Genomic DNA, 72,089 nt, shown 5'->3' on the forward strand with positions numbered 1-72,089 from the left:
TTATTATTAAAAAATAATGTATTAAAACACATTAATGTATTTAAATTCTTTATACTTTTAATAATAATATAGACATAGATATATATTCATTCATTCATATGCCATAGGGTTTTGACCCATTTTGAATGCAATAGGAGGAGGGTCGATTTTTCATTTGAAGAACATATTATACCACTTTTCATCAAACTTGAAGTAGTTAGGAGTGCAAAATTACAATTTTGCTCTTCCTCGATTGAGTGATCGGAGTCACTTTACAAGCTTGACTCTAGGTGTATCCTAAGGTTTTGGGACGTTCCAAACTCAATGATAGCATCCATTTTACCATCTTATGGTAAGGTTTTTTTATTTTTTAACTTTGCCTAAACTAGTGTTACTTAGGGCTTGTTTGGTATGAGTTTTGTTTTTGGTATTTTTGTTTTTGTAGAGTACAATGAAAACAGAAAAAAATATGTTCGGTAAAAAGTGTTTTATTTTGAGGTGAATAGTGGCCAAAATTGAAACACTAATTTGGATGGGTTTTTTACATGGTTTAGCATTGTAACAACAACGATGAACTAGTTAAAAATAAAAAAATATTTTTTAAAACATTTTTAAACTAATCATTATATTTTTCAAACTTAAAACATTTTTTTCTCAAATATATTTTCATATTTTTGTTTCAAAATATCTTGCAACAAATGGACAAAGTATTTTTTATTTTTCGTTATATTGTGATTTTCTTTAAACCCAAAAGCATACAAAAACCGCATTTGACTTCAACTACAAATTTTTTTCTTTTTTCCAAGTATGTATTAGAAAGACCCAAAAGCTGCACAAAAACCGCATTTGACTTCAACCATTGTGGACAATAATTAATCACTGCATTGCCACCGTAGCAACCTCCCAAGAAGAAGAAGATGAAAAACTTGGAGATCTCCAAAGGAAACAGACAATAAATAACCATCAAAGACATTATTTGACAAACACAGAAGTGTGTCCCTCCCTGCATTGTGGTACAAATAAACCACAGAGACTGCAGGGTAAAAATGGAATTACATCCTGTGCTGTTTACCTATACGAAGCAGGACCCTTCGGTTTGCTTTGAACGACAGCCTCAATCTTCTCCATCACAGGAGGTGTCAACAATGGAATGACATTGACAGCCTTCATATTCTCTTGAATCTGCATTATAAAAAAATAAAAATAAAAATCTCGGCCTTTAATGGGAGATATTAATTAACAACGGAAAGGAAAAACAAAAATAACAAAAATAGCTTAAAGAAATGTGTTGCATTGATTTAAAACTGACCTGAGACTCCTTAGTGGCACCGGTAATAACGGACGAGACATTAGGGTTTGCTGCACACCAAGCAAGGGCAAGTTGAGATAAAGGCACCCCGAGTTCGTCGGCAATTGGTTTTAATCCATTAACCTTGTTCAGAACATCCTCCGCCAACGCTTCTTTAGCGTCATCCTGCAAGAAAAGTATAAGTTCACAATTCAGTTCAACCTAAAAGGGCAAGATTTTATAATATCTACAAAGGTTAGAGAATAAAGGTCAAGCTATTAATTTCAAAGTACAATATTATGATGAACTCAAGATAAGAAGAATAAAGTCATAAATTTTATTCTAATTCCTCCGTGCAACCTAAATTTTCATTTAAACATTCTTAGACTAGTTTTTATTTCAAAAGTAAAAAATTGAAAATCTAAAAAGATTTTGATTTTGATTTTGTTTTTCATTAGTTTTTAAGTGGTTTGAGAAGTGGTCTCAAATATCTAAAAAGATTGTTATTTTGTTTTTTGTTAGTTTTTAAGTGGTTTGAGAAGTGGTCTTAAGGGTGCATTGAGTGATTGATATTTGAGAAGGAGAAATGATTCTTGCATTGAATAATTACTGTGAATTGTTGAAGTCTTCTACTTAATTGTATTTATTATAAATAATCAATTAAAAATTATTACGTTAGACAATTAAGTGTTAATTCCGTCGGTATTCTGCATGTCCCACTACATGTCTACAGGGATTACAAAAGTGGGACCGGAAGCAAAATTCACTATCGGTGGCACTTTTGTAAGTGGCAAACTGCACACGCGATAAAACCCTAGCTAGTGCCATTCAGTTTTTTTTTTCTTTTTTTTTCTTTTCTTTTCTGCTTTTTTTTTTTTTTTTTTTTTTTTTTTTTTTTTTTGTAAATCACTCAAGTTCTCTCTTTCTGCGGAATTCACTTCCAAACTCTGTATACTCCTTTCTTTGATTCTTGGTGCCATATAGGCAAACTTCTTACATTCTTAGTCATTTTAAAAACCTCAAGCAATCAGAAGTTTAGTTTAAAAAAGTAAGGTTCTACATTACCTTGTAACCTTCTAATGCAAACCGACTATCAGGTGGAATGTCTCCCTTATTATATTTCCCAGTCAGAACTCCACATGCAAGTGGACTCCATGTGGTAAGCCCTATGCCATAATTATTGTACAGTGGGAGATAGTCTGACTCAACCTGCATTACGCAAAATATATATGTTAAAATTATATATATCACCAAATATTTGTAACAAATAAAAATTCATCAACTCTATATAAAAAATGTGGTTATAAATGAGAATACTATTTGAACCAAAAGCACCATGGATAAAAAAAACTATATGTGGGCAAATTTGAGTAACATACATTATAACTTCCGTAAAAAAATGGGTTTTTAAAATTTTCAGTAATTCATGTCAGCGCATAAATATAATAAGGGGAGCTTCCTCAGGCCTCAAAAAGTCTTTTTAAGCTTTAAAAGTTCTTGTAAAAAAAAAATATGTAGCGTTTTGTGATGCATCTATATATAAAGGGTTGTTCAAAAAGATGATGGTCATGAAGTTAATTTATTTCCAACAAGTAATTTGTTCACGTATTTTTCATAAATTCACAAAATTGTCTTATATTCTCTCTTGGTCCTTCGTCCCTCCACCACTCCCACCACCACCTTCCATTGCCACCTTCCATCGCCGCCATGGGCAACGCCACCTTCCACCACCACCACCACCCTCTACTGCCGCCGCCATTGCCACCTTCTACCTCCACCTTCCTCCAATACACCATGTTGCCGCTACCACTATCACCATCATCACCCTCCACCACCGCCACCTCCGATCTCCATCATTGCTGTCTTTTTATCACCGTTCGTTTCCACCACCACCATCGTCATCGTTGCTGCCATCACACTTTCTATCAATGGAGAAATTATTACATTGTCCACAGATCATTGGTCCCGACTATTCTAACACATTTACTAATATCTTTCCCATTTGGGTAAGCACAAAAACTGATTTACCTTGTGCCTATGAAACAAATTGTATTGGGGTTGCTCCACAATGGGCCCAATAAGATCCAATCTCCGAGCCACACCCCACGCTTCTGTGATCTGCTGGGCCGACCACTCACTGGTCCCCCAATAGAAAGCCCACCCATGATCAATCACGTAATTCATGGCCCTCACCGTCTCTTCCATCGGAGTCTCTAAATCCGGTCGGTGGCAATATATCAAATCCACATACTCCATGTCCAGCCTCTTCAGCGAGGCCTTTGTGCCTTCGATTATGTGCTTCCGAGACAAGCCCGAGTTGTTGGGTCCAGCCCCGCCCCAGAAGATCTTGGTCGAGACCACCACGTCCGACCGCTTCCAGCCGAGCTCACGGATGGCTTGGCCCATGATCTCCTCAGCTCGGCCGCTGGCATAGGTCTCGGCGTTGTCGAAGAAGTTCACGCCGTTGTCTCGGCAGCATTGGAGGATCGATTTGGCGTTGCTGACGTCGAGCTGGGTGCCGAAGGTGACCCATGCGCCGTAGGAGAGTTGGCTCACTTTGAGCCCCGACCGGCCGAGGTTGTTGTACTGCATTTTTAGAGAGAGAAAATGTAGAGAGAGAAAGTGCAGAGAGAGTGTGTGTATTTTGTGAGGGTGGAGGGTTGTTGAGAATGATAAGGAGGATCTGCAACTGCATGCATGAACTTATAAAATGGAGTTTGGAATTTAGTTTAAGGAACATGGAAAGGAAATGATCGTCTGTGTTCGGGATACTTTGATGTTAATACAGTCGCCATGTCAGCACTCATGCAAGTAAGACCAAGTCAGTAGTACCTAGGCTTCACGTTAACGACACTGAGCACCAGATACCAGTTATAAGCTCATCCGACATTAGAAACCTGCCACGTGTCCTACAGAATATTTCAAACACGTCCCTGTTCCTATGCCTTGAGTTTCGTTGGAGAAAATTTAGTTAAAATTTTAATTAAATTTTTTTTTATTTTAAATTCAAACCGTCAATTCAATGCTCTCAATTATAATTATATTTGGATGGTAAGAATTAATATATTAATTAAATTTGTTGCGTTCAAATTTGTTGTGTTCATGTTCACTAGTTAACTCATTTATAAATTGAATTCACATGCTAATTAAAAAATAAGCATTCATGTTTGACATGCTAATTTTTGTTTGTAGAACTTTTAAGTGGAATAATTTAAAGGAAAAATAGCACTTTTAATTTGGTAATTTTAGAATAAGATCCCGCTGGAAGATATTTTGGAGTTGAACAATTATATGTAATTATTTTGCTCAATTAAATCAAAATAAAAAAATGAAATTTTAAAATAAATCATTTTGTTATTTACAACTCCTAACTTCACCTAAGTATAATTTTCTCTTTTTTAAACCCTTCGTAACAATTCTTATACAAGTAAACCAAAGGTAGATGCGGAAGTGGAATTGAGATGAGCAACTTACTCACCTATGTTAAAACATTTTTAGTGCCCCTTAGGTTTTCTTTTATGATAAATCTTAAATTTTATACTTCTGTTTGCATTCATGCTTTAAAATGGACTCTTTTCACTCTTTAAAAATCATATACATTCATGCGTTTTCAAAAACTTAAAAGCATGCTTGTTGTAACGAGATGATATTCTTATCATACTAACAAAAATTTTATATGCTAGAGATAATTATTGTAGAGTTATTTCGATCCTTTGAGGTGTTACCTACATATTTTCATTTGGAAATGTGTGGGCAACTTTCTTAAGTTCAAAATCATCACCATTTTCAAAACTATATTTTAAACACACTTTTTAAATAAAAAACTTAATTTTCAATTGTTAAAAAATATATGTTTAATGTAACATTTAAAATATAACAAATCTTATACTAATATGTCATATAGGAAAATCATGACTAATCCTTTGAGTGGTTACTAACCCATATTCATTGGGAAATGTATGAGTAACTTTCTTTAGTTCAAAATCATCACTATTAAATTCAAAACAACATTTTTCCAGGCTTTTTACTCAGTCGAAATCATGTCAAAAGGAGTATTGTTCTCAAAACTCATTTCCTCTTTTTCTAGTTTTTTATGTCATTCAAATCTCTCCTAGCCTTCTATGATCCACTTCCATAAATTTTCTCCTCGTGATTTTTTTTGCAAAAACCACTCTACTCTAAAATACACTATTTAAAAAATTACCATTTTTATCCTCAAAACTTGTTTTTCATCATTTTACATTCAAAATGCATTTTTAAATCATTTCCATCTCAAAACACCCTCTGTTAGACCAAGACCAACACCCTCTTGAGGTCATTTTTATTCGAAAACCACTGTTTTCGCAAAAGTTACTCATTTTGTTCTGAAAACCCTCTCTAGAGGTCATTCTCATTCCAAAAAAAACTCATTTTTGTAAATGTTACTCTCTGTATTTTTAATCCAAAAACTCATTTTTAACTCAAAACCCTCTCTACGGCTCCATTTCTTTCAACGTAAAACATTTTCCTCAAAATATATTTTCTTTTTTTCAAATAAAATATTTTTTTATTTTTTATTTTTCAATATTTGGCAAAAGTCTTAAGTTGAATTCATCGGAAGTGGCTTGTAAAATAGCTTATCAAAATCTGATGAATAAATTTTTTTTGATAAATTCTTTCTTCCTAAAAATTTTAGGACAACCAAAACCAGAAAAAACACAAAATATTTTACGGTCAAACAAACAAATCCTAAAGGTCATTTTCATTCCAAAACAATAGTTTACATAAATTACTCTTTTCAACTCAAAATTCATATTAAACTAAAAAATCACTCTAGAGGTTATTTTCATTCCAAAATCACTTGTTTTCATAAACGTTACTCGAACATATTTTAAACTCGAAACCCTCTTTTTACAAGAGGGCTTCATTTTCAAAACACATTTTAAATGCACCTTGAGTAAGGCAATTTTTCATAAAGACTCTAATTTTCAAAACCTTCCCCAAAAGCACCTTGAATTAGGGTCATTCCATTACACATATTTCATCCTTTAGGATCGTGTGTCCTCCCAGCATTATGGTACAAAAAAGCCACATTCACTGCAAGCTAAAATTGGAATTACATCCTGTGTTTTACCTATACGAGTCGGGACACTTTGGTTTGCTTTGAACAACAGCCTCAATCTTCTCCATCACAGCAGGTGTCAACATTGGAATGACATTAACAGCCTTCATATTCTCTTGAATCTGCATTATTAAAAATCACGGCCTTTAATGGGAGATATTAACAGAAATGTTGGAAAAAAAAAAAAAAAAAAACAGCCGAATAATTGGTGGCAGCTTCTTACAAAGAGACATCAAAATCACACTAATGTGACAATGTATAACGTCAACAGCCAATTACTCTAAACGGCTAGGCTGATAGGAAGGATGTAACAATATATTTCATCACTCATCATTATGGCAAGTCACATTTATCACACAGGTAAGTATCATGTCACATTATTTACAACAAAGCACGCCCCTTCAAATATCATGCAACAGCATGTCTGTATACTGGCTGGTGCCTACACAATTTCAACCCGATGTGTCTTTCAAATTCTTGAAAATCTTAATTCAAATCACACTAGTTATACTTCCATCTTTTTTTATTCCAATGTTACTCCTGACATACACATCTTTTCCAAAAAATTACGAACCCTTATTTCTTTTTACTAAAAAGTTACTGTAAAAATTTGTCAACAATTCGGCACAACAAATTGATTTATTAACTATTACAATAAGCATTCATGTAATCAAATGTATTAGCATCATTATTTTTTGGGTAGAGCAAACAGATTTGTCCAGGATATCAGTTGACAAAATTTTTTTAATCCTACACGCTTCCTAATATCCACAAGTTTGCGCATAAATGCTGTCAGTACTCATAAATTATAAATGTGCCTATCGTCTCCCATTATCTCTGTTTTTTTTTTTCTTACCAAACTCCATCATCTCTTCATTCCCTAGTTTTTGCAATTTGTTTGTTCCTCATTTTTTTTTCTCATCACCTTGCCCATGAAATTTCCTCCCCTGTTTATTCTTTGCCCTTCCAGTTGACTACTCATTTCCAGTCTTTATCAACATGTTTCAGTGATTTTTTTATTTGATGAAAAGAAGATATAATTGTTCTTTTATGATACTGCAAATGAGTAAGTAAAGTAGCGAAACGAAATATTTCCTAGATTCCACATTACGCAATAAAAACATTATGCTTTTCTATTGTGATAACTGACAAACAAATGAAAAAATAAATGAAAGCAGAAAGAAGAGATCGCAACCCATTCAGGAAGATCCACACACACAAAAAGTAACCTATACTTTGAAATCAAACAAAAACCATATATTTGTGATCCAAAAATCTGCAGACTAAAGAAATGTGTCGTATTGAGTTAAAACTGACCTGAGACTCCTTAGTGGCACCAGTAATAACAGATGAGACATTAGGATTTGCTGCACACCACGCAATGGCAAGTTGAGCTAAAGGCACCCCCAGTTCCTCAGCAATTGGTTTTAGTCCATTAACCTTCTTCAGGACATCCTCCACCAGAGATCGGCTCGCGAGATTCTACAAGATATAATGTCATAATTAATTCAGTTCAACCTTACAGGTCAAGATTTTATAATACCTAGAAAGGTTACAGAATAAAGATCAAGCTATTTCAAAGTATAATATTAGGCTGAACTGAAGAAGAGCAGAATAAAGTCAAAAAATCCTATCCCACAATAATTCCTCCATGCAACCTAACTTTTTTATTTTTCTTGAAAGTTCAAGCAAACACATACACACCCACAATATTTACCCTAAAAGGGCTCGAACAATCAACCTCCCTTAGCAGGGCTCCATGCAACCTAACTTGCTCGTTCATAAAACTTCCCCACAGAACCGATAAAATTAAGAACTGTCTAAATGGAAGCAGAATTCTGGAGAGCTCTACACAGCAGGAAGCAAAATGCCAATTGATGATTTCACGTTGAAGTGGTTTTACACGCTAACCCTAAAAATAAGAAAACGCTCAAGTTATGAAGAAGAGCTTTCACAATCTCACTCCTAACAATTATAACACCACCATCTAAGTACTATCTGTATCATGTATCAACCCAACCCAACTATGCTTTCAATCAAAATGGTGTGATTACGTGATAAGTGTGATTAGCACATATTATACTCAGCTCTTATGTTAAATTAATCCAAGAACAAAGTACAATGCATCAATCTAGGAATAATCTTCAAAATTAACAAATCAATATCCTAATATTCTGCATTCTAATAACAAAAGAAAATCAAAAACCAAAATTTGAAAATAAAAATATGGCAGAAAGACTAAATATATCCTTCATGCATTACACAGATTGTATTTCTATGTTAAACAAAACATCCAGGATTTCTCAATGGAGTGGGCTAAATCAAAATATGTCAACCAAAATCAACTGTTGTTTCATTCAATTTTAGTTAACCAACAATGTTTCTTTAGACAATTGACTGATTTAAGGCATAGAAAATCCTATTTGGGTAATTAATAAAAAAAAAATTACCAATTTATTTCGGAACAATTCACCACTCAGTACCCTATCTCTTCTTTTGACCAATTTACTAATCCTATTTGAGAATCTACTAGTGGAAGCAGAGTGTGAGGTAGTTCATGGCAAGCCCCTTCCAATTGACTGAGGGCACGGATGACAATTTAAATGAACTCCTGCTATCTTAGTTTCTTTTAATTTTTGCAAAATCTCAATTGAAAATATTCCATTCAAATATAGCAATAGCATATATTGCGGCAGACACCGGAAGAGCACTAGATTGAGCATATGTGAGGGTGACAATTTGCAGATTGAGCATATTAACCAATTCAATTTTCTATCTTCAGTTCTCAATTTCGCAATGTAAGCCAATTCAATTTTCTCTATGTAAGTTTACATGTTATAGTAATTCTTTGCTTGGAGACTTGGAGTTGTTACCAAAGAAAACATATATATATATATATATATATATATATATTCTTAATAATTTACTAAGTGAAATTAAGCAAACTTTGGTCTAAAATGAAGTGGGTCTCATAGACAGTGAGTCTACAATCTCAGAGTAAATGAATGTAATATATCAAAATTGTGTGAGGTTAATGAAAAATTAGATACAAAATGATATATTTGATCATGGTTTAAAGAAATAAAAATAGGATGTTCCGCATTGAAAGAATAAGAATAAGGAAAAATGTGTGCCTTAATTATATGTATTGTTCAAAGATGGTAAATGTGAACTTGATATGATAGTGAATGCTCTGGACCCACGTACTAATAATATATGAAAAAAATTGTATGAAGCTTCCTTGATAGCCAGAAAATAATATAAAAAAATACTATATTTTCAAAAGCACACAAAAAGAATACTATACTCACACAAATATGCAGTATAATAATATCTACTATAGTTAAAAAGTCTGAATCCAATTTTATTTGTGTAATATATATATTTTTTAATTTGTGTAAGCTATATTTTATAGCAATTGTTTGCTTGGAGACACCACCATTTTATAGTAGTAAATGAATGTAATATATCAAACATTGTTATAAAATATATATATATATAACATAACATATATATATATATAACATAGTATTTTTGAAAATATAGTATTTTTTTATATTATTTTCTGGCTATCAAGGAAGCTTCATACAATTTTTTCATATATTATTAGTACGTGGGTCCAGAGCATTCACTATCATATCAAGTTCACATTTACCATCTTTGAACAACACATATAATTAAGGCACACATTTTTCCTTATTCTTTCAATGTGGAACATCCTATTTTTATTTCTTCAAACCATGATCAAATATATCATTTTGTATCTAATTTTTCATTCACCTGACACAATTTTGATATATTACATTCATTTACTCTCAGGTTGTAGACTCACTGTCTATGAGACCCACTTCATTTTAGACCAAAGTTTGCTTAATTTCACTTAGTAAACTATTAAGAAGAAAATATATATATATATATATATATGTGTGTGTGTTTTCTTTGGTAACAATTCCAAGTCTCCAAGCAAAGAATTACTATAACATGTAACTTACATAGAGAAAATTGAATTGGTTTAGATTGCAAAATTAAGAACTGAAGATAGAAAATTGAATTGGTTAATATGCTCAATCTGCAAATTGTCACCCTCACATATGCTCAATCTAGTGCTCTTCCGGTCTCTACTGCAATATATGCTATATTTGAATGGAATATTTTCAATTGAGATTTTGCAAAAATTAAAAGAAACTAAGATAGCAGGAGTTCATTTAAATTGTCATCCGTGCCCTCAATCAATTGCAATATCTGCCCTACACTCAAATTCTCCAAGAATCAACTCAGAAAAACCTCTGAACCAGAAGGTGCGCTGACCATTATAATAATCTGTAGATTTGCCTCACATAATATATTTCAATCTGAATAAAGTGGTAAGGGTGGTGAAGGGTATTTGATTATGAAACAAAATGAGGTCAACTGCCATGTCATGATAAATCATGTATTGCATACATTCACAACATTATTCTGATCGCCCCTAAACAACTCAATAACAACAGAGATGTTGGTGGTTGGTGGGCTGTTCATTATTTAAACTTCACTATTGAAAGAGCCTGCCCAGGAAGAAAACTTGGTCTCCCTAGCCTTCTCATTTTTTAGAAATATATAATTCAATTAGTTAGGCAAAAAAACATACCTATTTCCTTTTTCCCTACTCCACCCATTCCCATCAACTTTCTTCTTTCTAGAAAAGAGACCTATATTATTAGGAAAAAAGAGAGAAAGTTTTAAAAGCGTAAATAAACTTGTAAAACATATATTCTGAAATTGAAAACTTAACTTCTTTAATTCCCATTAATAAATTGTTCGAGCATCACATCATAACAATATTATATATATGTATGTAGAAATAAAAACAAAAACAAAAAATCAATATGTAAAACATGAATAAATAAACGTAACCAATAGCTAAAAATGCCAATTAAAATTTTAGAAAAAGTAAGAGTTTGTTACCTGATGACTGAGGAGGCATGTTTCTTGAACCTTATTCTTGCTAAATGTTAAAGCCCGATGCTAACCCTAAAAATAAGAGAACACTCAAGTTGTGAGGAAGAGGTTTCACAATCTCACTCATAACAATTAAAACACCACCATCTAAGTACTGAGTACTATCGGTATCATGTATCAACCCAACCCAACCCAACAATGCTTTCGGTCAAAATGTTGGACACCTATCCGTAGAAAGAGGTGTGACTACGGATAAGTGTGATAAGCACATATTATACTCAGCTCTTATGTTAAATTAATCCAATAACAAAGTACAATGCATCAGTTTAGGAATAATCTTCAAAATTAACAAATCAATATCTTAACACAGATTGTATTTCTCAATGGGGTGGGCTATATCAAAATATATCAACCAAAATCATATGTTGTTTAATTCAATTTTAGTTAACTAACAATATTTCTTTAGACAATTGACTGATTAAGACATAGAAAATCCTATTTGGGTAATTAATAAAAAAAATTACCAATTTATTTCTGAACAATTCAGCACTCAGTACCTTATCTCTTCTTTCAACCAATTTACTAATCCTATTTGAGAATCTACTAGTGGAAGCAGAGTGTGAGATAGTTCATGGCAAGCCCCTTCCAACACTATGGAATTCACTCAAAAGCATACTTTTTGTAAGTTTAATTTTCAAGAAGTAACTTTAGAGCTTTACCCTATATTAAATACTTTTGCCTGTCAAAGTTCTTGTTATGACTTTTATTTTAGTTCTGAAAACATTTCCATCTTCAAAAAGATTGGCATGTTTATAAAAATTGTTTCAGATTCAATCTCTTCAGATTTCTAATCCAATTCAATCCAATCCAGATTCTAAAAAAAAAAAATTATATAAAAAAGATCAAAAAAATTAAAAAAAAAATTCACCAAATGGGATTTAGTGTGCAAAACAAGAATTACAGACCTTGATTAGTTAATTTAGAAAAAAAAAAAATTAAAACAAAACCCATACATACAAGTTAACGATTGCACAGAGAGAGGGGCAAGCTTGAGAGTTGAGAGACAACGGCTGAAGCTTGCGAATGGCAAACCCGAACTGGAACAGCGGGCGATGGAAACTGAAAGATATGGGTTTTGATTTTTTGAACAATCTAAAATGACACTGATATGGGTTTTGATATAGGTAATAGGTTTTGAACTTTTGATTCTTGCAGACAGATAGATAAAATATATGGGTTTTGAACTTCTGATTCTTGTAGATTTTGTAGTTTGCAGTTGCAAAGAGAGAGGGGTGGCAGAACTAGACAGAGATGGAGGCAATTGGGGAGGCTGAAAGCCCTAAAACAAATTTTTTTTTTTTTTTTTTTTTCTGGAGGCCAAAATTCATCACATAAGAGCTAGGAAAACAAAAATCAATTGATGCAAGAAGTAGAAACCCTAATCTAATTCTAGATGGAAAGAGACTTTACCTTGCAATCGACAGAAATCAAAACTCTTCGCCTTTCCTTTCTTTCTTTCTCTCTCTCTCTCTCTCTCTCTTCTCTTCTCTCTCTCTAGAAAACAAGTGACTGCAAGATTTAACACGCTAAACGGGATATGGATATATATATAGCATGCTGGTGTGCAGAGTAAAAGTGAATCGGACCGTTGAAAATGGCTATCCGTGTGTCCGGGTGTGTTTTCTTAACTGGTGTGGACGGCTAGGATTGACTCTGGGTTATGAGTCGGATCGTGAGGCTTGAATGTTCAATTCTTATTGATCCAAAATGTTACCACTGTTTATATGCCATTATAGTGCTTCTGCAAACTTAAAATCAGGATTGAGTAGGATTTGTTATTTTCTTTAAATGCCCTTTGCTTAGCAATAAATTACAATAGACTGCCACATTAAGAATAATATTAAAGCAGTTGGATTGTTGTAAAAAGAAAAAAAAAATTGTGACCATGAAAAAAAAATTTAAAGATACCAACGAGTCAGTTGTCTAATGCTATTAGCCTCTTACTTCTCAAAAGGAAGTCAGGAATTCAAGTCTCAGAAGAAACAAGTGTGTGTGAGTACCAACAAAGAAAAAAAAAATGAATTAAAGGTTGTTTTTCTTATGTTCCTTCTATTTTATTTTATTATTTTTTTTAACATTATAATTCATTCGCCATTTAAACTTAACATTACATGAACAATATATATATATATATATATATATATATATATATATATATATATATATATATATATCAGAATTGAATAAGAATATATTTATCTCATTTTAAGAAATTTTTAATATCAATGTAGACACTAAAATTTCATGTGTTTTTTCCTTTGCAAATTGACCCATCAAAGAAGGGTCTCGTGTTTAATTAAATTATTTAACTGCCCAAACTTAGTCTACTTAAATTATTTAATTAGCACAGTCAGATGATTAAATAAAAAGATAATTATTCCTAATAAAATATAGGGAGACGATTATCCGCACTCCACTTTTCAACGTTTGCACTACAATCTTGAATGAAATAGCAATTTTAACCCTAACTTTATAAGTAAATAATTATTACTTTTTAAATGACAAAACTGTCCTCCTAGATTTCTAAAATATTAAAACAAAATATTTTTTATTTTTTCAACTTTGTGGTGTTATGATACACTAGTAAAGTCCTTTTAGACGTGGAGGTATTATTATTGCCTTTTAGATGTCTTTGGAAGGATAAATTATTTTATAATCGCAGGAAATGATCTTGGCCAATAACTAGCTAAGACGTATGCAAACATGTCACCTTTATATCAGTTTTTTTACAATATTTTGCTTGTGTGTCAATTATTGATTGACCGGGACTAATGGTTTCGGGACCATGTAATAATTTCTCCTTAATTTAGCCTGCTAGAGGATGAAAACAACAGGATTTGCATCCTCTCCAGCCAAATATCTCTCCTAAACTTCGCATACTTTAATCATGTGGTTTAACTTCAGCCACATCATCATCTTGTCAAAGTCTACTACTTACAAATTTAGTTGTAACATAATTTTCAACATGAACTTTGAAAAGATGATGACACGGTGAAATCTGGAACGTAGAATTGAGGTATGCAGAGTTCAGGAGAAAAATTTGGCTAGAAAGGATTCTTGCCCGAAAAAAACAATAAACATTTTTCTTAATTTAAAAAGTATTCATGCGGTTCACATAGAAGGGTTGAATTAAAATCTAAATGCTAAAGAATTTAAAGGTCATTAGATGCCTTAGATTGACCATCAACCTTTAGCTGTTTGATTTCGGTTCACCCATCAATTTTAAAATTTATTGTTTTGAAAAAATAAAAATAAAAGGACATTTAGGATCTCCAATTTATAGTTAGAGTTATATGAAAATTCAAAGTTCAATGCACGAAAATGCCAAGTTCGGAAAATTTTGTTACAGTTAAGCTATATTTTATAACAATGTTTGATATATATATATTTTTTCAATCTCCTATCTCTCTCTTTTCATCTCTCTTATCTCATCTCTTTTCATCTTCTCCGCACTCAAAGCATGTCTCTCCTCTCTTTTCTCTCAATCTCCTATCTCTTTCTTTTCATCTCTCTTATCTCATATCTTTTCACCTTCTCCGCACTCAAAGCATGTCTCTCCTCTCTTTTCTCTCAATCTCCTATCTCTTTCTTTTCATCTCTCTTATCTCATCTCTTTGAGTGCGGAGAAAAGAGATGAGATAAGAGAGATGAAAAGAAAGAGATAGGAGATTGAGAGAAAAGAGAGGAGAGACATGCTTTGAGTGCGGAGATGGTGAAAAGAGATGAGATAAGAGAGATGAAAAGAAAGAGATAGGAGATTGAAAATTTTCCTTCTGCGCCTTCTGCATTTATTTGGTTTTGGTGACAGATGGATTTGTTGGATCAAGGAATGCATTTCAACGCCATGGTTTTCTATCCTTTTAAATGGCAGCCCTTGTGGATTTTTTCAACCTAAAAAAGGGCTTAGACATGGTTGCCCCCCCTCCCCCCTCCTATTCACATTAGTAACTGAGTATTTTTCCGGAATGGTAGCAACTGAAGTTAGAGTAGGCAAGGTTGTTGCCTCTGATCTTGCCGTTAAAGCAAGGATGAATGTGACCCATCAATTTTTTGCTGATGACTTGTTAATGGTGGTGAGGGCTAATGTGGCTACAATCCTCTCTCTCAAAAGAATCATGTCCCATTTTGAAGATGCATCCGGTCTACAAGTGAATAAAGAGAAGTCAGAGATTTTCTTGTCTAAATCAGTAAAAAGGAAGCAAGTCATCATCAGGTCTCTTGGTTGCAAAGTGGGTACGCTACCTTTCATCTATCTCGGTCTTCCATTTCTGATAAGTTGTTGAAAAGATCAGATTGCTCAAATCTTATTGATAAGGTTATGGCAACCACCACTCAGTGGAAAGGATTCAATATCTCTATGTCCAGCAGACTGGAGTCATGCAAGGCTGCCATCATTCCTTTAATTCTCTATTGGACTTCTGTGTATTCTCTCCCTAATGCCATAATCAATATCATAGAGAGGAGAATGCAAAACTTCATCTGGGGTCATAATGAAAATATCCCTAAAATGCACGGCTGGAAGTGGAAGAAATTGGCTGCTCCCAAATCAGGAGGTTTGGGTCTTAGGCGTATCAGAGATGTGGATATTGCGTCCAAGTGTATGCTCGCATGGGATTTTTTACTCTCTAAGGACAGAATTTGGGTGGCCTGGTGTAATAATTGTTATATGAGCAAAGGTAAGGCCTCCTATTGGCATGTGGTTCCTAGAGTGACACACTCCTCGGTTTGGAAAAGTATAGTCGTCGCCAGAGAGTTCATCAAACCCAACTGTAGATTCAGAATAGGTGATGGGAAGAATATTAACATGTTTCTGGACCCTTGGTGTGATGGAAGATTCCTGGCAGAAATTTTTTATCACAGAACTCTTAACCATATATCCAGAAATAAACAGATCAAATTAGAAGAGTTTATTGTTGCTAATCAATGGGATGAATCAAAGTTTGATTCTATCACAATTGGGGTGCTTCATTTCCTTCGGCATCATAAAATTCATGGGGGAGCAGACAAGTTTGGATGGTCTGCCAATCAATTTTGTTTCAAATCGGCTTGGGATGTTTGTAGAACTAAATATCAAGAAGTCTTTTGGCATGCAGTTTGCTGGAATGGGGGCCGTCCCAGATGGTCAACACATTCAGTTTTGGTGCTACAGAACTCGATCCTTACCAACTCCTATCTCCAACACATTCAGTTGCGACTTTGCCCGGGCAGTATGGTCGAGCTTGGCGTCGTACTGTCATTGGTCAGTTACGAAGGTCCAAAACATTCTAGAAATGGCTTGGGAAATCCATAAAAAATACAGGGGTAAGTCAATAAAAAAACAAGATGATCAAGTTGCTCTTCTATGCCACGCTGTATTTCCTCTGGACGGAGAGGAATGACAGACTCTATAATGGTAAATCAAAAGATCCATTTACGTTGGCTAAGAATATTTTATGGGATGTCATGGATATCTTGGGAATCAATCTCCAAGATGCCATTTCTTTTTCTTCTACCTAACAGTCTTCTATGATTTTGCTGGAATGGGTTGATTGTACATTGTCTCGTGAGGACTATGGCTTTGGTGGTGTGGGTTTTCCTATGTGGGGTGTGGGTATCAGTGCATGTTATCCTTTTTGTTTTGTTTGTAGTTTCTTAGCCAACCTAGACGCTTTTGTGTTGCATAAAGGGCGTTTAGTCCTTCCTTTGTATTTTGTGTCTTTTGTGAGAGGGTATGCCCTCATTTCTCCTTGTACCATATTGTTTCATTTTATATAAAAAAATTCCTCCATCTAGGAAAAAAAAAAATCTAACTATATTAGCTGCTGATTTACTAGAGCAATGGTCTGAAGCCAATTTTATAGGTGGAACTTAAGGATTGCAATTTAGCATAACAAGCAAGAGCAGGAATAACAGTCAATAGTATCTTAACTAGAAATAACAAACAAATGTAGAATGTAAGAGATAGCCAAGATTACAAAGTATCCCGAATTTATTTCTTAAAAAAAGGAACAACTGCAGATATGGTTTGTATGATAGCCAACCAAATCACAAGAGCAACAACTAAGATTTTGAGAATACTCCATGGACTGCTACAATACTGACTCTTCAAATTCGTCAGCCATGTATATCGACGTCTTGCGCAACGGGCATTAACATCATGGATAACTTTGCTATAGTAGATCGGAAGACCAACTATACCGACACTTTTGCCGTGTACATCCGTAGGAGATGTGATTAAAATGTGCATGAGTGGCAGAAACCAATTCTCCTTGTGCGAATTAATATAATTTCTTATAACTACAACACTTCTAATATCCTTCTCCACAAATAACTTTTTCCCCGTATATTGCTGCCCAGTAACTCGAATTATCACTTTTTTTTTTTTTTTTTTTTTTTTTTTTTGGGAGAATTCATCACATCAATCAAATTTTCTCCAACTACACACTCTAGTTTAAATATATGTCATCCAGAAATAAAAAATCAGCTAAGACAAAATTCATGAATCTTGCAACATAAAATCAAGACCACTCCAGCAAAATTTTCAAATTAAAATTAAATTTTTTCACCATCTAGGGCCAATATTACAAAAAGATGGGAAGAAAGATGGTGATGTAAACTAGTTGAATCCTATGTGACAAACAAATATCAAATAAAATAAAATAAAATAAAATTTCTATAGGACGGTTATTAGGTCAGTCATGGTATAGAGCAGAGTTGCGCGTGCGAGAACAGTGCATGCATGTAGCGAAAAATGAGGATGCTACAATGGATGATGGGAGTAACTAAAAGCGATAAGATTGTAATGAATGGGTGAAAGGTAAGCTATATTTTGTTAGTGATAAAATTAGAGAAAGTAGACAATGTAGTGGCAAAGATGCAACGGTTAGAAGAGGAACGGCTGTTTGCCTAGAAGATAAGCGACAAAGAGGGCGACCAAAACTTGCATGGGATGGAAAATGACTTTAAAAATTTAAATATTGTAACAGACATGGTTTATATTAGGAATGGAGAAAGAGAATCCATGTGGTTGACCCTATCCAAATGGAACAAAAGCAAGGATGATGATGATGATCACATACCGAGTCTAAACCTGAACTTGTCTCTTTATTCAAAGGAACAGAAACAATTTATGCATGCTTACATAAAAGTTTAAACAAACTAGCATAAATTGTGCATAAGGGCATAAAAAAGTAGCAAATAGCAAACAATGAAACCATAGCATAACAGAACTTGAGATATAATTATAATAAATTCATTAGTATTATTATCACCATTATTGTTAATGTTATTTCATCTTTATTACTATTATAAAGAGTAAAATAGTACTTACTCAGGATCAACTCGCACTTTCTTTTTAGCCGCCTTCTTGTTTTTATGGTTCCAATTTGTAGCAGAAGTTGAACCAACATAAAGCGGCTGCTGCATGACAGGAGGCACAAATAAAACTGGACTAAATGGCAACGGTGATGGTTCTAGTTTTGGTTTCTTGAATTCATGAACTGGGATTGCAGGTCTGGGATGCAGTCCAGAACAGGTCTCTGAAATTGCATTAATAGGCATTTGTCAATATCCCCAATAACTTCAACTTCAAAATCTATCTAATTACTTAAAGGAATCCCAAAACTGTTACCTCTTTTTACAACCAAAGGCATGATGGCATTGTGTGAGTCCTCAACTTTATGCAATGCATTATAAAGCCGGAATTTAAACTTTATGATTTCAGAAATAACCATACTCAAATTAGAATCATCTGCATAATATTTTCAGCAAGCCAATTACACCCAAAGAGAGAGAGAGATAAATCTTGTAGTAATTTGTAACTAAGAATTAAGAAATGGATACCCAAAATTGATAGGATTACAGTGCGTGCAGCCAACTGTTCAGCCTCTTTCTTGTTTTTGCCAGCATTACCAGTGTATGTACCACCATTGAAAACACAAGAAGATACAAAAGCTGGAAGCAAAACTGCCTGTTGAATTGTACTGTAAGACGGTTTCTCCAATTTCATCTTGGATGCATATTCATTTAGGATAGACTTGCAGAAGACTGGATCCTGGATAAGCTACAAAAAATAAAACATAACTAAGCCTTCTCAATCAGTATTCCTAAAATGAAAATATAACTCATTTTTGCATTACTACTTATACATCCATTTATACAATACATCATAATGAATTAAAAACGTGAAAATATGAGTGTTTACAATAACAAAACAACAATAATAACATAATAAGTTATGATGACTAGTATTTTCGGTTGCTTGCCATAATATCTCATCATATCAAGATAGTGATGTCTAAAATTCAAAAGAGGGGGGGGGGGGGGGGGGGGGGGGGGGAACACTCGCACTCAATCCTCATGTCTCTTAAACGACACTTGAAAGATTTAGCAAACTATCTTCCACATAATTAAAATGAATAAGATATGAAACATAATTTGATTCTTATACTTCCTTGGAAACTTAAAAAAGGATTCAAGTGTAGATATTTTGAGAATTGATAACAAATAATAAAATGTGAAGTAAAAAGTGTATTTTGGATAATTGAACAGCATTCACCATTATTCTGACCACTTCAAAGGTGACTAGAGTATTTACTTAACACATACAAAATATTTGTAACTAGAGAAGTATCATTTTTTCCTTTATTTTGCAAGAGAAGTTCATTTTCAAGTTCCTAATATAGTTCATTTGTTATCATTCACTTCAAAGTAAATAATAAATCGAAACTAGGTGAAAATGGAGAACAAAAACTAAGAATTGTTTGTAAAGAGAAGAAAGAGATTGAATACAATGAACTTTATCGTCACCAAATGGAGGGGGAAAATTGTTAGCCCAGCATTTCTGAAACAAATTCAAGCAGGGAAATATGTTCATTGACTCCAGCTAAGTAATCCATTGGAAAACAAGCCAAAACACACAGATAAACATACTTCATACAGGATTCGTCAATTTCGCTGGAATAAACACAAATACAATGGGTCCCAAACATTGTGAACAACAGCTTTGAAGTCATGTAGACCTCATTACTTGAAGCTAAGATTACATGCACCATGTCAAGGGAGTAGTAGATAAATGGAAACATATATCACCCGACTTTCTGTATGTATTAGACAGGAAGAAGAAAAGTACTCGGATGCAAAGCCTTTAGAAAACCTTATCACTAACTCTAAAGAGACACCAAAATGCATTAGTAAGTCCAAAAAGAAGTGAATAAGTAAAGAAAAAACTAAAATACACTAAATCTGGAGATCTTTGTCACATTTTATTCAAAACCAACTTGAAAAAGAATATTGTAGGTCTTTATGGAGCAAAGATAGAGATTGATTACTACAAGCTTATGTAAAATGATGGAATCGAACACCTGATTAATGAAAAAAGAAAAAGACGGCTTCCATTATACATTGATTTAATAGAATTTATATGCAAATTGAAACGATAGATGCATATTAATTTAGCTAATCCACTAATTGACATGCAGAAAATCCTTTACTTTGATCTTGACTTAGTTTCTTTGCCCCCAATATACTTGTATTGTGCTATTTTACACATGCGTCTTGCACATTAGTTTCCGGATGCCATGACAACAATGTGTGTCTTAAGAAGCTTAACAAACATGCATGAGACTAACCTCATGAATAGAGGGCATTGTGCATCCTTTGTCTTTTGTGATATGAATCATATGACCTCCAACGCAACTCGGGCAGCATCTTGCACGGCAGCCTTTTGATGAGATAATGTGCTAGGAGATGTATAGCTTGATCCATCCACTTTTACAGTGCACCTAAACCACGGATAATGCTGAAATCCTTCATTATGGGAGCTGTATAGCAGATAATGAAGGATTTCAGCATTATCCGAGGTTTAGGTGCACTGTAAAAGTAGATGGATCAAGCTATACATCTCCTAGCACATTATCTCATCAAAAGGCTGCCGAGCAAGATGCTGCCCGAGTTGCATTGGAGATCATATCACAAAAGACAAAGGATGCACAATGCCCTCTTATTCATGAGGTTAGTCTCATGCATGGTTGTTAAGCTTCTTAAGACACACTGTGTTGTCATGGCATCTGGAAACTAATGTGCAAGACGCATGTGTAAAATAGCACAATACAAGTATATTGGGGGCAAAGAAACTAGTCAAGATCAAAGTAAAGGATTTTTCTGCATGTCAATTAGTGGATTAGCTAAATTAATATGCATCTATCGTTTCAATTTGCATATAAATTCTATTAAATCAATGTATAATGGAACAGTTCAAACTAGCCGTCTTTTTCTTTTTTCATTAATCAGGTGTTCGATTGCATCATTTTACATAAGCTTGTATTAATCAATATCTATCTTTGCTCCATAAAGACCTACAGTCTTCTTTTTCAAGTTGATATTGAATAAAATGTAACAAAGATCTCCAGATTTAATGTATTTTAATTTTTTCTTTACTTATTCGCTTATTTTTTTGCGCTTACTAATGCATTTTGGGCTATGTTACCCGGACTCAGGTACGGGTGTCTGACACGGGTACGTGTCTAGAGGTCGGATCCTTCTATCTATCAAATTATCGGACACGGGGACACGAATTTAAAGTGTCCAAAAATCAGACACAGACACTTGGACACCGCATGTAAAGTATTCTCACAATGTTAAAATGCATATTATACTTTCTTCTTGTTCCATAGTTTGAAATGAGACTGAATTTGTTAGTTAAACTGTGAAAGTAACTAGGTAACTAAGTTTAAAAAAAATTTGAGATCCTTTAAAAAGTAATAGTAGTATATATAATATATATATAGATGGTGGGTTACAACTGTAACCAACATATTATAAGTTTATATAATATTATATTATTTGTAATAAATACTAGTTTAAAGCAGTGGGCCACATGAGTTACAGCTTATACAGGGTAATAAACAATGGTAATAAATATTGTTAGTGGGTTACAGCTGTAAGGTTGTAACCCATTATTTATTACAACCTTATGTGGGTTACAGCCCACCCACGTGTACCATGTCAGACAAAAAGAATTGAAAAACAAAGAAAGGTACAAGCGGTGAAGATTCAACGCAGAAAAGAGGGGGGCGCTGATACCAAGTCATCTTCAACCTTTCCTTTCTAAACCCTATTTCGAACCAGTCATAACCACACCACCATAAATATACCTTGAGGTGCCTAAACAGATGAAGACTGAGCAGCCGTGTCCGACAGAGAAGATGGAGAGTTCAACACATATCCCATGTCGTGTCATGTCAACAGGGACACTTTCGCCGAAAATGGCGAGTCCAAGTAACATAGCTGCTGACATAATGATGCAATCAATATCATTAAACTTATGCAATGTCAACTATGATAGTGTAGAATAGCAGCATACTTATACATAGACATGTATAAGTAACAAGATTAATCACATATAAACACGATGACAAGTTCTTATGTAGAATAGATTCATTAGAATCGCTAAAAGGTAATTTCATCAGATATACAAATTGCTTAGTTTTCTAATGGCAATTAACAAAAAAGTAGCATATTGTTCACGCATCGTCAACTCAACCCATGCAAAGTAACAAGAAATGAAAGCTTAATGTGCAAGAACAAACACACAATATTAGATTCATCATCCATGCCTAAGTAGGATAGAAACGGATAGGGGACTACGGACATTAAACAGCACGGATATGACACAAAATGGATACAAAACTGCCATCGCATGCTTGACTTGTTACGTCACTTTGTTGAAGAAGAAAAGGTCAGACACTTCCAGGTTTTGTCATACTGTTTCCAAGCGTATGAATGTGACAAACTCATGGATGTTGTTTGTGTTATAGAAAACTTGTATTGCATATGAGATGCCTAAGCGTTTAGGATGTGTCAGCTAAGTTTCTGAAAAATGAAACTTATATTTAAGTTATGAACACCTCCATGAAGTCTCGTGCACATGTCGAGGATCTCCGTGAAGTTAAAAGTCAAAACACATATCCAACACAGAATAGATCAATTTCTAAAAGTCAATTATGTCATATAGATTTCAAAAGGCCAAATAAAACATTGGGAAGGATTTAAATTTCTCAAAAGAGTTACACAAGCATAATGCTGAATAAAGATGACTAACTTTGATATGTCAATTCTACTTTATGAAACACTAGGAAACAAATAACGTTTTTAAGAAAAATTACAGAAATGTATATATTGAGCAAAGATGAGTAATTTCACTGGAGATAATATGTGCAGAAGTTAACATAAGTTTTGCAAAAACGTAAAAGAATATCTTAAAATTTGCTTGAGCTTCTAAAATTGTTTAGAAAAGCATTATACAAAATCTGTATATTGAAATAGCAGAGCCATATGTATTCAACAAGGATACCAATAGCAAAGGATTGACGCAAATATGTGTATATCCACATAATTGTACATGCTTCTATATTTATAGTGCAATGGACATAAAATCACTCTCAACACAAAGACTGTTACACTCTAAAGTACAGTAATGCTCCACATGTTTATTAGATTTTGACTTTTGAAAGATTAATAGTTTTATTTTTCTCTTTTCTGGAAGAAAAGAGTCCAAATACATTCCAGTTGTTTATCCACATATTTATTAGGTTTTGCTTTTTGAAGGAACAATTGTGTAATTTTATTTTGGGTAAATTACACTGACCCCTGATGTTTCGTCAATACAGCTCAATCCAACTGATGAGTGAGCGCCCTCATCAAGGCATGAAAAGGTGAAACCCTAAATCAGAGTTTTGCTTGGACAAAAGTGTCCAAGCAAGGAAATCTGTGTTTTTTTTTTTTTTTTTTTTTAAATAAATAAATAAAAAAAAAACCCTATCTATCAGGTAACATGAATCACCGAAAGAGCAACTATTACTGTCATTAAACGCACAGAGTTCAGAAATCACATTAGCTCCATTGTTCTAGGGAACTCCGGTTCATAAAGTTAAGTCGTCCGGAATCAAAACAACACAAGGCATTAGATTCAATTTTTCTCTCTTTTCTTTCATTTTCTGAGCAACCAAACAGATCGAGAAAAAGAGGAGAGCGTAGGTAAGGGCTTACCGAAAGAGGATTGAGGTAGAAGCTCCGTATTCTCTGATTCAGCGGTGTAGGGTTGAAGCTATTGCGACCCTGCACGCTCTTCAGACATAAGTGAAAGTGTCAAAAAATGTGAGTCTTAGAAGTTTGTTTACCCTAAGGGGCGTTTGGCGAGAAGGAAATGAAAAAGGGGTGGTAAGTGCAGAGTGGTAACCCGGAGATGGTGTAATCTTTGTTTATGCAAGGGTTGGGACTTGGGCTTTAACAAAAAAAATGGGTGGGGACTTGGGAGTAGAACTTGGGTGGGCCACCAAACCGAACCCAACTCTCAGCTCCATTTTTTCTGAGTTGAACAATTTCACTATTTTTTATAATTAGAATTAGGGTTAATTTCACTTACACCCCCTCACGTTTGGCCAAATATCACCTTGAAACAACTTTCAAAAAGTACTATCACTCAAGCTACAAATGTTTGTTCCGTTTTTCACTCACACCCCAACTATTATCTTTAGACATCTGACACCATATAAAATGACTTAAATGCCCTTTGACTTTGTCAAAAAAAACTATAACCTAAAGAAATATACTAAAAGACTAAAATATTCCTAAAAGTTTTGTAAATTTACAATTATATATATATATATGAGTGTTATATATAGATTTACAAGTCGCCACCGGAAAAAAAAATCTATCCGTACCTGCTGCAAGTCGCCGCCGAGAATTTTTTTTTCTTATTTTTCCCAATGACTGTTAAAAGATTTACAAATTATATATGTATGTATGTATGAACAACACTTTGATTTCTATCTACTCTTCTCTCTCCTCTCCCTCTCCACCATCATTCCGACTCCAAACCCAATTATATACAAATGTCCCAAATACAAAGGCGCTAGAAGAATTTGTAGACTCTTAATAAACAAAAACTGAGGTTCTTTTGGGGTAATTAAGTATCAAATACTGAATTTGTGTTCGCGAATTCTGTGCATGATTAATTACAAATTAAGTTGTATGGAAGATTGCTTTGCCCAGTATATGTACACAATTGTAGATGCGTAAGTATGTTAAAACCTATTTGAGGAGATTTCCCATTCTCCTTCACCAACCTTTTTTCTTTATTTTCGTCATGGCTGGCGTACTCTACCTTATACTCAATTTGACATCAATCATTACGTCTGGTCCAGCAATCATACTGGGTTGCAATCGACCAACACCTAAGGTCGATCTCTACGGCCAAAGGGGTATCCGTCATGTTAATAGTGAAAGTGGGGGTCGTAAAAGCAACCAAGGGTCGCGCCATGGACGGCGACGATTGTTGTTGAAGGTCGTTTCAGAAAAGTAACCAAGTGTGGTTGCTGCTTTTGGGCAGCGATTGATCGGTGTGAGAATAGCGGTGGAGGTGACTTGTTCACCACCGTACCTACTGCAAGTCGCCGCCGGCAACAATCTTATCTGCTCGGTATATATATATATATATATATATATATATATATATCATACATACATACATATTAATATATATATATATATATATTATATATCTATAATTGTAAATTTGTAGTGTATTTAGGCATAGTTGTTAAAGGCGCCGAAGGCGCGCGCCTGAGGCGCCAGGCGCCTCCAGGCGCCACCTTGGCGCCTTGAAAGGCTTAGGGCGAGGGCCTTGTAATAGGCGTGCGCTTTTGGGGATTAGGCGCAGGGCTACAGGCGCGGCACAGGCGCGCCTGTTTGAAAAGTTTTTTTTTTTGATTTTTTTTTTTTATTATTTTGGTTGCAACTTGCAAGTCTTGTGAATTGTAACAGAGCCACGTGATATATTCAGAATCTCAGATATGTCAGTCACTTTAAGCTTTTATCAGTTGTCAAAAAAAAAAAAAAAAAAAAAAAAAAGCCGGAAGCAAAAAGCGAAGGAAAAGGGAAGAAGAGAGTAAGAGACAGAGAAGAGAGAGAGAAGTACAAGCCGGAAGCTCGTCGGATGATCGGATCTGCTGTCTGCGAAGCCCGGATCTGCAAAGCGCCTGTAAGTTCTTCTCCTTGCTTCTTCTTCTCTCCTTCTTGCTTCTTCTTCTCCTCTGTTTTTTTTTTTTCTTTTTTCTTTTTTTTTTTCTTCTTCTTCTTTTCTTCAGTTCTCTTCTCTCGTCTCTTCTCTCGGCTCTCAGTCTTGCTTTTTTATTTTATTTTTTTTTTTATTTCTTTTCTTTGAGCCGAGTCTCGGCTCTTTTTTCTTTTTTTTCTTTTTTTTTTTTTTTTTCTTCTCGGCTCTTTTTATTTTTATTTTTCCTTTCCTTTTCTTTTTCTTTTTTTTTCTTTTTTCTTTTTTTTTTTCTTCTTCTTCTTTTCTTCAGTTCTCTTCTCTCGTCTCTTCTCTCGGCTCTCAGTCTTGCTTTTTTATTTTATTTTATTTTTTATTTCTTTTCTTTGAGCCGAGTCTCGGCTCTTTTTTCTTTTTTTTCTTTTTTTTTTTTTTTTTTCTTCTCGGCTCTTTTTATTTTTATTTTTCCTTTCCTTTTCTTTTTCTTTTTTTTTTTTTTTTTTTTTTTTTTTTTTTTGCCCTCTATTCTTCTTCTCTCGGCTCTCACCCTCTCTCTGATTTTTTTTTCTTATTTTTTTTTTAATTTTTTTTTCCTTTCTATTCTTCTTCTCGGCTCTCTCTGACCTTTTTTTTAAATTTTTTTTTTCTTTCTATTCTTCTTCTCGGCTCTCTCTGCTTCTAGCCTTCTGCTCTTCAACCTCTTCTTTTATTTTTGTTTTTTATTTTTTTATAATCTGAGTTGCTGGAATAAATTGTAGTTTACAACTTTACAATTTTGTGCTGGAATAAATTGTAGTTTACAACTTTACAATTCTCTGCTGCTAGAATAAATTGTAGTTCACAACTTTACAATTCTGAGCTGGAATAAATTGTAGTTTACAACTTTACAATTCTGTGCTGCTGGAATAAATTGTAGTATACATATCAGTTGGTATATGCCTATATGGTATCATGCAGTCCATATATGCATATATATTACATCTCATATAGTTGATAAATCTCATATAGAATTTATCATGCAGTGTCCATATATGCCTTTGATTCTTTGAAGCTCTGTAATTTTTTTTTTTTTTTTGTCAGAGTTGTTGTAGACACTGATTACATGATGCTAATCATGTTATTATTTTGTTATCTTGAATTTGATTGTAGTTTGTACTTTAAAAGATGCCTAGTGATGGTTCAAGAAAGGATCCGGCATGGAATTACTCACATTTGGAGAATCCGAAAGATACAAATGCCGTCACTTGTAACTTTTGTGCAAAAGTTACAAAAGGAGGTATTTATCGGGCTAAGCAACACATAGCTGGAGGGTATAGAAATGTGAGTGCATGCACAAGATGCCCATCTAGTGTTAGAGAAGAAATCAAAGAGTACATGAGTAAGAAAAAGGAAGAAAAAGAGCAAATGAATTTATTACCTAGTGATGAAATTAATTTCCTTGATGGAGAGGATGAGGATGATGTTATGGAAGCTAACAATCGGCGAAAAAGGGTAGCTAGTGCGGGTAGTGGCAGTGCTAGTGTCAATTCCTCAAAGATGCAAAAGCAAAAAAGACCGATTGATTTATATTTCATTCCCAGACCAGAAATTGTGGTACAAAAAAGAAAGGAGGGGGGAAAACAGACAACCATTAATGATGCATGCAAGAAAGAGTTGAGAGGAAGAGCGTGTGCTGCTTTTGCAAGGTGGATGTATGATGCAGGAATTGCATTCAATGCTGTTAAGTATGATAGCTTTGCCGAGGTTGTTGAAGCTATTGGACAATATGGTCCCCGCATGAAACCACCTAGTTATCACGAGGTGAGAGTTCCTTTGCTTAGGAAGGAATTGGATAATACCAATGCTTTGATGAATGACCACAGAGAGGAGTGGTCAAAATTTGGATGCTCATTAATGGCAGATGGGTGGACAGACAAGAGAGGGAGAACATTGCTTAATTTCCTAGTAAATAGTCCAAGGGGAACCATGTTTATTGAATCGATAGATACTTCTTCTTTTTCAAAGGATGGTGCAAAGATGTTTGACTTACTTAATAAATTTGTGAACCGCATTGGAGTAGCAAATGTCGTTCAAGTCGTCACAGATAGTGAATCAAGCAATAAGTCTGCCGGTAAGAATGTTCAATGTTTATAACTTCAAGAGTATGTAAATTCTTTACATATATAATTTAAATCTTTTTTGATTAATATATAATTTATATCATTTTTTCTTTTTTCCGTTTGGTTTCAAATAGGGAGGATGTTAGAGAAAGAACACCCACATTTGTATTGGACACCATGTGCTGCTCATTGCTTAGACTTGATGTTAGAAGACATTGGGAAAATACCGTCCATCTCCAGAACAATGCAGAGGGCGGTGGAGTTGAATAGTTATATCTATATGCGTCCAAAGTTGTTGAACATTATGAGGAACTTTACTTCTAAAAAGGAGTTGCTTAGGCCCGCTAAGACTCGATTTGCTACATGTTTCATCACATTATCAAGTATTCACAAGCAAAAGAATAACTTGAGGAAGATGTTTACTTCAGAAGAATGGAATCGTAGTAAATGGGCGAAAGAGGAAGCTGGTAAAAGAGTTGCTTCTTATGTTTTGATGCCTTCCTTTTGGAACAACATTGTCTTTAGCCTTAAGGTTTCCGGTCCTCTTATTCCGGTTTTGAGATTAGTTGATGGCGAGAAAAAGCCTCCCATGGGATACATTTATGCGGCTATGGATAGGGCTAAAGAAGCCATTGCAAAATCATTTGGGGAAGTAGAAGACAAATACAAGGATATCTTTGAAATAATTGATAAGAGGTGGAATGTTCAACTTCATCGCCCTTTGCATGCAGCAGGTTATTATTTGAACCCAGAATACTTTTATTCAAATCCGAAAATTAAGAAGATGAAGAGATTGCAAAGGGTTTGTATGCATGCATTGCAAGGTTAATCCCAGATATCAAAGACCAAGACAAAATTACTGAGGAGCTGTCCTTATATTCTAAAGCTGAGGGCCTCTTTGGTAATCCCTTTGCTATTAGACAGAGAAATACACGAGGAACAGGTAAAGTGGTAAAGTATATTAAGTTAGTATAGCTAAGTGTTAAAATTATTTTGACAATAGAGTCGATAGAAAGATGAAGCTAAAGTTGCTAAACATCATTATTAATTTTTTTTAATAGCTAATTGGTGGGAAGCTTATGGCAAGTCAACAAAACTTCTCCAAAAGTTTGCTATAAAGGTTTTAAGCCTTACTTGCAGTTCTTCTGGTTGTGAACGAAATTGGAGCGTGTTTGAGCATGTAAGTATATACTATCTACTAACTAGGTTTGTAATTTAATTGTTGAAAGTTAAAATTTTAATTTTTTATACTTACTAGTTAAGGTTGAATTTATTGCAGCTTCATAACAAGAAAAGAAATAGGCTCGCTCAAACAACTTTGAATGATTTAGTGTTCATCAAATATAATAGAGCATTGAAGCGTCGATATAATATGCGTGACACTCTTGATCCCATTTTACTCGATGACATTGATGAGAGCAACGAGTGGTTAACGGGGAGGATGGATGATTCTGATGCAGAACATGATCTAGTCTATGAAGATGATTCCTTGACATGGGGTGATGTTGCTAATTTTGCTGGTATTGGAGAGGCTAGCAGGCCGCAACGGTCTACTAGATCAAAATCTAGTTCTAGTTCACGGTTACCAACAAAGGGAGCAGGAAGTTCTTCAGTTCGACTTGTGGATGAGGATGAGGATGAGGATGATTCAGATGAGATAGAAGAGGATCCTGAGAATTATGAATCATTTAGTGACGATCAAAATGATGTTATGCTTATTGATGACGAGGATGATATTTAGATTCATTGGTGTTGTCTTCTTAGGAAGAAATGATGTTTATGTTTGTTTTAGTTTTATTTTATACTTCTCCTTAGTTGACTTTCGCATCTTTATGTTAATATGTTTGATTATTCACTGTTTTGAACTCAAGTACTTGATTTAATTAGTTTTGGCATCTTTATGTTGAATATTTAACTTAAATAATTCATTTAGTTGACTTTTATATCTTTGTATATACTATTGCATCTTTAATACTTATTGGGTGAGTTTTTTTTTTTTTTTTTTCCAACGTGCGCCTTGCTTCAGTCGGGCGCGCGCCTTGCTTCAGTCGGGCGCGCGCCTCGCCTTGCGCCTTGCGCCTCAGGCTCCAGGAGGCATTTGCGCTTTTGTGCGCCTTGAGCCTTTAACAACTATGTATTTAGGGATATTATAGTCTTTTTATTTTATTTTTTTAGGTTAGAGAGCACTTTTGACCAAGTCAAAGGGTATTTAGGGGCAAAATTGTCTTTTTATATATTTTTAATGGAAACTGTAACGGAAAAGTGAAAATGGACCTAATAGTTATTTTCGAAAGATATTTGAGAGTGATATTTGGCCAAACCTGGGAGGGTGTCAGTGAAATTAACCATTATAAATTAATTTGAATTGAAATTTTTCAAGAGGATTAGTAGGCTTTGTGACCGCCTTCCGCACACAATCACGAAATTCATAATTAATGTATCTTTCTTATTTTTATAAAATTTTAAAATATAAATTTTTTGAATCAAATTATTCTTTAAAATTCTTTTTATTTCTTTGGGAGAGAATGTATAAGATTGCAGTTGGAGTGGCTCAAGGGATTGAGTACTTGCATCCGCACACAAACAAGGATGCAAGGTGGACTGTGGATGAAGGGAAAGAAATTAAATCTTCCATTTATTTTAACGTTTTGAAAGATGATTTTGAACCTCCTTATAAGAGATTACGGTTCCTTATTGATGTGAGTGAGGAAGTAATGGGCAAAATTGATGAACAGTTAAATGTGGATGTCCAGTATTCCCTTTTTTATGTTGAATCAACTTTCCTTTTATCTCTTTCCCTAGCCTTCTCATTTTTTAGAAATATATAATTCAATTAGCTAGGCAAAAAAACATACCTATTTCCTTTTTCCCTACTCCACCCATTCCCATCAACTTTCTTCTTTCAGAAAAGAGAGCTAGGACAAAAGAGAAAAAGTTTTAAAAGCGTTAATAAACTTGTAAAACTTATATTCTGAAATTGAAAACTGAAATTCTTTAATTCCCATTAATAAATTGTTCGAGCATCACATCATAACAATATTATATATATGCACATAGAAATAAAAACAAAAACAAAAATCAGTACATGAATAAATAAACGTAACCAATAGCTAAAAATGCCAATTAAAATTTTAGAAAAGGTCAGAGTTTGTTACCTGATGATTGAGGAGGCATGTTTCTTGAACCTTGTTCTTGCTAAATGTTAAAGCCCGAAACTAACCCTAAAAATAAGAAAACACTCAAGTTGTGAGGAAAAGGTTTCACAATCTCACTCATAACAATTAAAACACTGCTAAGTACTATCAGTATCATGTATCAACCCAACCCAACCCAACCCAACTAAACTATGCTTTCAGTCAAAATGCTAGACACCTATCTGTAGAGGTGTGATTACGGATAAGTGTGATTAGCACATATTATACTCAGCTCTTATGTTACATTAATCAAATAACAAAGTACAATGCATCAGTTTAGGAATAATCTTCAAAATCAACAAATCAATATCTTACACAGATTGTATTTCTCAATGGGGTGGGCTAAATCAAAATATATCAACCAAAATCATATGGTGTTTAATTCAATTTTAGTTAACTAACAATATTTCTTTAGACAATTGACTGATTAAGACATAGAAAATCCTATTTGGGTAATTAATAAAAAAAATTACCAATTTATTTCTGAACAAGTCACCACTCAGTACCCTATCTCTTCTTTCGACCAATTTACTAATCCTATTTGATTATCTACTAGTGGAAGCAGAGTGTGAGATAGTTCATGGCAAGCCCCTTCCAACACTATGGAATTAACTCAAAAACATGCTTTTTGTAAGTTTAATTTTCAAGAAGTAACTTTAGAGCTTTACCCTATATTAACTACTTTTGCTTGTCAAAGTTCTTATGACTTTTATTTTAGTTCTGAAAACATTTCCATCTTCAAAAAGATTGGCATGCTGATAAAAATTGTTTCAGATTCAATCTCTTCATATTTCTAATCCAATTCAATCCAATCCAGATTCTAAAAAAAAAAAAAAAATTAAGTAATAAAGATCAAAAAAAAAATCACCAAATAGGATTTAGTGTGCAAAACAAGAATTACAGACCTTGATTAGTTAATTTAGAAAAAAAATTAAAACAAAACCCATACATACAAGTTAACAGTTGCAGAGAGAGAGGGGGGCAAGCTTGAGAGTTGAGAGACAGCGGCTGAAGCTTGCGAATGGCGAACCCGAACTGGAACAGCAGGCGATGGAAACTGAAAGATATGGGTTTTGATTTTTTGAACAATCTGAAATGATACGCCGATATGGGTTTTGATATAGGTAATAGGTTTTGAACTTTTGATTCTTGCAGACAGACAGATAAAATATATGGGTTTTGAACTTCTGATTCTTGTAGATTTTGTAGTTTGCAGTTGCGGGGTGGGGGGCTTTGGGTTTGGGTTTGGGGTTGGGGTTGGGGTTGGGAGTTGGGAACCAGAATAGAGATGGAAGCGATCGGGGAGGTTGAAAGCCGTAAATTTTTTTCGGAAGTGATTCAAGGCAAAATGGTGTTTTTACTTATCATTGGTTTTCAAAAAGTGGGACCCTCGTAAAATCCAGTCGGCATTCTGCATGTCCCACTACATATCCACGTGATTGCAAAAGTGGGACCAGAAGCAAAATTCAAGACCGGTGGCACTTTTTTTAGTAGCTAGTGCCATTCAGTTTTTGTTTTTCTTTTTTTTTTTTTGTAAATCACTCAAGTTCTCTCTTTCTGCCGAATTCACTTCTAAACTCTGTATTCTCGATCCTTTCTTTGATTCTTGGTGCCATATAGGCAAACTTCTTACATTCCTAGTCATTTTAATCTTCTTTTTGCATCTTTGAGTGAGTATGGGGATTGTGGTGATTTTTATATTGTGCTTGTGGTTTTGTGAAGATTGACCAATTGCCGTTTGGGAGCTTGTGGGTTGATTATTTTTATTGGGTGAGTGATTATTGATATTGGGTGTTTGATTGTTGATTTTGGGGATAAAGTTCATTATGGTGACTAATAGCCATATATTCGTACTTGAATTATTGTACTGAAGGTGTTCCATAAAATTCCTAATTGAAATCTCTAGTTTATGTTCACTCAAATTTGAACCGTTTTGAATAGCAAGACTTAAGCGAGCTAGGGCTAAAAGTAGGACTCATGCTAAGACCAATAAAGAGTAGGGGAAGTTTTCAACAACATTATAGGCTATAGGGCCATGAGAGTTAAAAACGAAGGTGAAATTGCATATGATATTAGATCTTTATCATTTGATTTTGTGCATTACTTTGAGGATAATGATTGGGAGCCTCTATGTGATGTTGGGGACTATTAATATATCCTAGACTCAGATGATGATGATATATTTATGAAAATATCTTACGAGTTGAAGTTGGTGATGGTGGTGATGATGTGTTTGATCTGGATTGGAATTTTTTTGTATTGGTGTATATTTTAGTTGATGTGACCGGATTTTTTTTTTTTTTTTTTTTTTTTTTGGACATAATTTGTTTGTCTATATTTTCTTGTGAATGCCACATGATGACATGGATATTGTTATTTTTAGATTATTATCTTTCATTATTTATATATTCATGTGTTGTTTCTTGAGATAACTTTATATATGTTTTTGTTGTTATTGCTATATTTATTGTATGAATGATATTTTGTTCTCTTCTTTAACGACTTTCCCTTATTATTATTTTTTCTTCTTTATTTTTCAAACATGCTACTGTGATGAAGTTTCGATTATGGATTTTTGTTGATTTTCATTTTTGGGGCCAATTGTATTTTTTACATTAATACTCCAACTCGATGAGAAAACATCATTTAGAGAATGTATGATGAATTAGAACACTTTGCACATATATATTTTTATGTTGGATTTGACCGGTCGCACTTTTATCGTATGATTGCACTTAACCAAGCTAAGACGTTTTTTTCAGGGGTCAAAGACCGACTCTAGAAACACTTAGTCATAGTTGTTCTATTTTGATTTGGCCCGGGGTTGATATGAAGTACGGGAAAACACCAAGCCATGCTATTCCATAATGTTGGAAAAATGTCAGCATAACGTAACTAGTATTGAAAGCTGGCCGATGTTGAGGGAGGGAAAGCCTTCTCTATAGGAGTCATTCTTGGGAAAAAACTAACTAATCGCACTTGTTCGATTTCAAAAAGGAAAGTATTGTTTTAATAAGATTCAATCAATTACATTTTTTATCAAATTTCAGAGAGGCATCATTGTACGACTTTGACCTATTTTCCAACTTAGAAAATGACTCTCTAACATCTATAAATACTGTTTTTAATTTTAAATGAATTATAAGCTTAGTGATTAATATTTTTGTAATTAAGAGGAATGTTTGATATTATTTTTCACATAAAATCATCTTTGGTTCTTCTGCACGTTTTTTTTTTTTGCTTTGAAAACACATACTATTACACGAGTCTGAGACGAAGTCTGTTATAATTTGCTTCGAAATACTAGATTGTTTCGCTTGATACGGTAGAGTCTCCGTGATTTTATCTTGATTTAGGTTTCTACCTTAAAACTCTGGTGTCACCTCTTACTTTACTTTATTTAATTGCTTTGTGGAATTGATTTTAGTTTTCTTTTAATAAAAATAAAATTAATCAAAATCGGATAAAAGTATGAGCCAAACCTATTTACCCCCTTCTAGGTTATCATTTTAAAACTACACTTTCACGGCCATTTCCTCTAACTAACAAGAAATAGTCAAAACTTAACAAATTCATAGACAACGTTACCAAGATCACAACAAAGGGTAAGGAGAGCACTTCAACAAGAAACTACAAAAGTCAGTAGTGTAAATTTTAAGAAGTCCCATATATAAATTTTGATTGAACCTTGATACAAAATGGATACCTCAATCAATCAGAACTTTAGTCTAAAAAAGGTAAGGTTGTACAGTACCTTGTAACCTTGTAATGCAAACCGACTATCAGGTGGAATGTCTCCCTTATTATATTTCCCAGTCAGAACTCCACATGCAAGTGGACTCCATGTGGTAAGCCCTATGCCATAATTACTGTACAGGGGGAGATAGTCTGACTCCACCTGCATTACGCAAAATATATATGTTAAAATTATATATATATATATCACCAAATATTTGTAACAAATAAAATTCATCAACTCTATGTAAAAAATTCCTGTCATGAAGTGAAAGACTTTTTGATATTAGGAAGCTCCCCCTAATGTCTTTCCATCTGTGTAAGCACAAAAACTCATTTACCTTGTGCCTATGCAACAAATTGTAGTGGGGTTGCTCCACAATGGGCCCAATAAGATCCAATCTCTGGGCCACCCCCCACGCCTCTGTAATCTGCTGGGCCGACCACTCACTGGTCCCCCAATAGAAAGCCCACCCATGATCAATCACGTAATTCATGGCCCTCACCGTCTCTTTCATCGGCGTCTCTAAATCCGGTCGGTGGCAATATATCAAATCCACATACTCCATGTCCAGCCTCTTCAGCGAGGCCTTTGTGCCTTCGATTATGTGCTTCCGAGACAAGCCCGAGTTGATGGGTCCAGCACCGCCCCAGAAGATCTTGGTCGAGACCACCACGTCCGACCGCTTCCAGCCAAGCTCCCGGATGGCTTGGCCCATGATCCCCTCAGCCCGGCCGCTGGCGTAGGTCTCGGCGTTGTCGAAGAAGTTCACGCTGTTGTCTCGGCAGCATTGGAGGATCGATTTGGGGTTGCTGACGTCGAGCTGGGTGCCGAAGGTGACCCACGCGCCGTAGGAGAGTTGGCTCACTTTGAGTCCCGACCGGCCGAGGTTGTTGTACTGCATTTTTAGAGAGAGAAAATGTAGAGAGAGAAAGTGCAGAGAGAGTGAGTGTGTTTTTTTTCTTGAGGACGAGGAGGATCTGGCACTGCATATATGTATGTACTTACAAGTTTAAGGAACATGGAAGGAAATGATCGTCTGTTTTCGAAATAGTTTGGTGTCAATACAGTCGCTATGTCAGCGCTCATGCATGTAAGACCTAGGCTTCACGTTAACGACACTGAGCACCAGTTGTAAGATCATCCGACATTAGAAACCTACCACGTGTCCTATAGAATATTCCAAACACCTCCCTATTCCTATGCCTTGAATTTCGTTGACTTAAATAAGATGCCAAATTGCCAATTGAGTTCCTATGTTTTTAATTTTTTTCAGGGGTACTCCCTATTGCCCTATTCCTATGCCACGTGTTGACTTAAATTAGATGGCAATTTAATGTTCCCAAATTTTTCATTTTAAATTAAATTTGTTGAGTTCATGTACGCTCATTTATAAATTGAATTTACATGATAATTAAACATGTACTATTCATGTTTGACACGTTAATTTTTGTTTGTAAAAATTTTTTGAGTTGGAATAAATTAAAGAAAAAACAACACTTTTAATTTAGTAATTTTAGAATAAGAGTAAGTTTGGAGATATTTTGGAATTGAACATTCATATGTAATTATTTTATTTAATTAAATCAAAATAACAAAAATAAACTTTTAAAATAGATTATTTTATTTTTTACGACTTCTAAGTTCACTTAGATATTATTTTCCCTTTTTTAAACCCTCGCCACAATTCTCATAGAAGTAAACCAAAGATGGAAGCGGAAGGGGAATTGAGATGATCAACTTACCCACCTATGTTAAAATGATTAATATTATACCTATTCATGCTTTAAAATGAACTCTCTCACTCTCTAAAAATCACATACATTCATGTGTTTTCAAAAACTTAAAAGCATACTTGTTGTAACGAGATGACATTCTTATCGTACTAACAAAAATTTTACATACTAGACTATTATCGGGTTATTCCGATCCTTTGAGGTGTTACCAACACATTTTCATTTAGAAATGTGTGGGCAACTTTCTTTAGTTCAAAATCATCACCATTTTCAAAACTATATTTTAAACACACTTATTAAATACAAAACTCATTTTTCAAATGTTAAAAATATATGTTTCATGTGATATTTAAATATAACAAATCTTATACTAATATGTCATATTGGAGATGCCGACTAATCCTGAGTGATTACTAACCCATTTTCTTTCGAGAATGTGTGAGTAACTTTGTTTAGTTCAAAATCATCTCGTTACAACATTTACAAAATCACTATTAAATTCAAAATAACGTTTTTCCAATGTCATGTCTAAGGAGCATCGTTCTCGAAACTCATTTCCTCTTTTTCTAGTTTTTTATGCCATTCAAATCTCTCCTTGTCTTCTATGATCCACTTCCTTAAATTTTTTCCTCGTTATTTTAATTTTTTTTTTTTTGTGCAAAACCCACTCTACTCTCTAAAATACACTTTTTACAAAATTACCCTTTTTATCCTCAAAACTTGTTTTTCATCATTTTACATTCAAAATGCATTTTTAAATAATTTTCATCTCAAAACACGAGGTCATTTTTATTCCAAAACCACTAGTTTTAGCAAAAGTTGCTCATTTTGATCTGAAAACCCTCTCTAGAGGTCATTTTCATTCCAAAAAAACTGGTTTTTGTAAATGTCACCCGTTTTTTTTTTATCCAAAAACTCATTTTCAACTCAAAACCTTGTTTGGATGTAAAAAAATTTCCTCATACAATTTTTTTCCTTTTTTTTGATAAAATACTTTGTTTTATTTTTTTTTTTTTCAATGTTTGGCAAAAATCCAAGCCAGAGTCGTGTAAAATAACTTGTCAAAAACTGATCAAAAAAATTATTTTGATAAATTTTTTCTACATAAATATTTTACGACAACCAACACAAAAAATATTTTACGGCCAGTTTACATAAACGTTACTCTTTTCAACTCAAAACTCATATTAAACTCAAAAATCACTCGAGGTTATTTTGATTACAAAATCACCTGTTTTCATAAACCTTACTCTTTTCATCTCAAAACCCTCTTTTTACAAGAGGGCTTCATTTTCAAAACACATTTTAAATGCACCGTGAGTAAGGCCATTTTTCATCTCAAGACTATTATTTTCAAAACCTTCCCCAAAAGCACCTTGAATAAGGTCATTCCATTACACATATTTCATCCTTCGGACTTATTATTATAGGAGTCTGGAGGATGCAATATGTGTCAAAAAGGGATCCTAAAGAGCATATAAGTCTATATTATAAAATACACCATGGGTTGCACTCATAAAATCCAGGTGTCTCAAAGATTATTGTAAACCAAAAAATCATTCAAAAAAGAAAAAGAAAAAGACTAAATACTATATTAAGAAGAGATGGAAGAAATGTAAAAACCAAATCACATCACAGTATCACACTTCTATGACTCCAACTACATTGTGGACAATTAGTCAATGCATTGCCACCTATCAAACTCCCAAAAAAAAAAAAAAAAAAAAAGACAGATGAAAATTTTCGAAATATCCAAATTTCACGGGCAAAAGTCCACAAATGACACGGAAAATAAACAACCATCAAATCAAAGACACAATAGAATCGTGTGTCCTCCCTGCCTGCATTGTGGTACAAAAAAGCCACATTCACTGCAAGCTAAAAATGGAATTACATCCTGTGTTTTACCTATACGAGTCGGGGCGCTTTGGTTTGCTTTGAACAACAGCCTCAATCTTCTCCATCACAGCAGGTGTCAACATTGGAATGACATTGACAGCCTTCATATTCTCTTGAATCTGCATTATTAAAATTCACGGCCTTTAATGGGAGATATTAACAACAGAAAGGTGGAAAAAAAACTGTTGAAAACAGCCGAATAATTGATGGCAGCTTCTTACAAAGAGACATCAAAATCACACTAAAGTGACAATGATAGAAAGGATGTAACGATATATTTCATCACTTATCATTATGGCAAGGCATATTTATCATATCACATTATTTACAACAAAGCACACCCCTTCAAATATCATGCAACAGTATGTCTGTATACTGGCTGGTACCTACACAATTTCGACCCGATGTGTCTTTCAAAACGAAATATCTCCTAGATTCGACATTACGTAATAAAAACATTATGCTTTTCTATTGTGATAACTGATAAACAAATGAAAAAATAAATGAAAGCAGAAAGAAGAAGTCACAACCCATTCAGGAAGATCCACAGACACAAAAAGCAACCTATACTTTGAAATCAAACAAAAACCATATATTTGTGATCCAAAAATCTGCAGACTAAAGAAATGTGTGGTATTGAGTTAAAACTGACCTGAGACTCCTTAGTGGCACCAGTAATAACGGATGAGACATTAGGATTTGCTGCACACCATGCAATGGCAAGTTGAGCTAAAGGCACCCCCAGTTCTTCAGCAATTGGTTTTAGTCCATTAACCTTCTTCAGGACATCCTCCACCAGAGATCGGCTAGCAAGATTCTACAAGATATAATATCATAATTCAGTTCAACCTTACAGGTCAAGATTTTATAATACCTAGAAAGGTTAGAGAATAAAGATCAAGCTATTTCAAAGTATAATATTAAGCTGAACTGAAGAAGAACAGAATAAAGTCAAAAAATCCTACCCACAATAATTCCTCCATGCAACCTAACTTTTTTTTTTTTTCCGAAAGTTAAAGCAAACACATACACACCCACAATATTTCCCCTAAAAGGGCTCGAACACTCAACCTCCCCTTTTGGGAGGAGAGATCAACCTCCCTTAGCAGGGCTCCATGCAACCTAACATGCTCGTTCATAAAACTTCCCCACAGAACCTATAAAATTTAAGAACTATCTAAATGGAAGCAGAATTCTGAAGAGCTCTACACAGCAGGAAGCAAAATGCCAATTGATGATTTCAAGTTGAAGTGGTTTTACACAGCAGCAAAAGAACAACTCCAAGATTGAAACCACAGAACAGCAGGAAACTGTTTGCGGGGAAAGTTCTGCCAAATAGGAGATGAGGAAAACTATGCTGAAGGAGCTGGGCTAACATTTGATCACCCATGAAACCATGAACTTGTCTTTCAGCATTAATTGTAATCTACTTAACAAGAATAGGACAAAGTGTTGAGATGGATGCAGATTTCAAGGGAATTCAATCCAAAAATAAATAACTGCAAGTTCTTCTTTCCTCTCTCTCTGTAAGCCTCTTAAGCTTGTGTATCATATATTTGTGCTAACTAGAGGAGAATTGTCAGGTTTTACTAATAGAAGAGATGTTGCATCAAATATTTACTTTCAATTTTTTTCTTTCCTTTATCCCTAATCAGTGTATGCTTCATTTTGATGCCATGCCAATACTTACAGCACCATCTACAAGTATACAATATTTAGATATACAAATATGCATATATTAAGAAATGAAATGGAGCATAACTAATATGGATTCATTTAAATCCATGTTTATATCTATATTTTATCGGCTGCAAATTCAAGTCAGATCCTATATGCATAGTTCATATCTGAACCATATAATATACATGTACAACCCAAATAATTAGTAATATAGTCAAATGTGCTCGTTTAAGGTCCGATCTTGGTTTCAACAAATTTCACACCAAGTCATATTCAAACCCAACCCAGGTCCTTGACAAATCTTCTAAAGAAAATTCATACATCATCACCAAGAAATTAGCTCTAATGGTATGCAGTCTTCTTTCTTCCGAGTAGAAGATGGTTCAAGTCTCCACAAGGGAAAACAAGATACCCAACCCAAGTTTAGGCCAGGATCACTTGTACAATTCCGTCAACACAAAAACAACAAATGATTATTGTAAGACAACAAATGTTTTTGTTTTTTCGGAAGTTTAAGCAAATTGTATAGATATAAAGAAGATGTACAAATGGGCTACTTGGGCCAGAACCAAGAGAGAAGCCCACCAACAAAAATACACTCCAATGAGAAATGGATCAAAATACAAAAGGGCACGGGAGACCCAAAGCTACTGGGCTGAATTGCCATCCATAGAGATCTGCCAATTAAGCCCATTTCCTGAAAGCATTAGGTCAACCACCTTTTGAACCAAACCATCCACACTGTGAATCTGTGACACAAACGGAAAAAAAAATAAAAACAGAAAAAAGAACCCAGGCCCCTCAAGCAATAGTAGACTCTAAACCCCTGGGCTGAAATATTCTGGACAAAGGAGGTGCCTCATAAGAATTCAACAGGTCTCACAAATTTCTTCCTGAAGCAAGGAAACTATATCCAATCTCTCATAGGCTCGTTGAGACCTCAGAGTTATGGGTGAAGGCTTTTTTGGCTCTCATCAGGGAGGAACGAAGATGAAGTGGCTGGATTAATTTGCCGGCAGATAGCTCTGTTCTCAGACCAGGACCATATGGAAGGTCACCGTTTTCCGGACTATGTTTGAGCCGATGACTCCCACAACAATAGCAGAAGTATGGAAGACATTCATAGGTAAATGAGACCGAGCGATGCGCTCATCTCCATGGGATTATTCTAGCCACTGATGAATTCGCTATGAATAACGACACGAAGATATTCTTTATTTCCATCAAATAACATTCGGCATCTCACCCAGCACAAAAAAAAATCACCCTGTACTAAACAATGAGCCAACAATCCTCAAAATACTCTTCCTTAGGATATTCTAGAAAAGCTAAACTTTCTATCTTAATTTCATAGCTATTTCCAACTTCCAAATAGCTGAGGGAAAAACAACAATAGTCTTTCCAAGAACTCCCACCTGTACATGCCTAAACTTATGGTTCAATTTGTGAGAGACATCAATAAGTCATACTCGCTTAGCAATTCTTCCAAATAACTCCCATCTGGAAAACAAACAATTCTATAATGTATATTTTAGATACACAATTCTATAATCTATACTTTGGAGATGATCAAACTTCTCCCCGAGGATATGGAGTGCAAATTTAATAACAATTTGGACATCGATAATATAATGATAGCACTTCAATACCAAACTTTCGGTACCTAGGATCGATAATACAAAAGGATGGAGAGATAGATAGAGATGTAAGTGTAACTAGTAGAATTGGAGCGGGGACAAAATGGAGGCAAGCTAGTGGAATTTTATGTGATAAAAGTATATAACACGGCCTAAAAGGAAAATTCTATAGGAACGTTATCACGCCAACTGTGATATGTTGGATTTTTATTACGCTATTTAATTATGTTTTGTGTGTAAATTGCTTCTTAGTTAATTTAATTCCATTGTTTTCTTTTTTATTGGTTTGTTTTTGTTATTTACGAGAAAATGTGGAATTTAAAGACTTGAGGCAATTATGTGATTTATTAATTAGTGGGGGATGGCATAGGAATTTAAGTAAAAGCTTATATAGTGGGATCCAAGAGTCAAGTCTCCTGCTACACATGGATGTTTAAAATGGGTTAACTAATCATACTCCCTATGCTATATGACATATACCAAACCATATTGTTGGACACCTGGATGTTTAAAATGAGTTAAGCACTCATACTGATTATGCAATATAACATATAACAAGCCATACCCTGAGTTTAAGGAGGTGAGAGGATAGCCAGCCTCAACAAAGATATATCATATATCTGGTGTCCAGAACCAGAAATTCCATATAACCCAGCAGTCCTTCTGTACTACTGAGAACCCAAAAGCACAATACCAGGATAACCAGCCTCAACAAAGATATATCATATATCTGGTGTCCAGAACCAGAAATTCCATATAACCCAGCAGTCCTTTTGTACTACTGAGAACCCAAAAGCACAATACCAATATAAACAAACAGTATGAAATAGGAGCCAAGCATGAGTACTTTCAAGAAAATTGATAATTTTTCTGGAGGAAGGAAGAGTTATATTCATTCTATCCCGACATAGTTTATTAACTAAAAGGAAATTAGCGACATTGTCCCTAAAAATTTCCTTCAATATTATACATGCAGAAACTAACTCAGGAATCCATCTGTCAACCCTCCGAGCTTCCAACAGCTGAGTTATATTTCCTTCAATATTTCCTCATAGTTTGTTGCCAGCCCATAACATTGAGCTTGAGATGGCTTGAGGTTCTTAGTTTAGCGACTATAGAGGGGCAAGCAAATGTGGTTTAACACTCTTAGTCACGCCAGCATAGCTGGGTGTGCTTTGTGCAACCCAACAGCGAAAGTACACTTTGTGCAACCCAATAGACAGTAGAAACATGAACAGCAAGTCTTGTATGTGAGTTGGCCTGACTAATGTTTCAAAACTTTACCAACTTGGCTAAGTCAACTTGGACTCGGCCAGGGTCGAGTCCGAGTTTGGCAGAAATGAAGTTGGGATAGAGATGAGTGGCGATCATAGTTTGATTGTGATGTTTGAATCAATGCAGGGTGGTAATGCTGTTGGAGATAATAAGAGCATTGTTGAGTCCGGTAGAAGTATACATCGATTGGTTCTTTATGGAGGGTGTTGATGATGGTCATGGATCAATCACTAAGCAAATATGGTAGTCAGTCGGTTTTGATAGGTGGTGATAAGACTTAGATTTGTTCAAACAAGAAATGATAGGCAAAATGTTGTGATTCTGCAGGCCACTTGTTGTGTGAGCCTGAAATGCCACATTTCCCACAACTCTAACAAGGGAAGTCAATGTCAATTCTTGAAGTATGACAGAAAAACCTATAAGTAGGCGAAAAACAGGGGAGGTTTGTGAAATTTACCCAAATTTGTTTTATGTTTGTTCCCCTAGTTTCTTCCATTACCCAATACAGGGAAGGAGTCAAAAGACCTACACACTACACAAAAAATCTTTAATGGAGCAACATTAACAACGACGAACACTCAATTAAAGAGGTCTATGGTTAACCCTGCTACGGAAACTAATATATGAAACATGAAATGTCAAAAATGGGGCAACACCAGACAAATCATTGCCCCCAACCTAATGCATGATTGTGCATCCATTTCTATCATGCAGAGCCAAAAAGTGAATGTTCGAATGTGTTCATTATCACTTTAACTAAGAAGAAATGATAAGAACTTAACAAGTTAAGAGACAACAAATATAACAACAAAGAGTGAGGAGAGCACTTCAACAAGAAACTGCATATGTCAGAACTGTAAATTTTAAGATGTCCATATATGTTGGAATGGATACCTCAGCAACAAGAACTGTAAATTTAAAGTAAATTTCTACCTTGTAATTTTCTAGAGCAAACCGACTATCAGGTGGAATGTTTCCTGAATTATATTTCCCAGTCAGAACTCCAGATGCAAGCGGACTCCATGTGGTAAGACCTATGCCATAATTACTGTACAGGGGGAGATACTCTGACTCAACCTGAAGCATGCAAAATATGTTAAAATTATATATATAACGAAATATATGTTGTAAACTTGTAAAAAAATGTGCCTATGATAGTAAAATGAGAATACTATTTGAGCGAAAAGCACCGTGGATAAAAAACACTACATGCAGGCAAAATTTGAGTAACATACTATTAGATTTGAAATTGAAGCCCCCAACAAACAAATTAATTATTGATGACCATTTTTCTTCTAAGCAGATAATATATCAAGAAAATAGATTCTGAAGCCGGGAAGCCCATCTTAGCCATTATAAGTTAACACCTAACCAGCATGCTCACACAAACCATGCAAAAGCGAAGTGAAATGGGTTTATTAAATTTACAGTAATTCATGTCACTGCATAAATGGATAAAGGATAGGTTTCTTAATGGGAAAATTACAAAGAAGTCCTACCGTCGAGGAAATATAGAATGGGGTTTTTTTAAGGGAAAATTCCAAAGAAGACTTACTTGTAAAAGCACAAGACTATCAAGTTCTACTTATCAAAAAAAAAAAAAACTATCAAGTTGTATCCATTAACAAGCCTACATCAAATAGGACTAAAATAAGACACCTTTGTAATTCTATTATTATTAAATTTTTAACCACAGCCTTGCACCCAAAAGGGCATACTAGCGTTGCGTCCTTTCTCAATACACACCAATTTTTATTTCAAAACAAAATATCTTAACCACAAAATCAAATTCAGAATTCAGAGAAACAAGTTCATTGCTATTACCAGAAAAAAATTACTTAAAAAGGAAAGAGAAAAAAACAGTACCTCACCAAATTACAACATACCCATTTCAGAAGAAGACCAATCCATATCAAACACCACAAAGAAAACATCAAATAACAAATATTTACATAGAAAAAATATATAAAGATAAAAAATAAACTTCCCACCAAAAATTCTCAAAGTTAATCATTTTCTAGTCAAAAGTGTACTGTTCAATCAAATCCAAAATTAAAACATACCCATTTCCCAAAAAGACCAACCCATATCAAACACCACAAATTAATCATCAAAAAAAAAACTCCTTTACCTTGTGCCTAGACAACAAATTGTATTCGGGTTGCTCCACAATCGGCCCAATAAGATCCAATCTCTGAGCCACACCCCACGCCTCCGTGATCTGCTGCGCCGACCACTCACTGGTCCCCCAATAGAACGCCCACCCATGATCAATCACGTAATTCATGGCCCTCACCGTCTCTTCGATCGGCGTCGACGAATCGGGTCGGTGGCAATAGATCAAGTCCACATACTCCATGTCCAGCCTCTTCAGCGACGCCTTCGTGCCTTCGATTATGTGCTTCCGAGACAAACCCTTGTCGTTGGGTCCGGGTCCGCCCCAGAAGATCTTGGTCGAGACGACGATGTCCGACCGCTTCCAGCCCAGCTCGCGGATGGCTTGGCCCATGATCTCCTCGGCTCGGCCGTTGGCGTAGACCTCGGCGTTGTCGAAGAAGTTCACGCCGTTGTCTCGGCAGCATTGGAGGAGGGATTTGGCGTCCTTGACGTCGAGTTGGTTGCCGAAGCTGACCCATGCGCCGTAGGAGAGTTGGCTCACTTTGAGGCCTGAACGGCCGAGGTTGTTGTACTGCATTTTAAGAGAGAGAAAGTGTAGAGAGAGAAAGTGCGGAGAGAGAAAGAGGGAGTGTGTGCGTTGTGAGAATGAGCAGGAGGATCTGGGACGGCATGTACTTACGAAATGGAGTTTTTCGAAGGAACCATGGAGATCATAAATGGATATGATCCTGTGTGTTCGGGATAGATTAGTTGCAGTACAGTCGCCATGTCAGCACTCATGCATGTGAGTCATGTGACAATGTGATGAGACCAAGTCAAATTTGTCAAACAGAAAAACAAAAAGTCAAATTTGTCAACTAGTAAATGGAGTAGTATTTATAATTATCCGTACATTTTTATGGTAAGTGCAGTGATATTTTCTTCTTATTAGCTTTTAATAAATATTTTTAGGATTAATTACAATGACACTATTACAGTCATATACAAGTTAATCTCTTTTTGAACAATGATACCCCTGTTAGTTTTATATCAAATTTTGTCAATGAAATGTCTACATTGTCTTTCAATATTTAATTAATATGTGATGAGAAAATATTAGAATCATAAAATAACTAAAATGCCCATCTTAGAAAACCTAACCACCACAACTCTCTCTGTCGTTTCTCTCTCTAACCTCTCAACTCCTTTATCACCTTTCTAACCCCTACAGATCTCACCTCTCTTATGTAACCCTAGCCTTATTTTCAACCGACATAATCTCTTTATACCTTAACCCTTAGATCATGACAAACCCTCTCGAAATCCGACTGATTGATGACGACGACCAGCACCACCGACCATCGTCGACGATCAAATTGGCAGCGATGATCTTGACGTCTTGGCCAAGGTGATCATGGCTTTGGTGTTAAAGAGATCGGACTGGCTGCCTGAAGACGAAGTTGTCGGGGAGGAAGACCTGGTCGTACGGTCCGGATCAGACGTTTTCCACATCATGTGCTATGCGCACAACCACGTGATCTATCGGAATCGATCCCGTGCTCTGCGCACACCACCTCCCAAAACTTGGTTCCGATGGCGACGGCGATGGGTTGAAGTGGCGACAGTGGTGATGGATTAAATCGGCCCGTGGATGATGGATTGAATCGGCCCGTAGAAGAATTGCGGCTGAAATGGCAGCAGTGTTTGACGATGACGTCGTCGTCAGCAGCAGCGGCGGGGAATTTGTGGCAGTCGGCTGGGAATCGTTGCCGTCCATGGTGATCCGCGTTTTCTTCTCCGACCACAGCCCCCCGCCGCCACCACAACACCACCATCACCTCCACACACGACTTTCCCCACTTCCGCAATCACCATCGTGAAAATCAGATTGGAGAAGGTTGTTGATTCATACGGAAGTGGGGCAACTGGACTGTACTTACCATCATGCCAACACCACTGCTAGTCAATGTTGCCAGAGCATCGTCACTGTTGCTGGAGCCCGAGAGAGAGAGAGTTGCAGAAGTATATGGGCTTCTCGTTGAAAGGATAAAGTTTAGGCTTTATTAACTAATCGTTTGATATGGATGAATTGCTTAGAATGAGTGAATGTAAGTCACCGAGCTCGGCAATGACAGTTCCGGTGAATTTAGCATCTGAAATGATGAGTCTTAAATCAATGAAGATAAATTTAAATTCAATGGAAGTTGTAAAGGGACTGATTGGATATTGATTTTGGACTTGGTGGGTGGAGAGAGATAGGGAAGATGAGGGTATTTTTGTTCTAAAATGGCATGTTGATACATTTTCTTATTTTAATTAAAAAATTAGGATAATTCAAAAGTCAAAGGATAATAACGTCATTTTAACTTGTGTCAGAGCCGGTAGGAGTGTCTTTGTTAAGTTTTTGATATCTGAAGGGGTCTCATTGTTCAAAAAGAGGTTAACTTGTATATGGCTGTAATTAAGACAAACCTTATGGGGTGTCATTGTAATTAATCCATATTTTTAATATAAAACCTTTTTTTATTAAATTTGTATTTTTTAAATTTTTTTTGTTGTTTGAGAAAGGTTCTGAAAAAAAAAAAAAAATTAAACAAAAGCACAAGTTATTTTTTATAAATTTTGATAAAATATTTTACTTAAAGTTTGAAGAATTAAATTCTAAAAATTACATCCAAACAAACAAATTATATATATTCTTGTACGGAAGCATAGATTATGCCTTCAATTTTAGGATAGATTAATGCAAATATTATAACAAACACCTCATTTTCAAATAAAAGATTTGTGTCACGTAAATTAAGTAAAGCCTATACGGTTCTTCCTATTAAATACAATTGTGCACATGTAATGCTCTCTCTCTCTCTCTCTCTCTCTCTCTCTGACTATATAGATAACATAAGATAACTCTTCAAATTTTGAATTCAATAAAATTTAAATTTGAAAAATTAATTTAACTAAATTCTTTCTTATAAGAGATTGTGAATGCCTAAGAATAAAATATATAAATATATCGTTAGTCTAAAAACCATTGTGCTTATGTTACATTATGTATAATATTTTTCAAGTTCTGAAAAAAAAAAAAAAAAAAAAAAAAAAAAAAAAAAAACCCTACTGCAATTGAAACATATTTTTATACAATTTTTTTAAAAAAACTAATTTTAAAAAACTAAACTAATAATTTGTGTGTGTGTGTGTCTTAAGAAATAGCTATTGATAAATAAACTTTATTATGAATTTAGAAATCATTCAAGTAGAATTTGTCCATATTCTAATATTTAAATCATACATTTTTTTTTTGGAAAATTACATATAAATAGAGTCAAAGTTTCATATTTACTTAAAGGCTGAGTCAAAGTTCCATATTTCTCTAAAATGGATTGCTGAGGTGGCACATGATTTTTTACTGTTTAGAAATTGTGGTGCCTAAAATACCCTTCCGCGAAGGTACTACTTTTTTTTCGAAGGTACTACTTTTTTGAACTGAAGGTACTACTTTTTGGCGTCCAGGTGCCATGTTTTTTAAACACCCGCGAAGGTACTACTTTTTTGAACTGAAGGTACTACTTTTTTGTTAGGGAATGGCATTTTAGGCTAAAAAATCATGTGCCACCTCAGCAATCCATTTGAGAGAAATATGAAACTTTGACTCAATCTCTAAGTAAATATGAAACTTTGACACCATTTATATGTAATTTTTTCTTCTTTTTTAATAGATATTGTATTTAGGGTTTGCGGGCGTTTACTGATTTTGCTTAAATTTTTATTATTTATAATTTAATTCTGCTACTACTTTCGCTTTTCTGCTCTCTATTTCACTTTCTCGCCAGGTAAGCATATTTTGATGGGAATATAGAAAGTCTAGAAAGAACATGTAAACAATTGGTTGGAGCAGGGGAAGCCATATGGCGCTGCGCAGTAGATCCAGACCAGGCGCATGTGGAAAGTGTTGGTCTGTCACGTGGCTCAAGAGAAACCAAGGCTTCAAATTTACGACACTGAGCCACCAATGGCTAGATCATTCTACATTATAAATCTGCCACGTGTCGCATAGAATATGCCAAAACACAAATAAAACAATTTTTATAATATATTTTTTTTTTCACTATTTATTGTTACACGACATAAATGAAAATATTAAAAACAAAATACGTACTAAATAGATCTAATTTTTTATATTATTATTTAAAAGTGTTCTAGGCTTCTAGTAAATGAACTCTCAAATGGGGACTTTGATGGAGACATGTACATGATTTGAGAAATTAGACTATAGATTAAGCAAAGAAAACCCTAAACCATCAGTTGAATTTTGATGGAGAGTTTACAACCGCCTAGACAAAGAGGGTGTTTGTAAACGATGGAGAATAAGAATGAGGTGAAGTGCCATTTTCGTATTCAAGCCATGTGAATTAAGGTGGAGTCAAATGCTCGAGAATTGTTTTATTTGTAAAAGTTTAAAATTAAAATAATTTAGATGGAATAACTATTACAGTTCATACATGGGACCAGCTCACTAAATATGGATCTAGCAATTTTCATATACCTTGTATGTGTTAATTCATTTCAACTATGCCTTGGTATGTGTTAAATCATATCAATTATGTCATTAGTTGTTCATCGTATCGGTCGATACGCAATTCTTTTTGAAGGGTTTTATACGATCGATTCCGTCAATTTATACTAATTTTATTCGAATCTATTACACCACGTTTGTGACTAATATCGCGGCATGGTCATAACTTCAAAATGAGCTCCTGTAGTACACCTGATTATTTACCACTTCAGAAATAACTACGACAGTTCATACATGGGACCAGCTCACTAAATATGGATCTAGCAATTTTCATATACCTTGTATGTGTTAATTCATTTCAACTATGCCCTGGTATGTGTTAAATCATATCAATTATGTCATTAGTTATTCATCGTATCGGTCAATACGTAATTCTTTTTGAAGGGTTTTATACCTATCGATTCTATCAATTTATACTAATTTTATTCGAATCTATTACACCACGTTTGCGACTAATATCGCGGCATGGTCATAACTTCAAAATGAGCTATTGTAGTACACCTGATTATTTACCACTTCAGAAATAACTACTGATGCAACAAAGTGGCAAAGTGGACTGACCTCGATCATGCACTTATTCTATTTTTTTATTTTTTCCTTTTGTCCATTATGCAAAGATCTGCTTTATTATTATTTTTTATTAATAATTAGAGTTCTGCATCAAATTCATGCTCAAGAGTCAAGAGCCTAAGGGCCTAATTTCTTACTAAATGATTAAAATTTGGTTCTTAATCATTTTTATAAAATGAATTTGGGTTTCCCTGAATTTTAGAGTCCACTTATTATCTTGTAAAAAAAAGTCACTTTTATGACTTATTTTTTACTATGTATTTATTTATCTTGACAAGAAAATGACGTACCCACCAGATCAATATTCATATACTCGTACTTTTTTCTTTTTTTTTAACTCAAAAGAAAGATTTTATGCCTTGATTTGATATCTATATAAAATTTAAAAGTTAAGGGTGGGTGCGATTTGGACAGAAATCAGACAAGAAAAAGAATGATCTTGTCCACATCTCAATTGACATTCATTGTCTTAAATGGAGTTATTATTTTAATGATTGCACCTTGTGAAAGTTTTATTTGACACTTAAATTGATAAAAGCTTAGAATAGAGTAGTACTTAAAAAGGAGCCGAGAACATTCGATCTTTGTGCTTTTGAGACACTTTAATTGATATAGCTCGAGTATTTAAAAGGACTTCGGGAAAAAAAGAAAAGAAAGAAGCAAAGTACTCAAAAGGACTCGATGACATTTTGTGGTAGGGTAAAATAAAGGGTAAAATGTAAATAAAATAAAATAAAAATACTCTTGTTATATAAAAAATGGAACAAGTGTAGAAAACACTTTTAAAGTATATTTTGTATAATACTTTTAATTCTATTTTTAAAAGTGTGCAAAAAATATCCTCAATCTTTTCGCATTATACAAAAATATCCTTTAATCAGAAATCAGACATAAATTAATGTTGTAATACCCATTTTGCCCTTTAACTCTTCCGAAAATGTCCAAGGGATATATATGATACTAATCTTATAGTATAGAAGTGTTATGTGTACATTATATATATATATATATATATATATATATATATATATATATATATATATATATATATATACTTTTTTTCTCTATATATATCTATAAATTTTTTATTTTTTAACTTTGAGAATTTGTATAAAGGATTTGAATTTTTTGGAATTTCAATCTACTGTTTTCTACTATTTTTTTTCTTCGCTATTTTTTTTTTTTTTTTTTTTTTTTTTTTTTTTTTTTTTCATACCAACACTGTAAAAAAAAAAAAAAAAAAAAAAAATCACAATATCTGTTAATGTGGTTTGCTCGTTGAATGACAAATACTAGTCTTGAGATTAAATGGTTTCACCTATCTTGAGGTTTCTCTTTGAGTTCTAAAGACTAAAGACTAAAGACTTTGAAGCATGATATCTATTATACAAAGGTATATTAGTCTTTCTATGTGTGGAGCAATCTTGTTACAATTGTCTTGGATACTACATTGCATTACAAAGTTTATACAAGGGTTAATATGCATTTACAAGAGGCTACTGCAAAACAGTTTTGGTTTAAGTAATATGTGGTCTCAGCAAGGGTATTTCAGTAATCTTACCTACATCCTCAAGGGTATCTCGGTCAATTCAATTGGCAGAGACAATTTAAATCCCTTATATAAAGGTACATTATATCAACTACGCTGAGAATTACTAAGTCTCTTGTATGCACAACAAGTGTAAAGTTGAAGGGCATTTCTGGAAGTCCATATACAATTGTGGTTACAAGGCTGTACAATGAATATTTAAATGACACGTGCACAATGGTCCTTCAAAGAAAGTGTGATATCAGCCTTGCTTTGTCTCTAAGCAAAGGAATTACAAAAACAAGTCTCCTATATGTATATTTGTGAGCTGTAAATAAAGAGGTGATTAAAGGTTATTGGTGTGTTGTCCAAAAGGGGTATTTCAGTCCTATCATCACTATAATATCTGAATTTGTCCTATCAAATGATTGGTGGGTGGTGACTCACACTTATCCAAATTAAGGCAGCAGAGTGAGAGTATAAATGTGCAGTTATAGCAGCTACAGAATGAGTGCACAAAAGAGGGCCTAAAATGAGTCTTTAAGCTGAAATGAAGTGAGGTCTCGAGAGCTAAATATTGAGTATGATTTCAGTGATATTCAGTGAGGATTTGAGCTTTATTTGATCTCTGGAAACAATAAGTAAAAGGTGTAAACTTATTGAAAAAGACATATTGTTAATTTCTGATGCAAGGAGGAGGTTTTAAATTAGTTGTGGTCACTCCTGAGGCTGGACCAAGGGCTGAGCAATTATAACTTGGTAGTTTATATCTGCAAAAGTCATTTATACAATCAAACTTCAGCTGGTATCAATTTTTATATCTCAGACCAGCCTTGTTTTTTCATTTTCTAGTACATAGTTGCTGTCATGAGATTGATATTATGATATCTTGATCTTACATGAATTATGAATTGATGAGCATGCTTAAAATGATGATTAAAGACTGTACAAGCTAATGGTTATGACAGAAAAGTGGTCTTAAATATATTGAACCTCTAAAACCCTTGTGGTCTAAGGTTTTTAAGCTTAAATAGGCCAACCTTGTGAAGTGATTTTATATTATCTTGCTAAAACTGAGTCAATGATCATCCAAGCAAGTTATATTTTGTAAATCAAGGTTGAGGGAATTATTTACAGACCTGAGCTACCTTGAATTTCTAGTTTTACCCCTTGACAGCAGGTTTTAGCAAAATCTAGCAATGAGAAGTTTTTGGGGCTGATTTAAATATACTTCTTGATGTGCTTTGCCTCTGAGATTTTGTGTAAAAATAAACTGAGTATGTGAGAACATATTCCAAGCTTGAGACCTTGCTGAATACCTTTTGTACCCTCAGTTCAAAGGCATCACAGTAGCTTCAAAACAAACCTGAGTCTAATTGTTTTGTTACTGATTTTGTGTTGAAGTGTGATTATCTTGCTGTGCTTATTGAAGAACATTGTTAGTGCAAGTTTATAATGATTATTTGAAGCTGTGAGAACCTATAGTTGTTCAAGGTTCAGGTGTTTTGACATAATTGCCCTTGTGAGCTTAAAAGCTAGGGTTAATTGCATTTCAAGCCTTTTGTGATCTGAAGTTATTTTATCCTGCTCTATTAATTGTTTTATTCCTTTGAGCATGGTTGAATGAAGATATCAAGGCTGTGGTAACAGAAGAAGAATCTTTATTGAAACTATACACTGAATTGACTGATTTACCCTTAAAGAGGGTTTGAAGCCTTGTTAGCAGCAATCTGTTGTATACTTGTTGTTTGTTGTCCAAGACTAGTCTGAACAAGCTTGTTGAGCTGAGACAAGGTTGAGTGAACCTAGTTTGATATTCAAGTGGAACTGCATTGTGCTAAGGGAGATTTATCCTATTGATTGCTGAAGTGTAAAAGCTAGGGTTTAATTATGTTCTTTGTTCTAGGCTACGTTCTACATTCTAATCTTGTGTAGCAGCTGAACTATTTCGATCTCGGTGTATTGACACCTTATTGTAAATGGTAGTGAGGCTTTGATACCTCACTCTATTGTTGATAGAGCTATTAAGAGCTTTGGTGTCCAATCTAGGTTGCATAGGACAGGGGGAATGCATGTGTGCACATTGGTGAGCTAGCGTGTGAGTATTGGTTGTGAAAACTAGTGTCTTGACTGGTACAAGGTGTGTACAGTGTGATACCCCTAGATTCTAGAGCCACGGGTGATCAAGTCTTAGCACAAATCCAAGGGATACCAAACAATTAAGTACATAAATGAACACGGAATACAAAATATTAATAAGAATTAAATAATAAAGGCTGAAAGAATTCTAAAATATAATCCTCAAAATTAAAATAATTAAAATCCAATAATCCCAAAACCTCCAATATTTAAACAACTTGGGAATCCATTTATTGAATCCCTAATAAAATTCCAAACTAAAAAGTAAACAACTGAAATAAAATCTAAAGCTAAACCATGAAGAGAAATCCTACGTAGTCGGAAGAATGAGTGACTGTCTTTGCTCAGCACAAACAAGCTCTAAGCCTGGAACTGACGAACATTTGAAAAATAAGAGTGGGTTAGGCCCACGAGTAAGTTCTACTCTATTACAATCCAAACAGAGACTCGATACGCATGTACACCCTAAACAACTCAACAATAGTTATATAGTCCGTACATATATATATATATCCACACTAAGGGATTCTCACTGGACTACAAAGGGGGTCTCAACCTAAGTAGAGGCAACATACAAAACGCACCCGAAGTGGGCATCTGTACCTAAGCCTAACAGGGTATACCTCTACCATCATAGCCAGCTATGCATCCTACTGCATATACGTTCCCTAACCGTCGACTCTGAGACTCAAGCTCATATCGCGATACCATAAATATATATTTAAAATCCATTCCAAAACCAAAATATGTCATTCAATTGTTCATTGATCTGACATAAGATATAAGTAGGATTTAATGTTATGATTAATCCATTCCCTTATTCCAGAATAGGTAGGAGCTAGCGTTTTGATCTAATCCATACCTAATATGCCACCGTCCCATACCGGTGCATATAATCCAAACATCCAATAATTGATAATACAGATAATAATTGTAAGCATCAATTAACCCAGAATAAGCATAACAAATTTATGTAAATTAACATGCTTATTTGATACTACTCCATCGAATCCAATAATTGATAATACAGATGATATATGTAAACATCAATTACTCCCTAATAAGCATAATTGAAATATATAAATTATCATGCTGATTTATTATCACTGAAACATGATTAATCTACAAAACCATTCATAAAAAAATTTGCTAAAATAAATTCAAGCAATTCAAATTCTCCACATCCAAAAACAGTATACCAAATTATGTAAGAATTTTTATATTGCTCAAGCTATAAACCCTAGGTGGTTCATTATCCATTATCATGCTCTCTGGAGCTTTAACAAGACCTTAGATATCATCTAATTTCCCATGTACAACCCCTGATTACCCCAGGAAGGTCAAAAACCACTCCTAATATCAAAAATACGCCAAAAATTAACAAAAAGGGGGAAGAGCTGCTTCCCCCTTGAGTGGAGCCGACTCTCCCTTAAGGAGAGCCGCCTCCAAGCTTAGTAGAGCCTGCTCCCCCAGGTGGGGAGCCGCCTTTTTGAGTGGGGAGCCGCCTCCTTTCAAAAGGGAGCCAGCTCTCCTTCAATTTTCCTTCTCTACATCTTCTCCGGTGACTTCCAGTTCCTCTGTCCTCCATTACTAAGGTTCCTAGGTGTCTGAACTAGGTCCCAGATTATTCCAGAATTATATTTAAATCCATTACACATTGTTTAGATCAATCACAGAAAGAATTTATACAAGTAAACTTTAAATCAAACAATACAAGTTCATTAATATTTTTACTGTTTTAATCCAATTTCAACATGTATAACAGATTAATGTAAAGTTGATTTACTCCTGGAATTGAATAGGCATGTAAAGAACATGAGTCAAAGGAAAAGAGTTAGATATAGAACTTGCCTTAGAGATTTCGGTTCAAAATCTCAGCGTCGTCTTCCTAACTTTTTCGGCGATTGATTGACTCTTTCTTAGTCGTCTGTTACCCTTGGTTTAACCCATGAACAACACCCCTTCTTCCTCTCTTTGGTTTAGCCTTGGTTCTTGGCCGAAACTCTAACTCGATCCTCGATTCTCTCTAAAACTCTCTGTACGTGAATTGGGTTTCAACCCTAGGCAGCCATATAAAGCTATATTTATAGGCAACTCATTTAACCTAATTCTAATCCATGTTGCATCCTACGTCTGCCAACTTAAGGGAACCGAAAAAGAAAAATAAAAATACAAGACAAATACACATAAGTCTATACGCATAAATATATACAATGAACTATATAAATATTTATTTACAACCAACTATAGTTATTAATATTACTGATTTAAATTATTAATAAATATAAACTCCAAAATTATACATATATACTCATATATATATACATATATATATATATATATATATATATATATATATAGAACCATCCATGGGTATTAACTGTACCCATTAATCTCCTATCCATGCCCAAGTTCGCAAAATAAAATAAATATAAACTGAAACAATTAATTTAAAAGTCCATATAGGCATATAGGTTTAATTAACAAATAAATCAAGTTAAACATATAATGCAATTCCACAAAAGCATACATTAATGAAAACAAATGTGATACCCCTCGATTCTAGAGTCACGGGTGATTAAGTCCGAGTACAGATCCGAGGGATACTAAACAATTAATATGTAAATAAGTACGGAATACAAAAAATGAAAATAAAAATAAAATAATAAAGCTGAAAGATTTCTAAATTATAAATCCTCAAAATAATAGAATTAAAATCCAATAATCCAAAACCTTCATTACTTAAACAATTCGGGAATCCACCTAGTGGACCCTTATCAAAATCCCAAACTAAAAAGAAACAACTGAAACAAAATCTAAAGCTAAACATGGAAAGCAGTCCTACGTAGTTGGAGGAATGAGTGACTGTATCTGCTCAGCACGATCAAACTCTAACCCTGGAACTGACGAACACCTGAAAATAAGAGAATGGGTCGAGCCCACATGTAAGTTCCATCGTACTACAATTCACACAGAAACCCGATACTCATATACATCCTAGATAGCTCAACAATAACTAAACTAGTCCATATATGTATAAATACACACTATAGGACGCTCACTAGCCTAATAGGTCTGTCTCAGCCTGAGTAGAGATAACATACAAATCGCACATAACGTGGTCATGTGTACCTAGACCTACTAGGGAACAACAACTATGTCCAGTTATCCATCCTAGGCGATATACGCACCCTAACCATGATCCTGAGACTCAATCTCATATCACGGCACCATAATCATAGATATATAAAGTCCGTATAAACCTAATACAAAATATCATCCATCTGGTATAATAGCCTGACATATGTATAAAAATCTATGCAAAGCCAAAGTATGTCATTCAATTGTTTATTGACTTAACACCAATATGAGTAGGACTTAACCTTTATGGTTAATCCATACCTCAATCCAGAATAAGTAGGACTTAGTGTTTGAACTAATTCATCCCTAGTATGCCACCGTCCCATACCAGTGCATACAATCCTCCAACTAACATAGTTAATAAAACAGTAATAAGTACTCATCAACCATACTCCAAGATATGCGTAAATAAAGTTTAATATATATATGACCACATTAGGCATTCATTATAAGACCTAAAAATCATGTTCAAATCCTTTAAATTGCTAAAACAAAGCTAAGCATTTAAATCCTCCAAACAATCCATAAATTGATATAGTTTACATAAATTAAAACATCAAGTGCTCCAATTTAAGCATAAGTATTTCAGATGATCAACTATGTTTATTACAGTGTTGCAACATGATTAACAATATTAAATCATGTAAATATAAATTGCTAAAAATTTCAGTAAGCAATTTAAATTAATTGACCAACCTTCCACATGCAAGTTTACTATTTAACCTTATGTTGTTTCATGCTTCAACACATTAATATTAACATGCTTCCCAGTAGTTTTTACAAGTCTGTAACAGGTATATACATCATTCACAGCAACTAAAACAACTTAGAAAGCCCCCTACTGACCAAACCAAACTCATAAACACAAAAAACCAAAGAAAAGAGGAGGAAGCCGCCTCCCAAAACAAGGGAGCCAGCTCTCCCCTTGGTAGAGCCGGCTACACCCTTGTGGGAGCCAACTTTACCCCTCGTAGAGCCGGCTCCACCCTTGTGGGAGCCGGCTCTTTCATCCTTAGAGCTGGCTCCCTCCTTTGGAGAGCCGGCTCTGTCCCTCTGAGAGCCGTAATGCCTAAATTGTTCATCTTCTTCGCCTCCGGCGAAGTTCAGAGCCCCTGTACTATTTTATTTAAATACCTAGGGTTCAATTTATGTCCTAGAATTAATTATAAGAAGTCTCCATACATCACCAACATGAATTTGAAACAAATTTGTAATTAACCAAATCAAGATTTAAGCAAGAACATGTATCAACATCAAACAGTTTAATTCAACACATTTAAATTCAATGCAAACATGCTTGAAAGATCAGTTTTAACGTTAATTTAAAACTCTGGAGACTACCTAGGCATGCACAGAACACAAGTTTAAAGGAAGGAGTTAGAATAGGAACTTGCCTTTAGGTTTCAGTTCAAAACCTTAAACCGTATGTTCTAGCAACTCCGGCGACCTTAATTGCTTTTACCGACCTCTGTTTTTCCTCTCAAACCCTCTCTGTTTCTCTCTACCTCTAGTTATGGGAAAAGGGTTCTAAAACCCTTGTAGACACAAACAGAAAATATATATAGGCGTCTCACCCTAAGTCTGACTATCACGCTATATATATAAGCTTTAATTAAACCTAATTCTAAGTCGGCTACCTTATCCCACGAGAACTCATAAACATAAAACCCTAAAAAAAAATATGTTATACAATTAAACAATTAATAAACTAATTTAAACAAATAAATCAAATAATGCATATAAATAAATTAAATAACACAATATAAACCATTAAACAATTAATTTAATTAAATAACAACAATTACACAAATAATTCAATTAAATAAACAATTAATCAATTTCAATAAAATAAACAGGCAAATAAATAAATAACCAAATAACCAAATCAAAAAAAATGCAATTAAAACAATTAATTAAATAAAAAATATAATTAAAACAATTAATTAAATAAAAATGCAATTAAAAAATTAATTAAATACCGGGACTATTCTTTTAAAATTAAGAGTATTACATTCTTCCCCCTGACAAAAGGAATTTCATCCTCGGAATTCGCTCTTACCTTCTTCAATATTTCAGGAAACTGCGAGCGAATGACATCCACCCGTTCCTAAGTAGACTCAGCCTTATTGTGGTGACTCCACTAAACACGCACTAAAGGGATAACCTTATTACGAAGGATTTGATCCCGACAGTCGACAATACAACACAGTGGCTCCAAATATGTTGCATCGGCTACAACTCAATCTCCCCAACATCGATATGCTGATACCGATCTTCATCGCGCAAAAATTTCCTCAATATGGAAACATGAAACACAATGTGGACGTGATCCAAATTATCTGGAAGTGCCAACCGATAAGCGACAGCTCCAACGCGATCCGTAATCATGAAGGGACCGACAAACCGTGGGGACAACTTCCCTTTCTTCCCAAAGCGCATTACTCCTTTTATAGGAGACACTTTGAGCAACACCTGATCCCCAACTTGAAATTCCAACGCACAAGTACGATGATCGGCATAACTCTTCTGCCTACTTTGGGCAGTACGCATGCGATCTCTAATAAGAGCAATCTTTTCATAAGTATCCTTAATAAACTCAGGACCCAAAAATCTGCTTTCGCCAACCTCCATCCAACAAACAGGAGATCGACACGGGCGGCCATACATTGCCTCAAATGGTGCTATACCAATAGTCTTCTGGAAACTTTTGTTATATGCAAACTCCACAAGTGGCAAATAATTCTCCCAGTGGCCCTTGAAATCAAGAACACACGAACGAAGCATATCCTCTATGATCTGATTAACCCTCTCAGTCTGTCCATCAGTCTGAGGATGATAAGCAGTGCTAAAATGCAACTCTGTACCCAAAGCCTGCTGAAAAATCTTCCAAAATTTTGACACAAAGCTCGAATCGCTGTCCGATATAATAGATAACGGAATGCCATGCAGCTTCACAATCTCTGTAATGTAAAGTCTCTCCAACTGCTTCGAAGTGAAGTCAGTGCCAATAGGCAAGAAATGAGCTGATTTAGTTAACCTATCCATGATGACCCAAATGGAATTGTGATCCTTAAAAGAATTTGGCAATCTTTCCAAAAAATCCATAGAAATGCTCTCTCATTTCCACTCCGGTATAGGTAATGGCTGTTGGTGTCCGTCGTCGCAACACTCAAAATTTGTGCAAAATAGTTTGGCCAAGTTTTAAATTTATAAAATTCCACTACTAACTCTAACTACTAAATATAGCTAGGGTGAGTAGGGATCCTCCCAAGGGATTGTGGGCGTATTTGTAATGGAAACAATATATAGGGTTAGTAGGTTGAGTGATCAAAAGGTTGTTTGTTTGGTTGATTAAACTACAATGCAAATGAATACAATACTAAGTAACTAAAGTAAATATAAGGGTAGAGAACAAGAGAGAGAGGTCTTGGGACTTAGAGGTCACCACTAAATATCACCATTCTAGACATTCAATGTGTAATAAATGAAGGGGAAACATGTGTTGCAATATAAAGAGGTGTGATTGATTGAATCAACAAGCATGGATTGACTAATTAAGTATACATTGTCTAGACAACCTAGTGAATAACACAATATATCAAGCCAAGCCATTAATCCTTCCTTTAAGTTCACAATCAATCACACTAACAAGTTAGAAAATAATACTACTTGCATTCATAAGTATGGAACATCAAACAATAAGCATGGATTGTCCTCCCATCTAAGAAACTAAGGCAATTACACTACAACTAAGTTAGGAACATGAAAATTAAACTAATTAAGCTAAGGGAGAGGCACATTCCATCAAGAAATGAGCATGAACCATCAAATAAACCACAAGAGTATTCTATTAAGTACTATGCCTTGACAATCTCTAGATTCATAGCATCAATACATATAGACATGCATCAACATCACAAAACTAAGAGATAAACACATGAACATCTATTCTAGCATACATAGACATATGGATAGAATGAAATGATCAATAGGAAGTATTAAACCACGCAAATCATTGTATAAACAAGATTCATATATAAATCAAGTGTCAAGACAACATTACAACACAAATCCCCTCAAAATACAAAGCATTAAGGTCTAAAAGGCATGCTTAGAGGTAACTCTAGCCCCAAGAAGATGTTTAGCCACTTATTGATGTAGTCATCTAACCCTCAAGGGTTATCTCCATGGTAGAAATGCTCTCCTCCTTGGTTGAAACCCTAAAAGAATGGAAAAACTCCCAAGAATAGTGTATGTATCTCTAAGTTCTAGCCTCCTCTCCAAGATAGATGATATATGATATGATGATCAATGAATTATAATGAATTCTTATATATCTGCTCTTAAAATAGCTCCAAATCCTTATACAGGGGGCTCAAGTGTCACACCTAATGGTCTGGACTCATGCACTAAGGTCCCTTCAATGATTGCACCATGAGCCATCTTTTAATGAGCTGGACTCTGTTTTAATTCGGACTTGAGGAGGTTTGATTGATCGAGTTCAGATGAGATCGATCAAACTTTGGTGAGATCGATCCAATGTTGGCGAGATCGATCCATCCTTGGCAGCGCATTTTAGAATAAAGACAAATCTAAGATATTTTTGGGATATTTTAGGATAAAGACAAAAGTGGTAGATGGGGATAAGATCAAGGAATTTCGATTGATCTGGGAAAAGTTGGATCGATCGAAGATGGGAAATCTTTTGGATAAGGACAAAGGCTTGGATCCATCTTGAAATGGCTAGATCGATCAATGTGAGATCGATAGAAAATAATCCTGATCGATCGAAGTTTGCAGATTTCCACCACTTTGCTTCTACTTTGCTCCATTCTTCTATTCAGCTTGAGATTACTTTTTTTATGCTCTAATTTGGCTGAGTTAGCTTATTTTGGGGATAAGTGCCTGAAAAGGGCAATAACATGAAATTAGTCTGAAACGGAAAAGTAAGATAGATAAAAGTCCTAGAATACTAAGCTTAAAGGGTTTAAATGCACACTTTTCAACGCTTATCACACCCCCAAACTTAAATATTGCTAGTCCCTAGTAATGAGTTACGATATAAATGAATGAAATGAACAACTATACAAGTATGAACTAGAAAGCAATAAATGGATAATGCCACTTTTGTAGAGAACACGATTGCATTTAGCATATGCAACAAGCCTTTTAAACCCCTAGGTTACCCCTAGTGGACGAGTGAAGTCTGGTGAGGGTTTCCAGAAATGATACCCACAAACATTAAGCTCATCCTCACAAAAGAGGTACCAATATTGTAAACAAACATTGGGAGAAAACTACCTCAAGTATGTAATTTTTTAACCATTTCTAAGCAATCTCCCAAAATCTCAACATCAAACAAGTAAGTATGGTCCTCCACACATCAAGAAAATAATCATGCAAGTCAAAACAACTCTAGAATCCTTTTTAAGTGGACCGGCATCAAGTATGTTGCTATCTAAGCCAACTAAAGAAATGATTACATCCTTACCCTTAAACTAACACACAAATCTAGTCCCGATCATCAAAACAAAGAGTGGACATTTTATTAAAGCTTTATTCATCTAGGTGCGCTTATTCTTTTCACTCGATATTTTTTATTTATTTATTTTTTTTAACATAGGGATCAAAGATGGAAGTATGGTGTAATGTGTTGATCTATTATGCTTTCTAGCGATCCATGAGGTCAAGCGTTAGATCAGTGACTCCCAAACCGGACGACTTTAGGCACTAGGTGTTCAAACACCCCTAAGGACTTACAAACTCAAATTAATTAGGTTACAAATCAAAACAACCTCTATCTAATCATTTCCCACTTTTTACCTTTTGGGAGAAGTCCTTACTTTTTTTTATTACTTTTGCAACTTTTATTTTTATTTTTTTATTTTTTTTAGCAAGTTCAATTATTAACCTAGAGTTTGGGCCCTCCACCTTTCGACGCGAGAAATTCAGTGCTTGATAAGGCTAGAATCCTGGCTACTCAATGAAAAGGGATTGTTATCCACTTTTGTCAAAATGAAAGCTTTCAATGCACTACTAGCCCAATTGGGATATAACCAATTCAATAGTCAACAAAGTATGTACCCCACAAATGAATGCTAGTGTGCGCTTGTGCTAGTGTAGAATCCTAGAGTGAATCTCAAAACAATCACAAAATCAGGATGATGTGGATTACAAATGCAAGCAAGATATCAATCTTTCGAAAAATTTACTCCTAAATGGCATCCACAAGGCATACAAGGAGTATTTGACTCTCAAGTCAAGTAATTTATAAATTCTAAGTATCATGGTCCTCAAAAGATCAAAATCATCGCTCATATCAATCTCAAATCTCAATCATGCATTTAAAGTTCAACTTTAAGTAGAATGCAACAAGACACCTGTAATACCCCTAATTTCCAAAAGGATAGAATGGGAATTTAATTTTGATAATTTTGAGTTTTATTGCATTTTTAATATGTGAACTATGTGTTTTGGTTTGTTTAATTGATTAAGTGTGTATTTATTTTTAAATAAATGATTTACTTAAATTTGTTTTAATTAATTACTTGAATAATTTGATTGAGTTAATTGTTTTATTTGAATTAATTTTTTTTTTTTTTTTTTTGGTTTAGTTGCATCTTCATTTTATTTGACTTAAGTTATTTGATGTAGTTATTTAATTATGGTAATTAAGTGAATGAATTGTTTTAAAACAATACGTTAGTTAAACAGTAGGGTTAAGAAGGTTGTATAGTAAGCCGTCGTATTTTACAACTTAGAGGGTTTCATGGGCCGACTAGGATTGGAGTTAGGGCTTAGTCTCTGAATACACGTGAATTAAGGTTATTACTTTCACCTATAAGTATAAGCAATACAGTGGTTTAGGGTTTAGGAAAAATAAACGTACGTTCTGTAAACCACAAATAGAGCTCTAGTCTTGTAGTAAAAACCAGAGAGATACAGAGAGAACCGGAGTGGGAATTTGGGTGGTTCACAAAGCTGAGTCAAGGAAGGAAGTTTGGTGTGTGTTATTGGACTGCAATAGGAGTAGCAAGGGTGGTTTAACACAACCCACATTGCCGGAGAAGATAGAGACAACAGGTGGAGTTTTTATTCAAAGTTTCAAAGGCAAGTTCTGTTCTTCTCTTTCCCAAGAATTTGTGTTCTGTGCATGCTTAGTTGGACTCCAGGAATTAAACTAAGTGTTAATCATATTGTTTAAACATGTTAAATCAGTTTCTAACATCACTGGATTATATTCTGTTTCTCAGTTTTTACAAGTTTCAGTTTTTATATGTTTATCGTTGCTTAAAACATTGATCTGTAATTAAATTCATAGATGTATAACTTTGCTTTGTGATCAATCTGGGAGGAGGATAGGTACTTAAAACATGTAATAGAACAGAATTGAAAGACTGAAAACCACAGGAGTCGGAGAGGACAACAAAAAACAGGCACGGCTCTTAGAAGTGAGAGCAGGCTCCAAAAATGGAGGGAGCCTGCTCCCAAAACACAAGAGCCGGCTCTCTAAGGTTGAGAGCCGGCTCTCAACCATCTAGAGCCGGCTCCCAAGGAAGGGGAGCCGGCTCTCCTTTTTTTGGAGAAGGCTCTTTAAAAACTCAGAGCCTTCTCTTTCTCTTGGAATTGCATAAAACTGAGTTTCTAGGTTCTGTTTGGCTGGCACTGTGGTTCTTAAAATTGTTTAAAAGCTTTTGGGTGACTTAATACATGGTGTAAGACTTATAAAATAGTTGAGAAGCAAGTTTATAGTCAGAATTTAGGACAGAGTTAATATAAGTTTAATCGAAGGTCGGTATGTGGATAAGTGAACAATTGACTTATGTTGCAGACTGATTTGCAATTTGATTTCTTTGCATGATCTTAAGTTTTAATCATGTTCTGTAGTTGAGTTATGAGCATTATGTTATTTAAATACGTGTATGCTTTGTTGGGATTGATTGATAATTTTAATCTGTTATATATCTCATTTGTTACAACACTGTTTGGAGGAGATTTGATGCCTTTGCATGTTCTTAGGTTTGGAATCATGTTTTGCAGCTCTGTTATAAGCATGTTGCTATTTAATAATGTGTATGCTTAGTTGGAATAGACTGATGTTTAAGTCTATACATAAATGTATCAATTATAGTACTGTTTGGAGAAGTAAGTTTCATAAACATGTTTTATTAAACTTAATGGACTGAAACTTGGGTTCTAAATCTTTCAGTGGAGGCATGACTTAGTTACACCCATGTTTAACTGTACTTATGTTGGACCAAATTTATATACACCTTGCTATGGAACTGCATCGATTTATGGACAAGTTGAATAATGTAAATGCTTAGATTATTTTAGCAGTTTACATTATTGGAATGTTATTGTTAGGCCTTATAATGAATGCTTAATATTGATATATATGTATTAGATTATAATGATGCATATTTTGGAGAATGGTTGTTGTATACGTAGTGTTATTTGTAAACTATGCTATTTGGAGGATTGTATGTACCGGTATGGGACGGTGACATACTAGGTATGGATTAGTTCAAGCACTAAATCCTACCTAATTTGGAATGAGTTAGATTAACCATAAAAATGTTAAGTCCTACTTATATGGATATATATGAACCAGTATGGGATGGTGTCATATTAGGGATGGCTTAGTTCAAAACACTAAGACCTACCTATATTGGGAATGGATTAGTTCAAAACACTAAATCCTACCTAATTTGGATTAAGGTATGGATTAACCATAAAGGATAAGTCCATCACCTACTTGTATCATGTCAATCAAATAAATTGAATGACCTATTATGGTTTCAGAATGGATTTGTTATACATATATCAGACCACTATACAGATGGATGATATTTTGTATTAGGAGTGCGGACTTTATATATTTATGTTATGGTGCCATGGTATGAGCTTGAGTCTCAGGACCGTGGTTAAGGTGCGTATATCGCCTAGGATAGATCTGGACAGTGGTTTTGTTCCCTGGTAGGTCTAGATACACATGACCACATTACGTGCGATTTGCATGGTATCTCTACTCAGGCTGAGACATACCTATTGGACTAGTGAGCGTTCTATAGTGTGTAATATATACATATATGGACTACTCTAGATATTGTTGAGTCTATCTAAGATGTATCTGCGTATCGGATTCCTGTTTGGATCATAGTAGATCAGGATTTGCATGTGGGCCTGACCCACTCTATTATTTTTCAGGTGTTCAACAGTACCTGGCTTAGAGCTTGATCGTGTTGATGCAGATACAGACACTCACTCTTCTGATTACATAGGATTTTCTTTTTATTTTAATTTTGGATTTTAATTCTATAAATTTATTCAAGGATTTGGGATTAGGGGTCCACTAGGTGGATTCCCGAGTTGTACGGTTTTAAATTATATTTATTATTTCAAGTTTGAGGATTCTTATGTTAGATTTCTTTCAGCGTATTATTAATTTGTTCTTAATTTAGTTTTATTTCTGCTTGTTTACATATTAATTGTTTGGTATCCCTCGGATCTGTGCTCGGACTTGATCACCCGTGACTCTAGAATCGAGGGGTATCACAACACCTTACCCCCAAACTTAAACCGCACATTATCCTTAATGTGCAATGAGAACAATGGAAAAGTTATAAAAAATATACCGTAATGGAAAAGACATGAAGCTCCGCAATGATCCAATTCGAAAGACGTCTCCCCCAAACTTGAAATCAACAATGTACTTGAATAACCACACTAGTAAACTCACATCAAATGTCAAATGGGATAAGATTAATCAAATTATGCATTCTAAGGCAATATAGTATAAGATGGTAGAGATAAGAGAGTAAGCCCTACACTAAACATGAAAGCATGAAACTTTTTTTTTTTTTTTAGAAGGATGTACAATGAAACAAATATGCAAGAATATATGGACAATGATTGTTAAGTTTAACGTCTCTACCTAGACGGAATGCTGCTTTGAAAGATTGAATTTTTTTTTTTTTTTGATCAATCATGAAGCATCAAATCGATCGAACTCAAATTGATCAAATCTCGATCGATTGAATAAGTGAAATCCTGCAGCCAAGTTCGATCGATACACAGAGAGATGAAATATGCAGAGATCCAAAAATTTTCTTAGTATAGAATTGAGATCGATCAAAGGGAAAGTTCGATCGATCTTGGAAAACTCAGATCGATTGGAAGTGAAGTTCGCTCGATACACAGAGAGCTGAAATATGCAGAGAATTTTCGCTCGATGGAACAAAGAGATGATTGGACGCAGGGATGAAGGTTCGATCAATTGAACGTAGGTGAGATCGATTGAACAGGCACAAAAGTAAGCAAGAATTTGAACTTCTCATTGAAACATTAGATGCATCACTATATCTCTTCATAGATTGGATCTACCAAAAAGCAGCTTCTATATGCCTTTGAAAAACTTGTCCCTCAATGTAGGGTTTTAACCTTTGCCCATTCACCTTGAATATGTTACCATTCTTTAAACTTTGAATTTCAACCACCCCATGCGGCGCAATAGAGATGATCTCATATGGACCTTCCCATTTGGTTCGTAACTTTTCGGGAAAAAGTTTTAACCTAGAGTTGAAAAGCCAAGCTTTTTGACCCGGCTCAAAAGATTTCTTCACAATATGTTTGTCATGAAAAGCTTTAATTCTCTCTTTGTAGAGTTTGGCATTGTCATAGGTATTGTGTCTCAATTCTTCCAACTCACTCAATTGGAGTAATCGGTTCTCTTCGGCTTTGTTTAGGTCAAGATTGAGCTTTTTAATTGCCCACATAGCTTTGTATTCTAGCTCAACAGGAAGATTATAAGGCTTTCCATAAACAAGTCTATAAAGAGATATGCCAATGGGATTTGTATATGCCGTTCGGTAAGCCCACAAAGCGTCATTCAATTTGCGTGGCCAATCCTTCCGGGTTATGTTAACCGTTTTTTCAAGAATATGTTTAATTTCCCGGTTTGACACTTCTACTTGCCCACTTATTTGAGGATGGTAGGGAGTGGCGACTTTATGAGTGACGGAGTATTTAAGAAATAATTTCTTTAAGAATTAATTGCAAAATTGCTTTCCTCAATCACTAATCATTGCTCTTGGCATACCAAAATGAGTATTGATATTGGATTTAATGAATTGGACAACCACGGAGTGGTCATTGGTTTTGGTACCACAAGCTTCCACCCACTTAGAAACATAGTCAACGGCAAGCAAAATGTATTGATATCCATAAGACATAGGGAAATGACCTATAAAATCAATGCCCCAAATATCAAAGATTTCAACAACAAGAATATTTGTCAAGGGCATCATATCTCTTCTCGATATTGAACCCATTTTTTTGACATCTCTCACACTCCTTGCAAAAATTGTAGGCATATCCATGGATGGTGGGCCAAAATAACCCACTTTGAAGCACCTTCAAGGCGGTCTTCTTTGCACTAAAATGCCCACCGCATGCAAGGGTATGGCAAAACATAAGCACACTTGGAATTTCACTCTCCGGAATACACCTTCTCACAATTTGATCTGGACAATATCGAAACAAAACAGGATCTTCCCAATAGTAATTTCGGATGTTAACAAAGAAATGCTTCTTTGCTTGCTTTGACCAATTGGTCGGAAGTTTGCCAATTGCCAGAAAATTCACAATGTCAGCAAACCAAGGCATTTGTCCATTAGAAACTTGGAATAGTTGTTCATCCGGAAATGAATCGTAAATTGGTAGGCTCGAGGAAGATTCTACCACTAATCTTGAAAGATGATCGGCAACCACATTTTCGGTGCTTTTCTTTTCTTTGATTTCAAAATCAAATTCCTGAAGAAGCAAAATCCATCTTATCAAATGAGGCTTTATTTCTTTCTTTGTCAAAAGGTGCCTCAAAGCAGTATGATCAGAATAGACAATGACTTTTGACCCTAAGAGATAAGACCGAAATTTATCAAGAGCACACACTATGACAAGTAATTTCTTCTCAGTAGTAGAGTAACTCAATTGACCTCTCGAGAGGGTCTCGCTTGCATAGTATACGGCATATGAAATTTTTCCTACCCTTTGCCCCAAAACTACTCCCATGGCATAGTCAGAGGCATCACACATAATTTCAAATGGTAATGACCAATTGGGAGGTTGCATAATAGGAGCAGATGACAATAAGTCGCGCAACTTATGAAAAGCATTAAGGCATGCTTGATCAAAGACAAATGGAGTTTCCTTTGCAAGAAGATTGTACAAGGGTCTAGCAATTTTACTAAAGTCTTTGATGAAACGGTGATAGAAGCCAGCATGACCTAAAAAGGAGTAAACCTCTTGCACCGTAGAAGGTGGAGGCAATGCATAAATAAGCTCAACTTTTGCTTTATCAACCTCAATTTCCTTTTTGAGATGACATAACCCAAAATAATACCTTTTTGAACTATGAAATGGCTCTTTTCCCAACTAAGAACAAGGTTTGTTTCACGACATCTTTTAAATACCAAATTTAGATTTTTGAGGCATGCATCAAATGAAGACCCAAAGACAGAAAAATCATTCGTAAAGACCTCTAGATACTCTTCCACCATGTCCAAGAAAATTGACATCATACACCTTTGAAATGTTGCGGGAGCATTACACAAACCAAAATGCATCCGTCTATAAGCAAATGTGCCAAAGGACAAGTAAATGTGGTTTTTTCTTGGTCTAAGGGGTCAAGAGCTACTTGATTGTAACCCGAATAGCCATCAAGAAAGCAATAATATTGTTGCCTAGCCAATATCTCTAGAATTTGATCAATGAATGACAAAGGGAAGTGATCTTTTCTAGTGACGGCATTTAGTTTGCGATAATCAATACATACACGCTATGAATTGGTGGTACGCTTAGAAATTGACTCACCTTTCGAATTTTTAACCACCATAATCATCGATTTCTTGGGAACTACTTGAGTTGGACTCACCCATTTGCTATCAGAGATTGTTGTAATACCCCTAATTTTAAAAAGGATAAAATTGGAATTTTAATTATTTTTATTGCATTTTTATGTGACTAGTTGCTTAAATGTTTAATTGTTTTATTTGTTTTAAACTATTAGCCTTGTATTTAAATTGCCTTATTTGGTTAAGTATATTTTAATTAAATTAATTGTATTTTTGGTTGTTGTAGTTACTTTAATTTTGGTTGCTGTAGTTACTTTAATTGTATTATTAATTATTTTCTTGCATGGACATAACTGTTTAATTAGATTAAGTGTATGAATTATCTTTTAGGGTTTTAGTATTTTTATGGGCTTGCCGACATAATTAATTGGGTTTTAAGTTTAGGGTTTTTATGGACTTTGGAGTGGGAATTAGTTATAAATATATAACTTATACGTCCCTAGGGTTTGGTAACCCTATTCACGGCACAGTGAAAATACAGAGAGTTTTGAGAGAACTGAGCGAGAGAAAAATAGAACAAAACTTAGGAGGAGAATAGAGAGGGCCAAGGGAGAGTTGTGGTGGCTTAAACCAAAGTCATAGGAGGCTTGAAGATGGTCAGTGGTTGCCGGGAATTAGGAAGATGACAACACAGTTTTGAGACAAAAACTACAGGCAAGTTCTTCTCTTTCTCCTTCCCTTTGGCTTATGTTCTGTGCACCTAGATAATCTCTAGGGATTAATTGGACATTAATTTAACCATGCATGACTATTATATGTTAAGTTTGGTTATCTGTTATCCGTAAAATTTATCTGTAATAATTGTATCATGTATGGTTGCATCGTCTCTGTTTTTAGAATAAAAAGGTCGTCACTGTTCTAACATGGTATTGAGTTTGACTGCTATAAACGAAGATCTAATTTAATACTAGATGAGATTTAAACCTTTAAAAATTTATATTAGAGGAAGAACAGAGGGTTGGAGTGGAACTGTTGTTTCAAATTAATTTCAGTTTAGTTCCTTAAGCATGTTTCAGTTCAGTAGCAAATTTAGTTCAAATTTAAATTCCTGTAATTGATTTCAATGATGGTAATGAACTAATGGCAATGATGGTAATGAACTAATGGGATGCTACTGGGTGTTAATTAGACGCCTAAGTTCAGTTTTAATATCCTACAGAGTGATAGGAATAAGCCGGTGAAGGAGCAGAGAAGCTGAAACGGAGCAGAACGGAGAGAAGGCTCACAGGGGGGAAGGGAGCCGGCTCTGGAATACCAAGAGCCGGCTCCCACCTGATTAGAGCCGGCTCCAAGGTTGTATGGAGCCGGCTCTAGGCTGAAATGGAGCCTGCTCTAATTTTTCCAAGAGCAGGCTCTTTCTCAATTTGACGCATACTGAAATTTTTAGCTACTGTTTGGGCATTTTGGGTTATTGAACAGTTTTAGAAATTTAATGCGTTTTTAAATAATTATTTTAACATGTAACTAAGGTCTT

General features: G+C 34.7%; 5 protein-coding genes across 11 annotated transcripts; 1 reads left to right on the forward strand and 4 right to left on the reverse strand.

Moving 5' to 3' along the window:
• Window positions 1-980: 980 nt before the first annotated feature.
• On the reverse strand, window positions 981-3,859 carry LOC132300447 (probable voltage-gated potassium channel subunit beta). The gene is made up of 4 exons (XM_059797554.1): window positions 3,296-3,859; window positions 2,333-2,476; window positions 1,289-1,453; window positions 981-1,161 (listed from the first exon to the last, which is right to left on the reverse strand). Exons 1-4 carry the CDS (start codon window positions 3,857-3,859, stop codon window positions 1,048-1,050), a joined length of 987 nt encoding a protein of 328 aa, XP_059653537.1. The 3' UTR covers window positions 981-1,047.
• A 3,829-nt stretch (window positions 3,860-7,688) lies between these two features.
• Window positions 7,689-32,994, reverse strand: LOC132299479 (double-stranded RNA-binding protein 4-like). Of its 7 annotated transcripts, none has more exons than XM_059796145.1 (9): window positions 32,644-32,994; window positions 31,652-31,717; window positions 31,352-31,411; window positions 24,393-24,470; window positions 22,499-22,631; window positions 19,188-19,407; window positions 18,976-19,095; window positions 18,676-18,883; window positions 7,689-7,850 (listed from the first exon to the last, which is right to left on the reverse strand). In XM_059796145.1, exons 6-9 carry the CDS (start codon window positions 19,351-19,353, stop codon window positions 7,814-7,816), a joined length of 531 nt encoding a protein of 176 aa, XP_059652128.1. In that variant the 5' UTR covers window positions 19,354-19,407; window positions 22,499-22,631; window positions 24,393-24,470; window positions 31,352-31,411; window positions 31,652-31,717; window positions 32,644-32,994; the 3' UTR covers window positions 7,689-7,813. The 7 variants fall into 7 exon arrangements, with proteins under 7 accessions (XP_059652128.1, XP_059652136.1, XP_059652120.1 ...); XM_059796188.1 differs by lacking the exon at window positions 22,499-22,631 and adding an exon at window positions 11,313-11,378 and having other exon boundaries at window positions 7,693-7,850; window positions 32,644-32,991; XM_059796153.1 differs by lacking the exon at window positions 22,499-22,631 and having other exon boundaries at window positions 24,393-24,461.
• Window positions 26,233-30,404, forward strand: LOC132299513 (uncharacterized). Its single transcript, XM_059796199.1, is given in 5 exon segments — window positions 26,233-28,507; window positions 28,631-29,268; window positions 29,271-29,439; window positions 29,558-29,676; window positions 29,776-30,404. Coding segments are annotated over 5 exon segments (2,334 nt in total). The 5' UTR covers window positions 26,233-27,561; the 3' UTR covers window positions 30,238-30,404.
• Window positions 32,995-35,205: 2,211 nt separating the features above from the next.
• Window positions 35,206-36,453, reverse strand: LOC132274062 (probable voltage-gated potassium channel subunit beta). Its single transcript, XM_059775219.1, has 3 exons — window positions 35,767-36,453; window positions 35,445-35,588; window positions 35,206-35,232 (listed from the first exon to the last, which is right to left on the reverse strand). The coding sequence occupies exons 1-3, from the start codon at window positions 36,328-36,330 to the stop codon at window positions 35,206-35,208; spliced, it is 735 nt and encodes a 244-aa protein (XP_059631202.1). The 5' UTR covers window positions 36,331-36,453.
• A 2,272-nt stretch (window positions 36,454-38,725) lies between these two features.
• Window positions 38,726-46,450, reverse strand: LOC132299522 (probable voltage-gated potassium channel subunit beta). The gene is made up of 4 exons (XM_059796209.1): window positions 45,785-46,450; window positions 44,587-44,730; window positions 39,714-39,878; window positions 38,726-39,180 (listed from the first exon to the last, which is right to left on the reverse strand). Exons 1-4 carry the CDS (start codon window positions 46,346-46,348, stop codon window positions 39,067-39,069), a joined length of 987 nt encoding a protein of 328 aa, XP_059652192.1. The 5' UTR covers window positions 46,349-46,450; the 3' UTR covers window positions 38,726-39,066.
• Window positions 46,451-72,089: the final 25,639 nt, after the last annotated feature.

Source organism: Cornus florida, unplaced genomic scaffold (assembly GCF_030987335.1).
Source record: "Cornus florida cultivar Cherokee Brave unplaced genomic scaffold, ASM3098733v1 CherokeeBrave_3.0.0_Hap2_Chr01, whole genome shotgun sequence".
NCBI classification, from domain to species: domain Eukaryota; kingdom Viridiplantae; phylum Streptophyta; class Magnoliopsida; order Cornales; family Cornaceae; genus Cornus; species Cornus florida.

Excerpts from the sequence above, each read along its gene's own strand:
- LOC132274062 (XM_059775219.1), bottom strand. The coding sequence starts at position 36,330 with ATGCAGTACAACAACCTCGGCCGGTCGGGACTCAAAGTGAGCCAACTC. Across the intron at positions 35,589-35,766 it reads ATTTGTTGCATAGGCACAAG|GTGGAGTCAGACTATCTCCC; the intron begins GTAAATGAGTTT and ends TGCGTAATGCAG. Across the intron at positions 35,233-35,444 it reads TTGCATTACAAGGTTACAAG|TTAGAGGAAATGGCCGTGAA; the intron begins GTACTGTACAAC and ends ATTTCTTGTTAG.
- LOC132299522 (XM_059796209.1), bottom strand. The coding sequence starts at position 46,348 with ATGCAGTACAACAACCTCGGCCGTTCAGGCCTCAAAGTGAGCCAACTC. Across the intron at positions 44,731-45,784 it reads ATTTGTTGTCTAGGCACAAG|GTTGAGTCAGAGTATCTCCC; the intron begins GTAAAGGAGTTT and ends TGCATGCTTCAG. Across the intron at positions 39,879-44,586 it reads TTGCTCTAGAAAATTACAAG|AATCTTGCTAGCCGATCTCT; the intron begins GTAGAAATTTAC and ends TATATCTTGTAG.
- LOC132300447 (XM_059797554.1), bottom strand. The coding sequence starts at position 3,859 with ATGCAGTACAACAACCTCGGCCGGTCGGGGCTCAAAGTGAGCCAACTC. Across the intron at positions 2,477-3,295 it reads ATTTGTTTCATAGGCACAAG|GTTGAGTCAGACTATCTCCC; the intron begins GTAAATCAGTTT and ends TGCGTAATGCAG. Across the intron at positions 1,162-1,288 it reads GTGCCACTAAGGAGTCTCAG|ATTCAAGAGAATATGAAGGC; the intron begins GTCAGTTTTAAA and ends TTTATAATGCAG.
- LOC132299479 (XM_059796169.1), bottom strand. The coding sequence starts at position 19,353 with ATGAAATTGGAGAAACCGTCTTACAGTACAATTCAACAGGCAGTTTTG. Across the intron at positions 19,096-19,187 it reads TGTAATCCTATCAATTTTGG|ATGATTCTAATTTGAGTATG; the intron begins GTATCCATTTCT and ends AATATTATGCAG. Across the intron at positions 18,884-18,975 it reads GCCTTTGGTTGTAAAAAGAG|AGACCTGTTCTGGACTGCAT; the intron begins GTAACAGTTTTG and ends ATGCAATTTCAG.